Source organism: Homo sapiens, chromosome 7, assembly GCF_000001405.40.
Source record: "Homo sapiens chromosome 7, GRCh38.p14 Primary Assembly".
In the NCBI taxonomy this organism is placed as follows: domain Eukaryota; kingdom Metazoa; phylum Chordata; class Mammalia; order Primates; family Hominidae; genus Homo; species Homo sapiens.
Genome location: NC_000007.14, coordinates 134385031 through 134438876, shown reverse-complemented (window position 1 = coordinate 134438876; position 53846 = coordinate 134385031). Strand labels below are relative to the sequence as shown.

Below are 53846 nucleotides of genomic sequence, written 5' to 3'. Positions count from 1 at the left end.
GTACCTTTTCCTAGAGCTGCCAGAGTGTTCATGACATAGTGACTGACTCTCCAAATGAGTGATTGAAGAGATCACAAAGTGGAAGCCACAATGTCTTTCATTATCTAACCTCAGAGGTCACACAGCATCATCTCCACAATAGCCTATTGGTAACAATGGTCAGCCCTAGCCACTGGGGACATCTCAGAGGGTGACTACCAAAATTTGCAACCTGAAAACTACACATTGTTTAGAAGGCATTCCAGAAGTAACTGTAAACATGAAAATGGTACTTCAAAAGAATATATGTTCAGATTAACAACAACAAAAACTCTGAGGATCAGAAAGATGAAGTGACCAACCAAAGCTCGCACTGCAATTTAGTGGCTGAAAGGGGCTAGAATCTTGGTCTGTGGAAACTAATCTGTGGCATTGCATCATATTATTACAATGACATTCCATTACAATAAAAATTATAGTAGCTTACACATGTATAAAGCTTTATTGCCAGGCCAGGCATGGTGGCTCACGCCTGTAATCCCAACACTTCGGGAGGCCAAGGCAGGTGGATCACCTGAGGTCAGGAGTTCAAGACCAGCCTGGCCAACATGGTGAAACCCCTTCTCTACTAAAAATAAAAAAATTAGCTGGGTGTGGTGGTGCGCACCTGTAGTCCCAGCTATTCAGGAGGCTGAGGCAGGAGAACCACTTGAACCCGGGAGGCGGAGGTTGCAGTGAGCTGAGGTCACGCCACTGTACTCCAATCATAGTGACAGAGTGAGATGCCATCTCAAAAAAAAAAAAAAACAACACTTTATTGCCAAGTAATCAAGGTTAACATCAACAGTGATAGGTTATGTTGATAGTATATAGTCATGATATGATGTTATGAGAATGACACTTGACCTCTATGATCTTCCTTCCAAAAACCAAAACCCTAGTCCAATCATGAGAGAAACATCAAATTGCAGTTGAGGGATATTCTACAGTATTTCTCAAAACCATCAAGGTAATCAAAAACAAGGAAAGTTTCAGAAACGGTCACATCCAAGAATAGTGGAAGCAGGGTGCCTCAATGTAATGGGGATGGGATCTTGGGATGGAAAAAGGACATTGGGTAAAAACTCTGGCAGTCTGCATAAAGCAAGGACTTGAATTAATAACATCAGTATTGGTTCATTATACTAAACGTACCATAGCAATATAAGATGTTAATTATTGGAAAGTAGATGTGGGATATATGGGCAATCTCTCTTCACAATTTTTCTGTAAATCTAAAACTATTCTAAAATAAAATGCCTTAAAAGAAAACTTTATAAGAGTGGTCTTTCTAAACAATAGCCAATATGTCTACCTAGATTACTTACCTGCTTTTAAAAATGCCTGCACCTTTTTTTAGATGAAGCAGATAAAATTATTAGCAAGGGTACCGATTTAAATGGCAGAATTACTAATTTTTTCCTTGGAGAACACATGTTTCTAAGCACATATGTAACATTTATGTTAATCAGTGATATGCTAGGCCAAAGTGCTGGCCTCAACAAATTTCAATGAACTCATATATAGATATTATTCCTCTGGCCACAATTACATAAAATTATTTAAAAAAATAACAAAAAGTAATGAAACTGCCCTCCACATGAATTTGGAAATTTTGAAATAGATTTACAATCAATTCAAAGGTTAAAGAAGAAAAAATAACAGCAAACACTATATATGGCATTTATTAATTACCTACGGCAATTTAATAAGTATTAATTACCTATTAAAGACCCAAACACAGTTTTAAGAGTTTTACATATTTTTCCAACCTCACAACTCTATGAGGTTGATTCTATTGCTATCCCATTTGCAGATGAAGAAACTGGGACCCACAGAGGATAAAGAACCTTCCCAAGATCATATAACTAGAAAATGGTGGAGCTGGGATTTCCACTTGGGCAGTCTGGCTCTGGAGTTCATCCACCAGTTCTGCTGGGCTGCCTCCTACTGTAGAAAACACATGTGGAATCATAACAACTTTTGGGATGCAGCCAAAGCAGTACTCAGAGGGCAACTTACAGTGTTATGTCCATTAAAGAAGTTGAAAAACTAGTTAAAATTTTTCCTCAAAGAAAATACCAGACCAAGATGGTTTTATAGAAGTGTTGTATGTCACATTCTAGGTACAGACAATACCAATCCTATTCAAGTTCTCCCAGAAAACAGGAAAAGAGGGAATACCGTCAAACTCATTTTATGCAGCCAACACAACTCTGACACTAAAATTAGACGAGGACAGTTCAAGAAAACTACAGACCCATCTCATCAAAGAATATAGTTGCAAAAGTCCTAAACAAAATAAAGTTAGCCACATCCAATGATGTATAAAAGAGGGATTTGTGTGATTTTATCACAGGAATGCAATGTTGATTTAATATTAGAAAATTATGAATGTAATCCATCACATGAATGAATTAGAGGTATATGTATGTATTCAAGTAGAACAACATTTGGTAAAATTCAAAATGGTGTTATGATAAAATCTCTTGGCAAAGTAGGAATAGGAAAGAACGTCTTTACCTGGTAGAAGGCATCTGCACGAGTGGATCACAGTGTGTTCTTACAGTGTACAGGCTACAGCTCTATGCTTCTACATAAATGAATCTCAAAAGTACTAAGGAGAATACTAAGGCAGAAGAAAAAGCTAGTCACAGAAAAAAGGCATATAGTAAGAATCCATTTATATGAAATTTACAAGCAGGTAAAACTAAACAACATTTTTTTAAGGATACAATCACAGGTCATACAACTACTAAGAAGATAAAGAGAAGGATTTATTCCAAATTCATGGGTGGGAGTTGGAGTGAATCTTGATATTGAAGAGGGATATACAAGGAGTCCTAAAGTACTATTTATTTCTTAACCTGGGTTATGAGAACATGTATGTTTATTTTAATTCTTTAAATGATACACAGAGATGTTGTACACTCTTCTGCATATATGATTTATTTCTACTTTTTTTTTAAATTAAGACAAAGTCTCACTGTCACCCAGGTTGGAGTACAGTGGCATGATCTCAGCTCACTGCAACCTCCGCCTCTGGGTGCTCAAGCGATCCTCCCATCTCAGCCTCCCAAGTAGCTGGCACTATAGGCACGTGCCACCATGCCCAGCTAATTTTTTAATTTTTCGTAGCGATAGGGTCTCCCCCTGTTCCCCAGGCTGGTCTCAAACTCCTGAGCTCAAGCGATCTGCCTGCCTTGGCCTCCCAAAGTGCTGGAATTACAGGCGTGAGCCACCACACCTGGCCTACATGTGATCTATTTCCTAATAAAAAATAAATGTTTGCTGAATAAACTATCTCATCTGATCCTTACAACAGTCCTGTGAGACTCGTGTGTCATGACTCTTCATTTATAGATGATAAACTAAATCAAGAAAACTCATTTGGTATGCCAAATGTCTCACAGCTAGTCAACGGTTTCGCCTCCAAACTCTGTGACCTTTCTACTGAATCACATTGAAGCTATTTTTTATGACTACCTCTGCTGCTATCTTAACTCTAGATACAGAAAAATTTGATTGCCCAACTGCCTGTCATTGAGCAAAAGAAGTGAAGTCCTTTCAACAGAGTTATCTTTTCATCTTGTCTCCAATTCTTGGCTTCGAGTGATAAACGGTGTTTGCCAGAGTTGCAAGCCAGGAGTAATTTCAGTGGTATTAGAGAGTCAGAGATAAAACAACAGGTTTTGGATGAGAATTATGAGTATCCCAAACTGTTAGAGAGCTGGGACCCAGGGAAAAGGAGAGCCAGGCTTAGGGCCCATGGCAAAAGTCAGGTAAGTTTTGGTGGAAATACAGCACAGAGTCAAAGGAGACCAGAGAATGGGGTACTGACCACAGGGCACAGTACAGCATGGAGAAAGGACAGGAACAGGCAGTGGGAGGAAAGCAGCGGGAGGCCATTAATATACTCCCGCTACACAGATCCACTCAGGCCTGCAGCAGATGCTTCCAGGCCTAAACCTGGGCATTAAGAATTGCGTGGCCTTCTCTCCCAGTTACCGCAAATCAGCAGGTTGTGACTTTGCCAGGGCTCTCAGAGGCCATATGGTCCCAGCCTTCGTTGTACAGGAGGGATCAGGTGATTTTGTCAAGATCAGCCAGGACTAGAACTCTGCAGATCTTTATCCAATATTCTTTTTCTGTAGGTCACCTACCTCTTAGTCTGAACACATGATTTTGAAAACCCCAGGCCATCCACTCGTGGCCTAATCTGGACTAGAGACCAGATTGTTTTGTTATCCAGTGGGAGGCTGTATGGTTCAAACCGTGTTTCTGAAAAGGCCTGGATTTCCTCCCTGGGCTGAGGAGGCAAGGAAGGGGTGGTGTAGGTGTCCTCTCTCCCTGTCCTCACTGCCTCAACCAGAGCAAATTCCCTTTTATCTTCTTTGTTGAAATTGTATGTACGATTTCATTTGTGAAAAGGGTTCTGATTCTTTAAAAAACTTTAAGAAAACTTAAAATCCATTCCATGGAAAACCAAGTGGGATCTCTTGAACTCTCTCTGTCCATTTCCCAGATTTTAGTACCATTCAATAAGTATTCTTGGAGTCCTAGTTAAATGCCTAGTGTTGTGGCACATGCTAAGGGACATATAAAAAGAGATTATTTGGCTGGGCGCGGTGGCTCATGCCTGTAATCTCAGCATTTTGGGAGGACAAGGAGGGCAGATCACCTGAGGTCAGGAGTTTGAAACCAGCCTGGCCAACATGGTGAAGCCTAGTCTCTATTAAAAACACAAAATTAGCCAGGAGTGGTGGTGGGCACTTGTAATCCCAGCCACTCGGGAGGCTGAGGCAGGAGAATTGCTTGAACTCGGAAGGCGGAGATTGCCGTGAGCCAAGATTGCACCATTGCACTCCAGCCTGGGAGACAAGACTTTGTCTCAAAAATAAATAAATCAATGAAGTTGTTCTATTCCCCAAGGTGCAGATTTGCAAATTAGTCATGGGGTAGCTTCTTGGAAGAGGGTAGCATTTTCCCTTAGAAACAGCTTTATATATGATGTTTCATGTACGATGTTCCTACCATCCTATTTAGTTGCATCTTATTTCTTGGATGTCCCTGCAGAAGGGTTGCAAAAGGATAGTACGATAAGATCTTGGTCCTTACAACTTGTTATTTTTCTGCCACGAAAGTAGAGGAGATTTCTTTCTATGTGTGTATGGGTAGCTCTAGGTGAAAAACTTTGCATAATTTTCTGTACAGGGAGAAATACGGCAATAATTTCTTCTTCTTCTTCCTCTTTTTTTTTTTTTTTTTTTTTTGAGACAGGGTCTTGCTCTGTCACCCAGACTTGAGTGCAGTGATGCGATCATGGCTCACTGCAGCCTCAACTTCCCCAGCTCAAGCAATCCTCCCAGTAAGCTTCCCAAGTAGCTGGGACTACAAGTGTGCACAACCATACCTGGCTTTTTTTTTTCTTAATGTAGAGTCTCACAATGTGGCCCAGGCTGGGCAATAATTTCTTCATGGTGGGGTGAGGGAGGACAGAACAGGCCATTCTAGGTTAGATGTTTCTAAGTTGGGCACAGCATGTGTAAAGCCTGTTCGTTCCTGGGACTGTGTGGAGGGCAGATGATATTCCTACCAAAAAGAAAGCAGGTGAAAAGTTAGATAACATGAAGAGTTGAAGGAAGTACGTAGCTCCAACTACTGTGTGGTAGAATTCTTCCCTGACCCCAGCACCTGCCCTCTCGATGTATGTGATTCAAATGCTGCTTGGCTAGAATGGGATATACACCAGCTGGTCTCTGCCGGGTCCCTGGCCTGCCTTCCTCACCAGAACATCCCTGACAGTGCCTAGGCAGTCTGGGTGCGCTTGGTCCTACAGCAAGGACCGGTAGGCTTCCGAGCACCATGGCCAAGCAAAGGGGGCGAAGGAAGCCTCGGTCATCGAGTTCAGCCTGTGTGAGCAAAAGGAAGTCCCCATCCACACTCGCCACTCCCCGTCCTTAGCCTCCTGAGCTTATAGTGTGGTGTATGCTTCCCCCTTCTGGCCACAAATGGTCAACAATGATTTTTGGTAATCCCTGGTGGGAGGCCCTGCTTACTGCTGGGAAGTGGACCTTCCTAGTAACAGCGACGACAATGATACTGTTGCCAGAGCTATTGATGGAAGTGGTACAATCCAATAGGTGCAGTAAAAAGCCCTTTACATACACTGTCTCATTTAATCCTCAAAGCCAGGGGTCCCCAACTCCCGGGGCCACAGACCGGTACCAGTCCATGGCCTGTTAGGAACGGGGCCGCACAGCAGGAGGCGTGCGATGGGCGAGCGAGCAGAGCTTCATCTGTTTTTACAGCCACTCCCCTCTCGCATTACCGCCTGAGCTCCGCTTCCTGTCGGGTCAGCAGCGGCATTAGCGTCTCATAGGAGCATGAACCCTACTGTGAACTGCGCATGCGAGGGATCTAGGCTGCGCGCTCCTTATGAGAATCTAACGCCTGATGACCTATCACTGTCTCCCATCACTCCCAGATGGGACCGTCTAGTTGCAGGAAAACAAGCTCAGGGCTCCCACTGATTCTACATTATGGTGAGTTGTATAATTATCTCATTATGTATTAAAATGTAATAATAATATCCCGAAACCACCTCCCCACCGCCAGGTCTGTGGAAAAATTGTTTTCCACAAAACCAGTTCCCGGTGCCAAAAATGTTGGAGACTGCTGCTCAAAGCAATTTTGTAAGGGATGTATTATTATCCCCACTAAACAGAAGACAAACTAAGACACAGCAGTTAAATGACTTGTGCAAAATACGTGCTGATAAACGCAGCAGGGCGGGGGTTCACGCCTAGGTGTGTCAGGCTTCAAAGTCCGCGCTCTGGGCCACTGTGAACATTCCCGTTTCTGACGGGCTGTATTCTGGGTGGGGTATCCTCTGTCAACAGAGACATCTGTCAGACCATTCCTGCCCTTTTACTTCCATCAGTCCACATTCTGGCATCTTCCGTGTCATTTTTCCTCTTCACTTCTTGTGCTCCTCGGCAGATCTATGACCATCCCAGCCTCTTTCTTTTCTTCCTGATCTTTGGGCAATTCGCCTCCCTCCTGCTTGCTTCAAACATTCACTCTTGTGCAGCAGTTCTTTTCTTATTTATTTATTTTTTGAGATAGAGTCTCACTCTGTCGCCCAGCCTGGAGTGCAGTGGCGCTATATCGGCTCACTGCCACCTCCGCTTCCCAGGTTCAAGCGATTCTCTTGCCTCAGCCTTCTGAGTAGCTGGGATTATAGGCACCTGCCACCACACCCGGCTAATTTTTGTATTTTTAGTAGAGATGGGGTTTCGCCATGTTGGCCAGGCTGGTCTTGAACTCCTGACCTCAAGCCATCTGCCCGCCTTGGCCTCCCAAAGTGCTGGGATTACAGGTGTGAGCCACCGTGCATGGCCCATGCAGCAGTTCTTAAACTGGCACCCACAAGAGGTCTGGATTGAATCCGAGAGGTCTGTGAACATGGACATGGAAAATATTACATTCTATCGTGAATATAGAGAACAGAAGTGGGGCCTGTAACTTTGTCACAAATAGAAAGTCACAGCTCTTGCTATATCCCATTACTGTTACTAGGAATATCTCACGATGTCATCTATGTGCATCACTACTTTGAAATTACCAGAGTTATTAAACCTGTCACTAGACCTGTTATTTAGTCGTTAATAAAAAGCCTATATATTATCATATTACAAATTTGGTTTTTAAAAATATTGTGATAGCAGTCTTTCAAAACTAAAGAATTCCTTGGTAATCTTGTGTGTTTAATTTTATGTACTTAAAAACATTTTTCTTAGAAGGGCTCCAAAAGCTTCCGCAGCTTGCCAAGGGGATCCTGGCATGAAAAATGATGAAAAGAAAACACACTATCCTTGATTTTATGCCAGCTTTGCACCTCCTGACCCAGCCCATATAATGTAACAGTGACCCCCTGTAAGAGGGTTGCACTTCTCCAAATAGGAGGACCACAGGATTTCTCTTCCAAACAGGGACATTTGAGTATAGATAGAGTGATACTAGCATAACAAGAGTAAACTGGAACATATGGCCACCCCTCTCAAATATCAGGTATTCTGGAAACTGAAGAATTAGATAAGAAAATGCCAATGTAATTTACAAGAATCAACATAGAAACACCCTATCTGTAAATATGCTACTGATAAAACTAGATTGTCTCCTAAAATCCAACCAGAAAAAAATAACTAATATGAAATATATCAGCTTCAAATGAAATAATTATAGCATATAATAAAATAACGAATACTAGTGTATCACTTGCTATGGACAGACATTGTCTTACAACAGCCCTCTGAGGTTGGTTCTATTATTGTCCTCACTTTAAAAATGAGGAAAACGTGCCCCAATCACACAGCTAGAAAGAGGCTGAGCTGGTAGCAAATCCAAGCACACTGGCTGCTAACTGTGTGCTCTGACCCACTGTCTCTCGTGTGTCTTTGTTAGGAAATTTCATGATCCGACTGGAATCCAGGAAAATCACAGCTGAAATACAAAACATCAGCCCTTATCTCCAGCACTGTACATGGCAGAAACTGCTTTTATTCTAGATGTCTAGATCCAGGTATTTGAAATAAATTCTCCAGAAGGGGGGGAGAAATCTGGAAAGTTTCCATAGAACAGTTGCAATATCCCTTTATAACTCTTGAGTTGTAAGTGATGCTGTCTCCAGATATTAGCCTTTTTCTTTTAGCTACAACCTCTAGCTCCCACGTCAGAGGCAGCATGGGCCAGTGATTAAGAATCGGGTTTGCAGTTCCAATTCCAGGCACCTATTTAAGCTGGATGACCTTGACTAAGTCGCATAGCTTTTTGCACTGCAGTTTTCACATCTGTAAAATGGAGATAATGCTAATGGAATGCAAAATGCAAAATGGAAATAACGGTGGTGAGGAGTAAATGAGCTGGGCAAATACACAATAATCAGGAACGATTATTACTATCCTTTTACTCATCTCTATTCTGACAGTTTTGTCTCCAAACCCATCTCTCTTGTCTTATTCTGAGTTCTTCCATGCGTTCTGGCGTTTTCAACTTGACTTCTTCTTCAATATTTTTCATCATTTGGTAGCTATCTTTGGGTAATAATTATAACATTTGCTTATACAGCATTTGCCCCAGAACTCGTTTTGCTGAGGCAGCATAAACTGACAACTGGAAGTGAGAATGGGGACATGTGATCTCGTGATTATCACACATTCTCAATTTACCCACTCCATAATAGCATTTGCACCAGAGCTCTTCATTTGCATTTTGCTGAGCCAACGTGAATTTTTAGAAGTTCCGAGTGTCCAGAGAATGCTTCAGTTAGAATTGAGTTGACAAAAAATAGGATAGATCATTTATCACCTCTGTAGAAACAAGATGAATTTCTGTTTACAACTGAAATAAGAAATTACAAAAGATTGTTGGGCCTGACCACATGAAAAATTAAAATAGTGCAAAAGAAAAATAATTCAATACAAAAAGGGAAGCTACAGGCTGGGAGATGTTTACATCGATATAAAAAGGGGTTAATAAATATGCTTTATAAGACACATCTTTTAAGAACATCTTTGTTGCATCTCCGCTAAGAAGGAGGGTATCACAACCCAATACAAACTTACATTGAAATAAAAGTTTCATACAAAAAAACGTACTATACTCTGTCGTTGGGAATGTAAATTAGTACAACCCCTATGGAAAACAGTACAGAGATTTCGCAACTAAAAATAGAGTAACATTCAATCTAGCAATCCCACGACTGGGTATAAGGAAAAGAAATCATTATATCAAAAAAATACCTACACCATATGTTTGTTGCAGCACTATTCACAATAGCAACGATATGAAATCAACCTAAGTGCCTATCGATGGATGATTGGATAAAGAAAATGTGGCACGTATAGACAAGGGAATACTATTTAGACATAAAAAAAGAATGAAATAATGTCTTTGCAGTAACATAGATGGAACTAGAGGTCATTATCTTAAGTAAAATAACTCAGAAACAGTCAAATACCACATGCCCTCACTTACAAGTGCAAGCTAAGTAATGTATACACGTGGACACAGAATGGAGTGATAGACATTGGAAACTGGGAAGGATGGCAGGGTGGGAGGATGGGAGGGGGTAAGGGATGATAAGTTACTTAATGGGTACAATATACACTACTCAGGTGATAGCTACATGAAAAGCCTAGACTTCACCACTATACCATATATCCATTTTAAAAAGATGAACTTTTACCCCTGAAATATATACAAATTTTTTTAAAAAACACAAAAAATCTTACTATATGCAGAATGCTCTGATATTTCCATTTTATTCTACTCTGTTTTTTTCTTTAATACCAGTCATGAGCCACAATATATTTTATAGTCCACTAATGAAATTATGACATACTTTAAATAAACAGTGATGTCAAGAGCTCTTATAAATACATTATTGGATAAAGAATATATATAGATGCTTCAGATAGGAGTAAAAACAATTTCTGAAATATGAAAAAATCTCTACTTCAGTACTCACTCAAGATACACAAATGAATAACAATGATAAAAATACAATTTCCATTGACTAAACTAGCAAAAAATTAAAAGTGATGGTGATATCTGATGCTGATGCAAAGACAGTAAAGGGTTTTCTTTACTACAGTTTTTTACTTATGCCCTCTTTAATTCAAAACACATTTGAGGTGGTTTTATGTACCAACATAGCCAAACAACTAATGGCAGAATCAATGCAATTTTGTTTGAGAAGTAATTTGGTGGTACGTTTGGGAAGCCACAAAAATGTTCATACCCAAAAGTAATTCTACTTCTGGGAATTTGTCCCACTGAAGCAATTCAAAGAAAGAGAAAAATCTCTATGCATAACTTTTTATATCATTACTTAAATAGTGAAAAACGAGAAACAGTCTAAATAGCCAAGAATAGCACAATATTTAAATAAGCTATACTACATCAACTCAAAATATTTTGTAGCCAGTAAAATAATTATGATGACTATAAAGCAACATGAGAAAATCCTCATGCTAACAAATGCAAAAGTTATAAAACAAAACTCTCCATGTATTTCAGTGACTATAGCTGCATAAAGATTACCCAAAAACTTAGTGGGATGAAACAACCATTTTTTACAGATCAGAAATTCAGACGGCTTACAGCAGTATGGCTTATCTGGGCCCACAATGTCAGGGGCTGGATTCACATGAGGGTCATTCAACATCAGTTGATGTTGGTCATCTGGTGAGGCCTTAGCTGGCTCTGTTGGCCAGGACACCTCTGTTTGGCTTGGGCTTCCTCAGAACATGGTGGCTGGGTTCCAAGGACAAAAGACCCCGGCGAGAAAGCCAGGTAGAAGTCAGTTAATCATATATGACCTAGTCTTAGAAATTTTGCAGTGTCATTTCCATTTCCATTCATTGAGTCACAAAATCTTGTCAGTTTCAAAGGGAAAGAAAAGAGATGCCACCTTATGATGGGAGAGCAACAAGTTTCTGGAAAAGCATACAGGACTGGAAATACTGCTATGGCCAGTTTTAGAAAACATAATCTGCCACAATTTTTGATTGGGTTACAACCACATAAAAATAATGAAAGTATTAGGATTAGAACTGGGAAGAAACATGGAAAAATAAATGATTGATTTTAAAAAATTTTCCGTTATTTTGATTATGTTCTTTGGCCAATAAGTACATAATTATTAATACAATTATATTGACAAAAAATTAAGCTGACAGTACTTCAGGAATTATCCCTGGGGGTAACCCCAGCTTTTTGCTTTTACTCCTTTATTGATAGAATCCTGCTGTTCTCACTGTTTTGTTTTTTTTTGTTTTTTGGGTGTTTTTGTTTTTGTTTTTGTTTTTTTTTGAGACAGGATCTCATTCCATCACTCAGGCTGGAGTGCAGTCGTGTGATCTTGGGTCACTTCGGTCTCAACCTCCCAGGCTCAAGCAGTGATCTTCCCACCTCAGCCTCCCAAGTGGCTGGGACTACAGGTGTGTGCCACCACACCTGGCTATTTTTGCTTATTTTTTGTAGAGACAGGGTCTCACTATGTTGCCCAAGCTGGTCTCGAACTCCTGGGCTCAAGCAATCCTCCTGCTTCGACATCCCAAAGTGTTGGGATTACAGGCGTGAGCCATCACACTTGGCCTGTTCTAACCCTTAATTCACTGCATCAGCAACATCCCTCCCATTATCGTGAGATGGGCCTGCAGCCAAGGCCCCAGCGCACTGTGGGCATGAGCCTCATCCATATACACCACCCTCCCCAGGCCTTCATAGCACAGCCTCCCCTCCACAGGGGCAGCCTCATTTGCAGACAACCTCATCTTTCAGTTACTGAAGAATAAAGGGGAAAGGGCACATCTCTGGTCTCACCTATTAATAAACCCTCATCTCCACCTGAGAATTCCTGAGTTCTCACTTGCGGTTGGGTTACAACCACATAAAAATAATAAAGGTATCAGTATTAGAACTGGGAAGAAACATGGAAAAATAAATGACTGATTTTTTAAATTTTTCTGTTATTTTGATTATGTTCTTTGGCTAGTAAGTACATAATTATTAATAAAATTATATTGACAAATATAATTTCCTTCTTGGAGAGAGAGGTCCTTTTCTGCACAAGGCCAGTCCTACCACCTGTCCTCTTAATCATCCCTCTTCAACTTCTTCCCAAGCTGTCCCACTCAACCATCACACTCAAAAGCCTCCTCTTTTTCCTAGCATCTTTCATCTTTGCTCATTGGCTGGATCTTTTCTCTCTACCTACAGACATATCCAGGTCCTCCATAATCCTGATCATGCAACCCACTCAAAGTGTCATCTGATTTATTATTCTTCACCTACTCCAGTAACAAACTCATCAAAGGAAACACTCATTCTAGCTGTTTCCATTTCATCTCCCACTCACGCCTCAACACCAGTGGTTTACCTGACAGATTTCCTTCCAACCACTATGGTCATCTGGCTTTCTTAAATGTCATTTTGATATCCTACTTGTCAAATTGAATGGCTCTTTTTTCATCTTCATCCTCCCTTCCTCTTGCAACTTTAGATTGTGTTGTTCACCATCGTCTTCCTAAACTTCTCTTTCCAAGCTTCCCAGGACCATCTCCCCAGCTCTCCCCTCACCCCCGAGCCCCCTTTCTGCATTTCGCTCTTCCCATCACTGGCTCCTGCAGCCCAGTGTTCTCATAATACTCACATTCTTTAGCTAAGTTCAATGACTCTCATGCTTCTATTACCACTGAATGACTCCTTCATGAAACTGGAAATGTAACGCATACTACATCTTGTATGTGCAAGATTATAAGTGCAACTGTTAAATAAGGCCTATCGCTAGTAAAGTTAATCAGGCTGGATAACTATAAAAGCCCTGGAAGGTGCCTCAGTCTCTCTTGAATTACAGCACACTGGCTTGCAGCTGGCATGGCCTAGCTCTGCAAGAAGAGGCCCCTGGCCTTGCGGGTACTGGTCTAGTCTTCTGGGAGGGCCCCTTGCTCTCCAGGGTGATATTCTTGGCTGACTCCTTCCCTGTGCGCTTTATGGCCTCTGATCTTGAACCCCCAGCTGTCTAGCTTGGTCCTGGGGAGGTCCTTGGATGATGGAGCCACATCTTAACTGTCCCTGGCAGCACAATTCTTACCCCCAGACCCCACCCCATACCCCCTAACTTCACCTTCTTTTTCCCTCGGAGGGAGCAGTGTTTCTTCTAACGCCATAGCTACCTTCGTTTACATTTTCACCACCAGAGCCTTAAGACAGGGTGGGGAGCCTTCCTGTTGATGAGCTAACTGAGGAAGAGGGAACTGAAGGAATTCAGTGACTCCTCTCTCAGGATAATATCCTGGCTTGAAGACCATTGTCCTGCCACATGATCATATTTTGAATGTCAAAAGTTGAATATCAACCTGGCCTTTTTCTAGGCAATCCTTCTCTAACAGGTTCTAATCTCTTCCCAGACACATGGCTGCCTAGGGCAGACTTTGTGTAAAGGTCACAGACTCACAAAGACAAAAGTGACAAATCGCATGCAATTTCAAATTATTTCTCCAGTTACAATCTTGAATCTCTATCCACCCTAACCCAGTGGTTTTTCCAAGCTCTAGCGTTTAATAGCTAACTGCCCATGAGATATCTGCAACTCTAAAGCCAAACTCACTGTCTTCCTGCTCTTCTTCCAGTCTAAAACCTGCTTTTCTTCCAATGTCCCCAACATCCAAGTTTAAGACCAGGTGTTTTTCAAATCCCAGGGCTATTCACAGAGATTCTGAATGGGGCTTAGGAATCTGCGTCTTTAACAAGTAGGCCAGGTTGTTCTGAGTCTGACGGAAGTGGCATGGGAACCACATTTGGAAAATGCACTCCAAGCCCTGCAAGGCAGGAACCAGATCTGGAGGAGAGAGCGAACCCCACCTGTGAAGTCCCCTGTCCCTCCCATCATCTTGCTTCATGATGTCACCATTTGCCCATTTGCCTAGTTGAGAAGCCTGGGAGTCCTTCTCTCTCACTGCCCTGCCCTTGACCATCGACTGACCTGTCTTCCAAGTGCTCTTGCATCTGTCCTCCCCTGGATTCTGCCTCCCATCACCTGATCCAGACCTGTGTCAGTTTTCACTGGAAGGCTACGCTGTCCTATTGATGGCTGTCCCAGCCAGGGCAGCCCTGATCTAATCTGCCCACTGCACCAGCTCCTTTAATCACTTCCACTTCAAGGCTCACAGTGGCTGCCATGTTCTTCAGCCCAAATCCTTCACAGCTGAGGCCAAGCCTCCAGCTGAGCCTCACCACCTGCCCTCTTCCCTCACAGAGTCAAACTGTGGACTTGCCATTCCTCCACCATGCCAGGGCCTCTACATCCCCTGTGCCTTGGCTCAGGCTGTGTCCCCCACTTGGGCAACCCAAGCCTGGCACTCCACAAGTACTTCCTCAATGGGGCTCTGGTGAGTAGAGTTTGGGGGACATACACGATGGCACTACTTTCCTCTCCTCCCACCAGCCCCATGCCACACTCTGAGGTTCACCTGCTCAGCGGGGCCGGGTCCCTAGAAGCCACAGAAGAGCCTAGACTGGCCTCCAAGGTGCCCTATGCCAGGTGGCCAGCTCTGTGTCCTTCCAGCCCTGACACCCTGGGTGATCTTGAGCAAAGATACTTCACCTCGTGGGCCTCAGTGCCTTCATCTGAGAATGGAATGTGGATGGAGGGATGAGTTGGAACAGGCAATGCATATGATTTCCACCAGCTCCATTCCCCTGTAATTCTCAGAGTAATTTGCTATTGTTGTTGTTGTTGTTTTTTGTGAGATGGAGTCTCACTCTGTCACCCAGCTGGAGTGCAGTGGTACAATCTCGGCTCGCTGCAATCTCCACCTCCCGGGTTCAAGTGATTCTCCTTCCTCAGTCTCCTGAGTAGCTGGAATTACAGGCGCCCACCACCACACCCAGCTAATTTTTGTATTTTTAGTAGAGACACGGTTTCACCATGTTGGCCAGGCTGGTCTTGAACTCCTGACCTCGTGATCTGCCTGCCTCAGCCTCCCAAAGTGCTGGGATTACAGGCAAGAGCCACTGCACCCAGCCTTCTCGGAGTAATTTGGATAGCAGCACCAAAAAAGGCTGTGTTTAAGCCCTCAGGGAGGTGGCCATTCAGACCTCCATCTCCAATGCCCCACCCTTAGACTTGATCTCATGGAAGGTCTGGGGCTGGATTTCATCTGCATCCCAGGAGGGGCAAGAGGACCACGGAGGAAGGGTCTCTGGGGGTGGGGACGCTACTCAGATCTGAGATAAGAGAAAGGGTCCCACCAACTCTTCCCCCCAACCTCGGTCTCTGCTGTCATCACCATGGAAATGTACACTCTGGTGGAATAGATTTTTTTTTTCCTAAGACCTTTGTACTTAGATTCCAACCCTGCCCCAGGGTTTCTGAGGAAAAGTTCCTTTTGGAAAATTCCCACCCAGCCCCAGCTGACTAAAAGGGAGGAAGGATTTTTCCACAGGGTGCTCTGGGTTGGTGTGGGATTTAGAGCCCCCGGCAGCCACTTGTCTGAAGGAACAAGGAGCTGGGCTAGACAGAAAGGGAGTCCCAGGCAGGCTGGAGCTGAGGTCACCCGGGAGGGCAGGAGCTGAGGTCACCCAGGAGGGCAGGAGCTGAGGTCAGCCGGGTGGTGCTTCCCCTTGGACCCCACTGCCCCTCCTTGGCATGGATACGGGTGGAGTTTTCACTCTCTGACTTGCTCTTCTAGAACTCAACACTTTGGTTTCATCTGAATCCTAATTATCCAATATATTAAATCAAGTGATAAGATAAACATTTTTCCACCTCTTTCTATCCCTAAGCCTCTGGTGACTTCTTTTTTTCCCTTTTGATAAGTATTTAAATGTTTTTAAAAATTAAAATATAATTCGCCCAATTCACTAAATATGAAATTCATCATTTTAAAGTGCACAATTCAGTGATATTTAGTGTAGTCACTATTTCCTGTGACTTCCTGTCCTGGTGGCATTTCCCATGAGACAGAGAGAAAGGGGGCTGGGGCTGGAAGTTTCCCTGACATGTTCCCCGGGTATGCCAAGGCTTCGGTCCTAAAGGTCTATTCCAGCTCATTGGCACCACCACACCCCTCTCTGGAATTTCTGGGAAAATCCTGTCCATGAAACTGGAAACCAACCATTCATGGGGCAGCTGGGTTCTTAAGTAAAGTTTTCCATGTGACAGAGCCTCTCTCATCAGCGGCACTAGGCTCAAAGTTTCCCTCATAGGCCTGTGGGGGGTTAGAGATCCCTGACCCCACACTGAAGCCAAACCCTCAGGGTGATCAAACCAGGTGAGCTCCAGGTCAGGGCCCCAGAGGAGAGAGAAGAGTCCTGGGATGCTGCTAGAGCCATCACATCCTTTAGCTCAATTCCCTCCTCCTGAAGATGAGGGAATAGAGACCCAGAGACTCCAAAGATGCCCACTCCAGTGACGGCAGAACCAAGACCAGCACCCTGCCCTTCAAATCCTGGGCCATGCATTCTCTACCAGGTGACTCAGTCAACAGCAACCAGTGATTAGACACCCTCTACCCTTCATTGGGCCAGATGGGGGGCACCTGGACATGGACACACAGCCGAGAGGGTGTATTGAGGCAGCCCTGCCCAGTGGAGCCTAACATAACCGGGAGAAGGAAGAGAGCTCCAGAGAGAAACCCCTCAGTGAGGCTGGCTGCCTGGCTGGCAGCTGCCCAGATAGTCCTGTGTGTATCCCAGTCTCATATGAAGGATTCTCTTTCCCTTCACATTTCTATCTTTTTATTTACTTATTTATTTTTGAGATGAAGTCTTACTCTGTCACCCAGGCTGGAGTGCAGTGGCACAATCTAGGCTCACTGCAACCTCTGCCTCCCGGGTTCAAGCGATTCTGCTCCCTCACCCTCCTGTGTAGCTGGGATTACAGGTGCAAGCCACCATGCCCGACTATTTTTCGTATTTTTTTGTAGAGACAGGGTTTCACTATGTTGGCCAGGCTGGTCTTAAACTCCTGACCTCAGGTGATCCACCCGCCTCGACCTCTCAAAGTGCTGGAATTACAGGTGTGAGCCACCACGCCCGGCCCAACATTTCTATCTCTTTTAAACACGACTTTTCTTCCTCCTGTCCATTGCCTCCGCTCTCTTTTTTACAGAGTGGGTAAATGAGACTTCTTGCACCTCACTTACTGGCTTCTCACTTAGAACTCACCTAAGGCACCTGTTAAAAGTACAAACTCCCAGTCACCAGCCCCAGAGATTCTGATTAGGGCTGAGGTTGGCCCAGGAATCTGCACCTTTGACAAGTTCTCCAGCTGGTTCTGATGCAGGCAGTATAAGAATGGCATTTTCAAAACATTTCCTTGTGTCACCGACTAAATAATTCCATATTTATTGTTTTCCCTCTAGAGAGGATTCATAGCTGCTGCTCCATCCTCATTCTCTGGCTTGCCACCCTTCCTAGCACAGCTGTTTGATGTTTCCTTCTGGTTTAGCCGGCCCCATTAACCCTACGCTCTAATGATCCTACATCAGGTTGAGGCTCCATAACTCTAAGGATAATAATGTTAATGAAAAACCAGCAGCCAAGCTCTCACTCACAGACACACCACTTGGGGGAGTCATTGCTCCACTTTTCTTCTCTGGTCCAGTTGACTGGAGTTCTGTAGCTCCTACTTTTGTGTTGATGGTTTCGGGGGAATTTTGTTTTGATCTGCTTTTCATCCTCTGTTAGAATCTTCAGTTCAGATAGACAGTGACACAATGGGCAGCGGGTAGCCTGGGAAAGGGGGTGGGTTTCTTTCACCCTCACCACAGGCCTGAGGAACGTGAGACCCAGCGCGATCTCTCCATATCCCACATTCTTTTGGCTACAATTGCATCTCTGTACATTCACTGATCAAACACCAATAACAAAGCAGATTTGTGAGCGATTCTATCTTGGACAACTCAAGGGCACTTAGGCCTCTTCCTACAGTCAGGAAGGAAAATACTGAGCCCTGACTGCTAAGCCGTGGACAGAGTGGTTCACTTCTACAGCCAAGGGCAGGGCAGATTAAAAAATAAATGAGAAGAAGGAAAATGAAGTACTTTCTAATGAATGGACAAACATAGTCCCATTCACAGTTGAAATCAATGGGGCAAAACTAGATGACATTTGAGCAAGCCAGATTGAAGGTCCCAGAAGCCCTCATCTCCTTCAGTTTCCTGAGGACACCTCCCACCCCCTCACAGCTGCAGATCTCTGCGGTTGTTCCAGAAGCCACTGGAGGGTGTGGCTGAAGCCACGTGGGATGTACAATGTAGATGATGCCCTCCCTGTCTTCATCCTCTCTGTGTTTAATGAGGGTGCGGGCAGGATGGGGTTCCAGGTTGGTTAAGGTGAAAATAGAACTTAAAGGGCTAAATTTTGGAATTACATCAAGTCATTTGGGAACAATTAAAAGCAGGTAGGACATGGCAAGGCAGGAAGAAGCCATGTCTCAGTAAAACAATGGGAAGTGAGATGGAAAATTGTTGAATGAGAGGCCGACTCTGGCAGGGGTGGAGAAAGCCCTGATACTGGTCATCTATTTGGGTGGGCATCTATTTTCTTATTTCAGTGCCCATAGGGGTCTTTTGCCTTACTGTTCTTCCACAAGCCTCCCATACACTCAACTCAACCGGCCACTGGACCCTGCTATGGGCAGCATCTGAGACCACTGAGATCACTTCCTTTCCTGAGATCCACCCACTTTATTTGCATCTCTTTCCTCTGCTTTATGATAACCCTACTCTCAGGACACCAGATCTGCCTAAACAAGACAAAAGGGGAAAAATCCAACTAACCAACAACCCATAGGGGTGACGTGTAGCTAAGCGACTAGTTTATCTGATTTGCTTGATGCTCAACTGTGGATGTCAAAGTCATTTAACTGCAGTTCGAAAGGGGTTGTGCTGTGTGGCCTCTCCATGGCCACTCATGAGCCAGGTGTTTGCCTCCACTGTTAGCTGTTGCCCCAGTCTAGATGTGCTGGCTTCCTGTGGCCCCAGCCCCTGTGTGTGGGCATGAGGTTCACATCCCTTCATTTACACACCCACTTAGCAAATATTTACTCTATGCCTGCTCTGTGCTCAGCCACCCTCTAGGCACTGGAGGTCACAGTTGTGGGTGTGACAAGGAGGTCTTTGCTCTCATGGAGTTGATGTTCTAGTGAAGAGAGACAAGTGATAAACAAATAAACAAATAAATCAGATGGCGATGAAAGTTGGGGTGGAAGTAAAGAAATGCAAAGTGACCCAGTGTATCTGGGGGCTTAGTTTAGAGTGGGAGGGATCTTCAAGAACCATGCAAGTCTTCCCTAATTGCATCCTTTTCCAGATCAACTGCATGGGGTCCTACAGGAGAAGACCAAGAGACAGAGACAGAGACCAGGGAAAATGACCGATACCATTCCTTCTCAGGGATGCTACACACCCATGGGGCAGAGGATAAGAGGTTCCTGAAGGCATCACCCCTCTGGCCATGGCTGGTGTGCAGACAAAGCTGGAGATTTGGAGTAGCCTGTTGTCCCACTGACTCTTAGACTGCCCCAGCTAAGAAGAACCAACTCCTCCTATTACAGATGAAATAAACAAAGCTACTCAAGCTCTCTGGCATCGCCCTGACGGTCATCATGTGCTTCACATTTCCCTCCTGCCCCCCCTGATTTTCTGGAAAAGGGAGAAAGTGTGTGAAAAAAAATGGACAATAACTTCTGTTAACTTTGTAGATGTCTGGTTCCTCCATATGAGGCTGTGCTTGAATCAATTTTGGAGAGAGGGTTTCTAAAGTCTCTCTAGATTCTATTAATTTTGATAGAGACAATAAAAGGCAGCAGGACCAACTCTGTGTGGTGGGAGATCTAGCAACCATTATAGTCACAATAGCCACCACTTACTGAACACCCACCATGTGACAAAGAACAAATGTGCATGAATTATGTCACATTTTTCACAAGCACCCCTTGAGTTGGGAGTTCACTCATGAGGCAACTGAGGTTCAGGGAGATGAAGTAACTCACCCTGTAGGTAGGAGGGCTGAGATCTGGACGTAGATCTTTCCTCCAAAGCTTTGTCTTTTTTTTTCTACTATAGCACACCAAAGAGAGTTCTAGAAAAAATGAGAATAAGAAATTTACCTGTAATCCTTGCTCAAGAAACTGAAGCTCTGAGGCCACATTGTTCCAGCCTTTTGCAGCTCCTGCATGTGGATACCAGCACCAGCAGCTCCCCGACCAGGGGCCCCAGCTAAGCCCTCCCAGAGGATGATCTTGGCTTTGTACATGGGGTGTCAATATCCTGTGAGTCCAACAGAGGGAAGACATAAGAATATGGTCACCCAGGTAAGTGGTGGATAGCTGAGTGACTGTATTCTTGCTCACCACCACCCCCATCAGAGGGGGTGTCTTTGTTTCTAGTTGGGGGAAGCTTTGGTAGACTGTCAGTAATTCCTCCCTGTGTCCCCCATCCTGTGTCAGGTAACAGACATTTGTCTTAATGTATTCACTGTGTCATCAGAAGCCACTTCTTATCCATCCTTGTGAATACTTGATGAATGAGGAGTCAATGATTAAATGAAGGAAAGAAAAGAGACTGAAAAGGAGGTATGAGAATGGGAAAGACGAGTGGAAAGACGAGATAGATATTGCCCTAAAGACACAGTAAGCCATCAAATATCTGTTTTCTAGTCCCCTTCTGGGCCCTCTTGGATTTTGAAAAAGGGAGGAAGAAATTGGAAAAATTACCAATAACTTCTATTGACTTTGTAGATTCCTAGTTTCCCCACATGTGGCTATGCTTGAATCAACTTGTAAAAGTCTCTTTATAGTCTGTTGATGTTCATGCAGGCACTAAAAGGCCACGGTCGGCCTACTTAGATGATCCACTCCACCCTGGGCTCCGGAAGATGTTCCAGGGCATTTGCCTTTACTTGACCCTATGCTGAGAAGCTACCAATATTTTTCTTTCCCCAAATTGGTTTTATTTGTACCCTTTATATATTAAATATTAGAGTATTGGCCAAGTTGAAGGAGTCTTCTTCTATGGCTGGTTTCAATAAACATGGTGGAATAAATATATATATCATATATATATAGTATACGTATATATATTTTATATATATAGTATATGTATATACATTATATATATAGTATATGTATATATTATATATATAGTATATGTATATATTATATATATAGTATATGTATATATATTATATATATAGTATATGTATATATATTATATATAGTATATGTATATATCTTATATATAGTATATGTATATATCTTATATATATAGTATATGTATATATATACACACATGTGTGTATATATATGCATATATTTCTTAGTAATTTAAAGTTGCAAGGGACTTTGGGATCATGAATCATTTTACAGTTGTGGAACTGAGAGCCAGCAAAATTAAATGACTTGCCCAAGAATACTAGCAAGTTAGTAGCAGAACCAGGACCCATCTTGTCTTAAAAGGCTTAAGAGGTAGTCAGTCAATTAATTAATCAAATATTTATTGATAACCACAATCCATCCCCATCCCTCATGAAGAGCAGAGACTAAATTGCCAACTTGCTTTCGCCAGGAGGGCTATGATACAATGTAGAAAGTACTGGCATTATTGTGTTGCTCATATTAAGGCTTGTGGCAACTCTGAATTCATGAATTATAGTGACTTTAATAGACAACATAAAATAGTGAACTGAAGGATGACTTTTATCTGTAGGTCAAGCAAAGGGATATAGACCGTATGGAAATACAGCACCTCAGGGGTGCCTGGTGTAATAAGAAACAACTTTAAAAAAAAAGGAGGGGATGTGGCCCTAAAAGTTATCAACTGTCAATCAGACTTGACCATGAAAAATTGGCCAAAGAAAGATTTGGGCCCACAGGTTTTGTACAGAGGAAATCCAGGCTCCTAACGATGGCGAAAGATGGGAATAAAAGGATCAGAACACTGAGCTGGATCTTCAGTTCATTTCAGGTATGGAGAAGGGTAAATGGTCTTTAAAGAAGGCCGACCTCAATGAAGGTGTCTTCCAAGGCCTTGTCCACTCAAGGACATGTTGCATGCCTGAAACTGAGTATACAGGAAAAGGATAGAAATGGAATAAAATGGAAACCCATAAATCACACTACCCTGCTATGCAGTTTCAAACCACTGACTTAATGAAATGTTGATCCACTTTGCCATGGATGCCCCACTTTTTAACTCCTTCTTCAGAGTCCCAGGAGGTGAGGCTCTTCTGTTTAACTGATTTGCAGAATTTTTGCTTCTGCTATTACAATGGCTTCCATAGTTGAGTACCAAAGACACTTTACTATGGTGCCACAGAGATCATTTTGCAGATGAGGAAACAGACTGTTCTACTACCCAGGCTTTGGTTTTTTCTACTCAGTCTTGCACAATCTCTCACTCTCAGCCCAGAACATTGCTGCATTTTTGTGAGCCATCAGCATCCAAAGTGAACACAGGGTCTAAATAACTGAAGATGGCATGAGGGAACACACAATCAGGTCTTTAAAAAAAGAAGAAAGTGAATAGGCAAACTGAACAGGACATCTAGGACTGAAAAGCCTCTGTGAACAACTGGACTCAATATGAAATTGGCGTGAGCTCACAGAAGACCAGCTGAGTTCCAGATGTGGTTGGGTAGCTTGGGTTATGGGCCCGTATAAAAAAAATGGTCTCTTCTTGTAAAAGGAATTCAAAAAAAGACTAAAAGTCACCCCAAAGAGTCACTGTCTTTGTCTTTTGGCCATTAGTAAGTCAGAAGAGACCTCTAGAGGAGACTGGATTTTGTGGCTGATTATCGATTAATTGATCATCACTGGGTATCTTTGGGAGTGTTGCCTTCTCAGGGAGAAGCTGAAAATCATTCTGTGAAAGGTATGTCCACTGACAATCATTTAAGCTCTTTGGAGGCAAGAAATCAGGTATCTGGGAGAACTCAGAGATAACATAGGAGCGACAGGCTGAAACCATGAGCGAGATGGGCAGATGGCTTGAGAATGACGATGGGCAGAGGAGAGCAGTGGCAGGGAGAACCCACAGGCCTCTACTTGGAGTCAGCCTGTCAGCAGGATAAGCTACAAGATCACCCTCGAGGGAAACTGCAGGCCAGGTCAGGGGCACTGCAAGCTGCAGGTGTGCCCAGGCAGGAGGGCAGGTGGCCTGTGATGAGGGGCCATGACTGTGTGGTGGGCTCTCCCACACCAGGAGCAACTAGACACTAGACTGAAAGTTCTTTTAAGTGAGGGAGCCATCTTCTGTCCAGGGAAAAGTGGTTCGGGATACAGGAGGAGCCCTGCACCACAGAATCGGTCTAGTCTCAGGCTGTCTGTTCCACAGGAGCCTCCAGCCCAGTGATGTAGGCAGCTATTCACAACCACATCATGGCACAAAGTGAGGCCTCCCAATCCACAGCCATCCCTGATTACAGACACTTCACTGGATGTCTGAACATAGCTGTGTGTGCCTGGAAAGCCTAGAAATAGAAACGCTCCTTTTTTCCCCAAGACGATCATCTCTACATCCTGACCTGGATCAACAGTGATCCATTCTGGACAATCCTGGACACTCCTGCTCCTGGAGAGAAGGGATAGATAACTTTTCCACCTGCCTGCCTGTCCTGTCCACCTCGAGGTGGTCTTGTGGCATCTTGGGCCTCACATGTCCCATAGTCTCTTCTCATCCCTCCAATTTGCTCCTTCTCCAGACTTCTCTCTCTTGGTTGAGTGGTTCCACCATTTTCCCAAGTTGCTTGGACCCAACACTTGAGTTACAGCCAACTCCTCTCTTTCTCTCACAACCCAAATCTAATTCATCAGTAAGTCCTGGTGGCTCCACATTCGGAATGTTCCTGGGATGCCACCACTTTTTGTCATCTCTGTTACTGCTAGCCTGCCCCTTGCTACTGTCAGCTCCAGCCTGGAGGACTGAAATAACCTCCTCACTGTCTCCAGCTGTTCTTCCCGCCCATGGTCTATTCCCCAGACACCACCAGAGGGATGCTTTGAAGTCCAGATGGCATCATGTCATTTAGAATGAAACCTGAGGTCCCAAGTGTGGCCCGAGGGATGGTCAGGTTGCCCCCAGGGCTCCATTTCCTGCCACTCTTCCTCTCTCTCACTCTGCTGGAGCCACATGGTTACTATTCCTGAACACAGGAGGCTCCCTCCTGCTTCAGGTCTCGTGCAGATTTGTTCCCACAGCCTGGGGACAGATTTTATCCCAGAAGTTCCCAGGGCTTGATTCCTCCCTTTATTTAGTTCTCAGCTGAAATGTCCCCTCTTCTGAGCAGCCTTCTCTCACCACCCGATGGAAGCAGCCGTCCCTGCACGCTCTATCACTTCACTCGGCTCTATTTTTCTTCCTAACACGTTCACAACTTGACATTCTTTTATAATTTTTCACTTATTTATTGAGTGCTGTCTCTTCCACTAGAACCCCTGAAAGCAGGGATTTTTATAATCTTTTGGCCACCACTAGATTCATAAGGATGCACAGAGCCTGGTAGGCTGCAGGCTGTCCATAACTGCTTGTTGAATGAATCGATGGATGAATGATCAGCAGAAGCTCGTTTCTCTCCATGAAATACAACGGGTTCCAAAGAAATCGAAGCCTTTTTGAAAGGCCTAGCCATACTTCACCCATACAGCTGCAGTGGCAGATCCATGCTCATGACCTCATTTCTCTCCTCAGAACCACCTTAAAAGTAGACCTTTCAGAGCTACCCGAGAATCCTGGTCCCTGCAGCTGATCTTCCCACCTCCACCCAGCTCTCGTCCTCCTCTTCCTCCCCATCCACCATCCTGACCAGGTGAGCTGGCTTCCCCTGCTCAACAGCTCTACGAGTTTGCACTTCTGGATTTGGTCAGGTCAAGACCAGCTCCCCCAAATATACCTCTGTCCTAGACAGCCTTGTTCTAAACAGAAACTGATGATAACATGGAGGAAGAGGCTTGAACGGAAAGGTGGAGGAGGGAAGGAAGGAACAGGGAGAAGTCATCTCTAGGTTGGCAGTCCCTGTCAGCCTCTTAGGACTTCTCACCTCTGCAGCAGTGATGGTAGAGTCGTGTCTTACTCCCTGGGGGGAGGTGGGTGGTTCCTGACACCATCCCCTGCTTCCCCAAGTTCTCCTCTTTAGAAAAGGATGGAGGTCTATGATGCAGGCAAGGTCATCACAGATTCTATTCCCTCCTTCTAGTGATCTCAAACGTGACATTAAATAAATGTAGCAAAGAGGTTCTTTATGAAGCTTTTGATTCTGAAATAGAATCATTCATAAAATATGAAGTAACTCTAGATACCAGATCACCTATCTTCTCATTTAATCCATGAGGAAACAGAGAGATGCTAAGTAACTTGCCCAGGGTCACAGAACTGGTAAGGCACTAAACTAGGACTTGAAGCCTCCTGAGCTGCTCTGCTGGACCGCCAAGATGCTGCAGAGACCAGTTCTTTCCAGCAGGAAGTCCAGTTCCCAAAACACGCATGGGCTGCTCCAACCTTGCCAATAATTCCCCCAAATGGTGGAACCTGCAAACATACCCCATTGGCCTAAAATATTTGCTTAAGGTCCACCTCATTTACCCCAAATTATCATCCTCTTCCTCTCTCCTTCCTGCCTCTGCCCTACTCTTCCAATCTCAAATCCCTCAAGCTATCCAATAACTATTGAGAGTTTAGGCATCCAGGTCCTCAGCTGTACCAATCCAAGGCTGGGGAAAGATCTCCTTTCCTTTTTCTATCTTCATTGGAAGATATTTCATGAAAAAAATCAGCAGTGAGTTCTTCAATAGGGGAGCAAACATTGCTTCAAAACTCAGCTCTAAACTGCAGAGAAGGCCAGGCACAGTAGCTCATGCCTATAATCCAGCACTTTGGGAGGCTGAGGCAGGCAGATCACAGCATTTTGGGAGGCTGAGGTGGGTGGACCACTTGAGGTCAGGAGTTCGAGACCAGCCTGGACAACATGGCAAAACCCTGTCTCTACTAAAAATACAAAAATTAGCCAGGCGTGGTGGCAAACACCTGTAATTCCAGCTACTCAGGAGACTGAGGCATGAGAATCACTTGAACCCGAGAGGCAGAGGTAGCAGTGAGCCGAGATCACACCACTGCACTCCAGCCTGGGCAACAGAGGGAGATTCTGTCTCCAAAAAAATAAAAAATAAAATAAACTGCAGAGAAAATAGCATGGGCCAGGCCAGCCAGAGGGTCCTGTGCCACGTGCCATCAGTGCTATGGTGGGAGCTTATTTCCACTCCCAGGTCAGCACCTCCTCCCTCATCTGTGCCCCCTAGGTCGGCAACCCCTGGGACCCAATGAATGGCTAACCAGGCCTGCAGCTGAAAGCTCTGGCTCGTAATTTGTGAAATCCTCTCCTCCTGGCAGCATGTGAAGTGGCCATTTAACAGATGGCCAGTAATATATTGCATTCCTGGAAAATCTATATTTCAGTAGTCACATTATTTACATTTTTCATTTATTAATCCTATTAGGAATATTCCCTCCAGGACACAAATAAAGGTGGAACAAAAAAGCAAGACAAATAGGCAACTGTGAAAAAAACCCACCTTATTCAAAGGCCTGCTGTTTCCCCTGGGCACAGCTTATATATCACCTGTGTGCAAATAGGACATCTGACTTGGTGCAGATAGGAGAACATCTGCTGCTCAAATGTCTTTTGAGTATTCCCAGAGACCCCATGAGATACCAGCCAGAGGAGTCTCTTGCTGCAAGGAAAGCTGTAGCCAAGTATATAATTTTTAATCCAGTAATATCAAATTCAACAAAAACTGTCGAGAGCACAAAACATGGTTAGAAAATAGACCAATGGAAGAGCCAGCAGGCATGGGCTGTTTGGTTGGCTGACTGGTGGTAATGAGTGTACAACGGGCTAAACATTGACCTGGATGCATTGGCAACATGGTGAATGCAATCGCCTTCATTTCAGCCCAATGCCTGGCACGTACAAAGTTTGGGATTAATGCTAGGCCATGAGGTCGTCATTGCTGTTTCACCATCTGCTAGAGGAAATGCTCCTCATCCTTCAGGGACCAGCTGTCATGCTGCCTCTTCTGTTAACGCGTCCTTGCATTGGTGCCTTCTCTAAACTCCTGCAAAATCGACCTTACTTTTTTTCCTCCATGTTTTTTAGTCCTTTGCCAATCTGATGTCCCTCACTGGATTGTTAGCTCCATAAAAACTATAATTTCTATTTACCTTTGGTTCTACCCCCACAGCACGGCCCCTGCAGTGACCTGCATCTAGTAAGGGTTACTATAAGTAAGTGATACAATCCCAGAAGTTGACAGTTTCCATATGTTTTTGGTTTGGGTGGTGTATTAGTCCATTTTCACACTGCTATAAAGAACTATCTGAGACTGGGTAATTTTAAAAGAAAAGAGGTTTAATTGACTCACAGTTCCTCATGGCTGGGGGGCACTCAGAAAAGTTACGATCATAGCATAAGGGGAAGCAGGCATGTCTTTACCATGGTGGAGCAGGAGAAGTGGCGGGGCGGCGGCATGGGGGCAGGCGGGGGGAGGCGGGGCATGCCACACACTTTTAAACCATCAGATCTCATAAGAACTCACTCACTATCACAAGAACACCATGGGGGAGATCCACCCCCATGATCCAATCACCTCCCACCAGGCCCCACCTTCAACATGTGCAGATTACTATATATATATATATGGAGTCTCGCTCTGTCTTCCAGGCTGGAGTGCAGTGGTGTGATCTCCGCTCACTGCAACCTCTGCCTCCTGGGTTCAAGCGATTCTCCTGTCTCAGCCTCCCAAGTAGCTGGGATTACAGGTGCCTGCCACCATGCCAGGCTAATTTTTGTATTTTTTGGTAGAGACGGGTTTTCACAATGTTGATCAGGCTGGTCTCAAACTCCTGACCTTAGGTGATCTACCCGACTTGGCCTCCCAAGGAGATTACAACTTCACATGAGATTTGGATGGGGACATAGAGCCAAACCATATCAGGTGATTTCATTCCTGTGTCCTAACTCTTATACTGTAATTTCAGAGAGGGGAGAAGAATGTCATAAACCAGACAGGCATCAGGGAAGGGGGATTCTTTTCCTCACCTGCCTTCATGCTTTAGTTTTCTTGAATTCCAAGACAATGGAAAGAATCTTCACCAATTTTAAAGAATCAAGAAATGAAAAAAGGTGGAGGCATCAGTTTCCAAAGTTATAATTTGTTCATACCTAAGATGAATACTAATTCCTATTCTAACTACCTCACAGGACTCTCCTGAGGCTCAAATAAGATAATGTGTGGACAGAAACTCTTTGCTGGTAGGAAAGATGATATGGGTGTAAAGTATTATTAGCCCTTTAATCTTTCTCGTCTCATAATGGAGAAAATTTTCTAAAGACAAATTGGGAGCTCATTTCAGTCTCTCAGCAGCCTCTTGCTACATGATGTCCATGACAATTACATGCTGCAGAAGAGTGTGGCTGAATCCAAATAAACAGTAGCATGAAATACATTTGTCAGTGCTCTGGCCCTGCTAAAGACAGGTGGAATTCTCCTCCAGGCCCCAGGATTCATCCACTGGCTGAGATGCAGTGGATGAACGGTATAAAAACACGGTAAATGCCACTCTGGGTCAGACCTTTCTTTCATGGATCCAAGTTTTCTGCTCTTACTGTTCCACCAAGGGCCATTCTGTAGGAGGATGTGGCTGTTCCCCGTGATGGTGGAACACAAAGCCTAGAGTAGCCCCTTTGGGACTGAGGGACTCATTGCTCCTGCTCCTGGGAATGATGGCAGCTGGTGGTTCTCCTAATCAGGGCACTAACCTCAGCCTCAGAGTCCCTTACTCAAAGCCACACCCCGTCCCATATCCAATGACTATGGTGTGTCAGTGGTGGGAAAGGAGGCAACAAGACCTGGCTCCCTTGTCTAGGGTGGGACAAGTCTGCAGGGCTGATTTCCCATAGGGTCAGCTGAGTTATCTGATGCCATTTTATTGCTGCTCAACTTCTCCATTTGCCCAGTCCCACGTCCCTTGCCCTTCACAAACATTGTCCCTGCAAACACTGTTTAATAAAACTGAATACTGATCTCTGAGGAACTTCACCTATGACACTTCCCAAACAGTGCATCTGTGGATGGGTTACTGGTCTGTAGGGATATTGATCCGCTAAGCCTTTGGAGAAACTAGGTGGATCCTGCATCAATCCATGTCCCCAAACCAGTTACCTGAGTTGTAAGCGTCATTCGCCCTCTACCCCAGCATGCTACACAAGCATTATTTTCGATGTGCCATGATGAGAACAGGGACCTGTGTAATGTCAGTAATGTGTGGCACACTCAGAAATAAATCCGTTTTAACACAGTATAGTCATCTTTCCAATATCCATCCCTCTTCTTTCTTACTAATGGATCCCTGATTTTTTTTTGCTTCCAGGCAGTAATTTTCCCAGCAAAACAAACAAACAAACAAAACCATTTCGCAGCCTTCTCTGCAGCCAGGGAGAGCCATGTATATAGTTCTTGCTCAGTGGACAGAAGCAGAAATGTGCTGCTCTTCTAAGAAAGGCATCTCCATGTTTTCATGTTGTTCCCTTCTGTATCTTCCTGCCTGGAACAGGGATGGGAGGCTAATGACCAAGAAGATATCCACGTGCTGAGTGGATGCATCTTCTATTGCAGCATTTAAAAATACGCCAAACTTTGGAGGCTTTAAACAAACACTTGTTATCTCAGTTTCGTGGGTCAGGAATAATCATGGGGATTCTGTGCGGTCCCTTGGTTATACAGCACATAACTGTTACAACATGAGAGGAAACTACACCAGGGTATACATCCCAGGAGGCGAGGCTCTTTCGAGGCCTTCTCAGAGGCTGCCTCCCCCAGCCCAGCCTCTGACCCCGAGGAGTCACATCCATCCCACATACAAAATATCGTCATTCTCTCCCAAGGTCTCCAAAGGTCTCATCCCATTACAGCATGAATGCGCAATTAAGAACCTAATCATCTAAGGCAGGTCCGAGTGTGGGGAAGGCATCTCAGGCATGGCTCCTGAAGCACAGCCCTCAGGTACAGTTCTCTGGCAAACCATGCTTCTCCAAAGCCCTATATTTTGTTTCATGACTTACCCATGGATGTATCAAAAGGAAGGGAAAAGAACAATTTGACCATCTGCTATTTCAATTATCTCCCTACCTACCTCCTTATCCACTTGGCCCTAAAACTAGAGAGTGCCTGTATGAGGCTGTGCAAACACACACACACGCACACACACATTCACACATTGTGTGAAGTGGCACTCTTGCCAAATAAGCAAGACAAAGAGGATGACAACCAAGCAGGAATGCCAAAACTGATGTTTTCCTAATGAGAACAACAATGCAATGAGAAACAGAGCTCACGAGTGGCTGACCCAGCAGATGCCCCGTGGAGATACGAACTCTTCTTTAATTCTCCCTTAAGACCCCAAAAGAAGCAGCAAAGGAGCAGAGTGGGGTGGGGAGGGGGAAGGTTGGCCAATTAGGGACTGGGACAGCAAGGGCTGGAACCAGGAAAGGAACCGTGGAGAGTCCTACAGGGCAGCAGTGTGCCTGTCTTGCTTTAACATTCTAAGCAGGCATCTCTCTGATTTCTTGCAATACTGTTTGAAACACTCTCTATGTTCTGCAAAACGAGGGGTATAGAAACACTCCTCAGTGAGCATGTCTTCAGCTGCTGAATTGCCCAAGTGTGATCTGAGGCCCTCCATTCCTATTTAGTTGATGGCACGTCTTTGGCATTTTCATTAATTTCTGATAACTCTCTCAGGAATGGCCAGCTAAGCACTTTCTTCATTGTGCTATCTGTGTGAAAAGTCACATTTAAGGGTTCTCAGAGGATGATTTCAGATACAGATATAAAAGCTATCCCTGAATGCCACTCTGCTGGCTTTGCTGTCGTGCAGATGCTCTCAGAGATTCTATCATTCTTTCCCTATTTTTTGAAGTTCATTCTACAAAATTAACCTTAATAACCAATAGAAACCTTCATGTTTTTTTTTCCCTGCTGAAGGCACTCGACCAGAATTTTAAATCCAACCCTTTCCATCCTGTACTCAGCAGACAGGAGAAATTTAAGAGCCTATAGTCAATAGCTAATATCAATTCCCCTTGGCTAAGAGACACTGTCTGATCTTGGCTCCTTGGTTCCAATCATTTTGCCCTCCCTTATTCCATTTGGCCAAGTCCTTGCCATGAGCCCCAGTCCAGCTAGATCCTAGCCTTGGTTCCAAGGACTTCAGCACATCCAAGAACTGGAGAACATTCTATCCTGCCTGCTCCGAGGATGGATGTCACATTTTTTTAACTCAAATTTCTGAAGATAGATGGTGGCTCCACCTGGTGAGATATTCCCCTGATGCCTACTTGTTTCTGACTTGGCCCTTCTCCTTGCCACGGATCTTCTGGAATCCCAACTGCTCCCAGGTCAAGATAGGTGGGCTTTTGGCCACATTCCTCACTTGTCAGACCACCTATGAGAAACATGGGATTCATGGCTGGAAGGGACTTCAAACACTCTCTAGTCCAACCATTCAAGCATGCCTTGCCTGACAATAAATGCAAATCAATCAAACAACACCTCCGATTCAGAGCCCTCCTTTTCTCATGTTAAATAAGAACAGCTTAAAGTTAAACATTTAAAAGAATTCTTCCTAATTCTAAGGGCCAGGGCTGCATTACAGGTCTCAGGAATGCTATTTTTGAAGTGGTTTTAATAAGTCTGAAGCCTGACTATTATTGTCAGACACACAGAGCCCCGTTTCAGACAGCAAAGAGGTGGCAGAGGATGAGGGGGGACCTCACATACCTCTGATCTTCACAGCAATGGCCTCCCTGAGGCTGGGCATGGAGTCCAGCTGCCTCCTGCCTCCTGATTCAGTCCTTTGGTGAGGCCATCCCTCAGATACTATACATAAGGCTCGTGGTTAAGCAAAGAGGACTACCTTTATGGGTTTCAGTTTTTCAAATTCTGGAGTGATCTGATAGTCTGTGGATTTGAACCATTCTAGCTAAACCTTTAAGACAAAGTATGTCCTTCCTGGACTCATGGTGTATTAGTCCATTCTCATGCTGCTGATAAAGACATACCTGAGTCTGGGTAATTTATATAAAAAAAAGAGGTTTAATGGACTCATAGTGCCCCATGGCTGGGGAGGCCTCACAATCATGGCAGAAGGCTAAAGGCACGTCTTACATGGTGGCTGGCAAGAGAGAATTGACAGCCAAGCAAAAGGGGAAACCCCTTATAAAACCATCAGATCTCATGAGACTTATTCACTACCATGAGAACAGTATGGGGGAAACTGCCCCCATGATTCAATTATCTCCCTCTGGGTCCCTCCCACAACACATGGGAATTATGGGAGCTACAACTGAAGATGAGATTTGGGTGGGGACACAGCAAAACCATATCACATTGTCACCTAAGGAGCTCTGGACAAGCCATAGAAACAGCCTCCCACCTTCAACCAAAGCTGTGGATTTTCTTTGCAAAGCATCCCCTCTCCTAGAGCACTTCTTGTGGGTCCACCCTAGCCAGTTACACTGCTGACCGTGGGTCCTTGCACCAGCCTGGTCGGTATTTTTCTGAAAGTGCACCCTTTCATATAAGCTAGCCCATAGGACACCCTGCCAGGCTGGGTGCCCAAACACATTAGGGAAAGCTGAGGACATGAACTTACTGCTTTTTGTAGATGTAGAGAAGGCCTGACCAAGAAATTCTGGGAGGCCCATGAAGTGTGGCAGATTTGGGGCAAAATGGATTCAGCAGGGACACAACTAATTCAAGAGGTGCCCTGCTAGGGGTTCCAAAGCCTCGATGGGATGTTCTTTGCACCAAAACACCTGCAAGTTCATGGCATACACAGTAACAGTGACAGCCATGCCCAGGCAGAGGAAGAAAGGAAGCAGAATGTGGTTGAGCCACTTGTGGAATATTTATCGAAGCAGGTAGTTTGAAGATAGCTAGCCAAATAGCATCAAACTTCATGTGCTCTACCTAGCCGTTAAGCTAAATGTAACTAAATCCCTGGGAAGGGATAAGGCTCACCCAAGACTTCTCGGAGGGCTTGCAGAGGAGGAGGGTGAAATTGTACCACTCTCAGCTAATGCATCAACTGTCAACACAAAGAGCCCCAATATCTGGGGACCAGAAAATACCAGTGGGACCCCAAGTACAGGGAAGGCTCTGAAGGAAGTCCTGGGAACCACAAGTGAAGCACATCCCTTCCCACACTGGTGCAGGCAGGCACATGAAATCCATAGGAGACATTCAGACTCACAGAACTTACCAGTGAAAAGGCAATTTCAGAGGGAGAAAGCAGCCCTGATTAACGCACTGCAGCCTTTGAGAAGATTAATGCATGGACAGGGAGGAACCAATGAGTGTAATTTATTTAGACTTTCAAAAAGGCTCCATACCAAAGGCTATTTTTAAAAGTCACCGTGGCATCTGGGTTTTAAAGGACTAGTTTTTGAGGTTAATGCCTATGAAGACACCTACATTTTCTTGGTGCCAGAGCCACATGCTGTGGAGGACTGTTGACTTGTGCCCTGCATGGCCCTTTCTAAGCAGATTCTCACCTCCTCCTGCCCCTCAAGAAGTGACCTCTCTCTTCCTTCTTAACTTCCAACTTGTTCCACTTTCTATGCAATATGTAATTGTCTATGCGTGTCTTATCTCTGGAGTAGCCTGGAACCTACCTCAGGACAAGGGCAATGTCATATCCACTTTTGTACCCTACACAATACCTATGACTAGGATTCTATGACTCTAAATTGGAGAAGACTCAGTGATTTTTTTTTTTTTTTTGAGACAAGGTCTCATTCTTTCACACAGGCTGGAACGCAGTGGCACAATCATAGCCCACTGCAGCCTCGACCTCCTGGGCACAAGCAATCCTCCCTCCTCAGCCTCATGAGTAGCTGGCACTACAGGTATGTGTCACCATGCCTGGATAATTTATTACTTGTAGAGATGGGGAGAATTCTTTTATCTTTTTTTTTTTTTTTTTGAGACAGAATCTCACTCTGTCACCTAGGCTGGAGTGCAGTGGCATGATCTTGGCTCACTGCAGTCTCTGCTTCCTGAGTTAAAGTGATTCTTCTGCTTCAGCCTCCTAAGTTGCTGGGACTACAGGCACACACCACCATGCCCAGCTAATTTCTGTACTTTTAGTAGAGACAGGATCTCACCATGTTGGCCAGGCTGTTCTTGAACTCCTGACCTCAGGTGATCTACCTGCGCTGAGGCCATTGTCCCCACCCTTGTCACACACAGCTGCCCTTTCTCCGACCCCCTCTTGCTGAGCGGTCCCACCATGCACTCGCCTGGCAGTGGGCTTGGCTGCCTCCTGCTGGCTCATTGCTCATGGTCAATCCAGTTGGTCAAGTTCTGTGCATTCCTCACCCCAGATGTTCCCACATTTCTTCATCCCCACAGCAGCTGCCTTACCCTGAGCCTCACTGCTGCACCTGTATGACATCTTCAGATCCTGATCAAATTCTTCAAAGATCATGGCCAGTGTGTGTAGGGTTTCCCATGTCCCTGCATCTTTCTAAAAAATATTTTTTTGAGGCAGGGTCTTGTTCTGTTGCCCAGGCTGGAGGGCAGTGGTGCAATCACGGCTCACTGCAGCCTCAGCCTCTGGGCTCAAGTGACCCTCTCACCTTAACCTCCCTACCCCTCCCCACCCCCCAGTAGCTGGAACTACAGGTGCACACCACCATGCCCAGCTAATTTTATTTTTTATTTTTTATTTTGTTTAGTAGAGATGAGGTCTCACTCTGTTGCCCAGGCTGGTCTCTAACTCCTGAGCTCAAGTGGTCTTCCTGCCTCTGCCTCCCCAAGTACTGAAATTACATGCATGAGCCACCACACCTAGCCACACCCTGGCATCTGGATAGCTGTTGTTATCACTCCTATTGCCTTCCACACCTTCTTTCTCTCCCTTCTTCCAGCTTCATCCTGTAGTGAAATCCTACTTGTTAAAATAAATGCCCCCTTCCGCCACAGGGCCTTTGCATCTGCTGCATCCTTCCTTCTGAAACTCTTTCTCTCTTTTTCCTGGTACTCCTTCATATTTAAACTCAGTTAGTTCCCCAGGCTAGATCAAATCCCCCTCCTTTATACTTTTGTCACAATTTGTACTTCTCCATCAAAGCATTTAACACAGTTATAATTTTATATTTATTTGTATCATTATTTGGTTAATGACTTCTAACTCCTCTAGATTGGCCATGTCCAGTTTGGCTCATCTGAATAGGGCTGGCGTAATAGAAACTCCACAGGTATTTTCTATATGAAACAGTATAGAGAAGTGAACAGCAGCAAGTCCCCAACCTGGTCTAGGGGGGTTAGAGAGAGCTGCCCAGAGGAAGTGGTAAATCAGGGACCCTGAAACAAAAGTGGGGAGCAAAAGTGTTCCAGGCAGCAGGTACAGTGTTGGGAAGACTCTGGAGCTAGAAGGCCCAGAGTTTTCAAGCAGAGGTCTCGAAAATAGGACACATGTTTCCCAGTGTGTATACAAGATGGTCCATTAGGAAGCAGGAAGAAAAAAATAGATATGTTTATGCTAAATGTTCAGCTTAACTGAATAAGAAAGCAAGTAAGCTCTGCTACTATATAAGAAACAGGCTAAAACCAGAGGCTTCCTTAGTGCAGGTGTCCCAGAACCATGTGCCATGCAAGGTACATGATGTCTCCTGAAAGAAAAGTGGCCATGCCCCAGTGTGCAGCCAGGGTGTGTCTGTCACCGGAACTCACGGATGATATTACCTACTCTGAACCAGCCCTCACTAAATGCCACACAGCTTAAAGAGTCTCCTGCAAAGAATTCACAGATTGGTGGTAATACTACTAATGGAAGTATAAGTGAACACACATTTTTTTCTGAACTCACACTGTTCCTGCCTTAGACAAGCTCTTTGTCAGCCCATGATGAGATTAAAAATGATTTAATCAGAACTGACAAGAAGTTTGCCAAAAGAATACAAAATTATCACCAATTCTTTTGAAGTACGGCTTTGTATCCTCTGTTGTTAATGTTGAACCTTGTCTTAACCTAGCTTTCCTCATCTGAATATATTAGTTAATGGTGATAATACATGTAGACAGCTTTTTTATTATTTACGTATTTATTTTGAGATAGGGTCTTGCTCTGTCACCCAGGCTGGAGTCTGGTGGCACCATCATAGCTCACTGTAGCCTCAACCTCCCAGGTTCAAGCCATCCTCAAGTCATCCATCCTCCATCTTACTCAAGCCATCCTCCTGAGTAACTGGGACTTACAGGTGCATGCCGCTACACCTGACTAATTTTAAACAATATTTTTTGTAGAAACTGGGTCTCACCATGTTGCCAGGGCTGGTCTTGAACTCCTGGGGTCAAGCAGTCCTCCTGCCTGGGCTTCCCAAAGTGTTGGGATTATAGGCGTGAGCAACTGCACCTGGCAGACAGCTTTTAAGTAAATATATACACCTTGGAGTTTGTATGTTAGCATACATACATGGGAGCCTACATGTTTTCAGCTTGTTTATTTGCTGTTGTTTTCTCATTGAGGTGTGCAGTCAAACTATGGAAACCATTGTATCAGGAACTGAAAGGAGATCAACATGGCAGAACTGGAGAGTGGGAGAAGGCAATGTTGAGAAATTGGACTGGAGAGAGAAGCAGGGTGCATATCTCTATTATAGTATTTATCAGACTACTTATCATTATTCATTTTAAAAGTTCTTACTTGATATCTAGGGTTGACTTATACCCAATAATTTACATATCTGAATATTTTGTGGAGATAATTAATAACCTTCGTACAATTCTCTAAAGTTCTATGTCTTAGTAAACATTATTAATCTAATTAGTGGTCTGGCTCTCCCAACTATGCTGCATTCCTTGCTGTCAAAGAATCTAATTTTTATGATTATCATCATACAAAGTGTGAAATAGGTATGAATTATTGAATGAATTAATGAATGAATGATTTATCTATTGCTTTCTCTTTTGGGCATTGGAAGACAAAAGAACCTCAAAAACTCACATACAGCCAAAAGTTGATTTCTCTTTTTTGTAATAAGAGTTTCATGGGCTTCATTTAATGTACACTCACATAGTACCTTCTATATCCCAGACACTAGTCATCCTGTCCTCATAAAAAACCTAGGAGTAGGCACTATCATTGTCCTATTTCCAGATGGCAAAGCTGAGGTGTGGCTTGATGAGGCCATATAGCTGTAAGTGGCCAAGGCAAGAGTCAAATGCAGGCAGCCTAGCTGCAGAGTGTGCTTGTAACCAGCACATCATGGCAAGACCTGCATGTCAGCTCACACAGTTACAGGGTTGGTGTCATCAGAAGGTGCTCAGTGTAACCCGACAGCAAAATGCCCGCCATAACCTTCCTTACCCCTCAGCAAAGACTACCCTTCAAAAGCAAATAGGGAAAAGCCAACTGAGATTCAAAGGCCTTGGCTTCACATGGCTACAAACGATAGGGCTCAAGTGAAGAGCTCAACTTGACAAAATAGCAAACTGCTCACAGAGCCATGACACTATATTTAATATTTTATTATGGAAATTATCACATTCCAGAGTGTAGAGAAAATATAATGAACCTCCAACAATTATTAACACATGGCACATCATTTTCATCCACAAGCTTACTCCTCCATTTTGTCTTTGTTTTTTGTTGTTGTTTTGTTTTGGCTCCTTTGAGACAGAGTCTCACTCTGTCACCGAGGCCAGAGTGCAGTGGCACAGTCTCAGCTCACTGCAACCTCTGCCTCTCAGGTTCAAGTGATTCTTATGCTTCAGCCTCCCAAGTAGCTAGGATTACAGGCACGCACCACCATGCTGGGCTAATTTTTGTATTTTTAATAGAGATGGGGGTTTCACCACATTGGCCAGGCTGGTCTCAAACTCCTGACCTCAAGTGATCCTCCCACCTCGGCCTCCCAAAGTGCTCGGATTACAGGCATGAGCCACCGTGCCCAGCCCCATTGTTATTTTTAAGTAACCTCCTGATCCCACATGATTTCCTAATGGGACTTAAAAATATTGTATTACCCACTTAGAAACTATCTAGGCTTGACGTCAGAAGACTTGAATTTGAGTCTTGCCTCTACAATTTTCCAGCTTTCTGTCCTTAAGCAAGTATTTCTCTGAGCCTTAGTTGCAACATCTATAAATTATGGATGGTAATACTTGTTTCACCATATGGTTTTGAGGATTAGATAAGTCAACATGAGTGAGAGTGACATTTAAACTTTAAGGTCCTCATTGAACCTCAGCACAACCCTACTTCTATTTTGCCCGACCACAAGGACTGTCATGGTTCATTTTATGTGCCAGCTTGGCTAGACTATGGTGACCACTTGTTTGGTCAAAGACCAGTCTAGATGTTCCTGTAAAGTTATTTTCTAGATTATATTATTATTTACAATTAGTTTAAGTAAAGCAGATTGCCCTCCATAATATAAGTGGGCTTCATCCAATCAGTTGAAGGTCTTCAGAATGAATACAGATTTCCCAAAGAAGAAAGAATTCTGCCTCCAGGCTGTAACATAGAAATTCTGCCTGGGTTTCCAGCCTGAGGACTCAAGGCTGCAACATCTACTCTTCCCCGCATCTTTCATACCTGCCATTTGCCCTACAGATTTTGGACTTACTAGCCCCCACTATTGTTTGGCTTCAGGTTGAGATAGGTCAGCAGGAGTCAGCAGGTGATTGCAGGGTGGAGGGAGAGAGAGGTTGGGGTATTTCTTCCCATGGCTTTTTCCTGGTAGGTTGGCTCAGGCTTCTTGGCCCATCTACCAAGGTGGTCCTCTCACTCCCCAGGACTCGTAGTGCTTCCTCCCCTCCCCTCCAGGTGATGGGGTCATGATGCTCTCCCTATGTTATTTGCCAGCCCTCTGCACATCCCTTGTGTTTTCCTTACATCACACGGTGCCTACACCTTTGCAAATAGTCTCTTTATTGAACGCTTCTCAATTACCCAGCTCGAGAGTGCCATCTGTTTCCTATTGGGACCCCAAGTGATACAGATGCTAGATAAAACAATTTAACAGAGAATCCCTACTAGGTGGATGAAACAGAGTCACTAAGAATTCCATTTGGAATACTTTAGGTGCTCATCAGTATCAGTTTTCCTGAGTCCCCAAACTGTCATGTTCCCAGTTCTCCAGCTCTCTGGGAAACAGCTAATGCCTCCCCAAAGCCCTCCACCTCCCCTTCCAAGGCATCCCCAGCTGGGTGCTGAAATCACTCAGAGCCCTCAAGTTTACCCTTGACCATGACCCTGAGTTTATAACCGTCTTGGTGGCTGGGGGGTGGGGGGACCCCTTCCCCTTGCCCATAGCATCACTGATTTCCTTCTTTCTGTGCCAACCCCCAGCAGCCCTTCCCAGTCCACAGAGCCTCGTTGTTTCTGGGGACTGGCCAGCCCACCACCTTGGAAGCCAGCTCAGACCCAGTCTTCAGTTCCCAGATCGCGCCTCCCCTGCCCGTACACCCTCACATACACATGGAAAAATACTTTGGTTATTTAGGTTGCTATGATCACTTTTATTTTAAATGTAGTGATTCACAGTTATGGCCCTTTCTGCAGCACTACGCAGTTAATTTCCACCCAGAGCTAATTGTATATCCTTTCATTTTCCCCACTACTTCCCCACGGTGGTTCCCACCAACACTTGCTCCCATAAATGTGTATAACTCCACTCCAGATATTAGCAGTGTGTTTTGAAAAACACATCAAATTTTACCAGGAATCTGATATCATATTCAAAGCTAGTCCCAGCCTTTCCTTCTTCGGCAGCTTACTTTGGAAGCTGCAAAAAAAAATCCCTTCTTGTTTATAAAAAGTTAAAATAAAAAAAAAAAAACTTGACCTTGATTTACTAACACAACAGTGTGTGGAAAGTTTGCTTTAAATAATTAAAAATACTAATAAGCCACAAAGCAGCCCTTCTACTCTGCTATGGCGAGATATGTTCATTTTAACGAGACAGTGATACAGTATAGTGATTTTGATGTTCCCCTGATTTCATTAAAATGGGATTATGTGTGGGTGGGCGTGTGTAGCCATAAGTACAAACTCAAAGACCAAAAAGTAGAAAAGCTGTTTGAAAGTTAATTAAAATGACCTTCAGGATTTGGGGACAGCAAGAGAGTAAACACCATCTCCCAGCTGGCCACCCTCTCCCTGCCACGGGCATGCGGTTTGGAGTCAACCTATTGCTGCTTTTGGAGTTTATAACTCAGCTGGTTAATGATCTGGTCTGTGGACATGAATACTACCAGCCCCAGAGTCATCAGCCAGCTGGAGCCCCTTTGACATCTTCCCCCATCTCCCTGAGGCCATGGCACCTTAAAATAGGGGCCCCTCCCTGAGTAAATCCATTCACCTTATGTGACCAAAGGATTTTCTACTCAGTCATGGTGAGAAGCAGCCTGGGACAAGGCTGAGAGTCGCTGGGGACGAGGACTGCTAGGGACCGCAACTGCTGGGGACCACAGCAGGGACCTGGGCATCCAGGCCAGCCTGACCTCCTCCCACGATGAGTTCTGAAGCCCCACAGCACGCCTGACACCTCCAACAGGCCTGGCCTCCACCTGGACTGACCTCCACTTGGACTGACCTCCACCTGGACTGACTTCTACCTGGTCTAATACCCACCTGGCTTCACTCCTTCCCTGGCTTCACCTCCCACCTAAAAGAAAGGTCCACTCCATCCCCAAAGCTTTTAAGAGAAACGTAACTTCTCTTTTTCCTCATTAGCCATCAGCACCCCCACTTGGGAACCACTTAGAAAGAATAGGTGAAAAATAAAGAAGTTCACCTTGGCTGGGCTCAGTGGCTCATGCCTGTAATCCCAGCACTTTGGGAGGCTGAGGCAGGTGGATCACTTAAGGTCAGGAGTTCAAGACCATCCTGGCCAAAATGGTGAAACCCCGTCTCTACTAAAAATACAAAAAAATTCGCTGGGCATAGTGGCACACGCCTGTAGTTTCAGCCACTTGGGAGGCTGAGGCAGGAGAATCACTTGAACCCAAGAGGCACAGGTTGCAGTGAGTCAAGATCGTGCCATTACACTCCAGCCTGGGCAACAAGAATGAAACTCCATCTCAAAACAAAACAAAACAAAAAAAAGAAATTCTCCTCTCCTGGGCACCTCTCACAGTCTGGCTCCCTAAACCCTCCCGGCTAATCATCCTCCTCTCTGCACTTACCCCACCATTCCCTTCAAACCTACTTAGAGAGAGGGTATCACATGGCCAAAGGAAATAAAGACGTTTGCCATCGACCTCTTTGCCTCCCACATTTTCTCTCTGCAATTGAGCAGCATGGCTGTGTGGTGAGGGGGTCCGTGGGAAGATTCAGGTCTCTCTTGCTAGTCTGTCTTCAGCACGCCTTGGGAAGAGCCTAGGCTTCAGGGGCAAGCAGCCCTGGACACCTTCATTACCCGGCGACCCTGAGACATTATGTAACCTTGCTGGGTCTGTAGCTCCTCATTTATCAAGTAGGGACAACAATAGGTCCTAAGAATGGGATAATTCTGAGGATTAAAAGTAATTGGGGTCTCTGTCTCCAATTCTAATAGCTTGGAGTGGCAGGGAAGGGAGTGGCATGGGATGGCACAGAATGGAATGGAATGGAAGAGAACACTGGGACGGAAGTGGAGTTCCCATTGGAAACTACACAGATTTGGTTACTGGCAGCTGGCCGCGTGCTGAGGTTCTTCCAATCCTGGAGAGGCCCCTCTTTAAAGAGGGAAGGAATGATATTGCACAGGTCAGAGGAAGCGGGAGTTGAGGTCAGTTTTGCTTCCATTCCCAGGAGCTCCTGAATTAAAAATTCTGAGGTAGGTCTTCAATAACACAACAACACAACGTTATCAACCTCAATCACGACAAGGGCACAGATTTGACATTTTCTTTGGAAGCTCATAGTTATGTGCCAATTGTGACTATAGAAGTCACAAGACTGGGCGAGTGGGAAACCCTTGCCTGGAAACGAAGAAGTAGTCAAAGTGGCTTCACTGAAATACTCCCTGACTCCCAGCACCTCTCACAAGTGCAGTGTGCTCCCTAGAGTTTCAGTTCCCCCAGCTGCATGGGGAGCCAATCTCTTCTTTTAAATAGTTGAGAATGTTAAATGAGACATGATCTTGATTCTGGGCTCGGCTGTGAAGGTTTTCCCCACCAAGTCCAGAGGACTTGGATCAGGTCTCCTAGTTGCACTCTTAATCCCACTGCAGCCTATTCTTCTCACAATGGTGAGATGAATCTTTTAAACAATAAATCAGATGGTGTAACTCCTCTCCTATGATCTCCCAGGGGCTCCCTATCTCACTCGGGGTAAAATTTCAAGTCTTTCCGGTGACCTACAAGGTGTTCCATGACTTACCCTCCCGCTCCCCCACCCCTCACTGTCTCTTTAAACACATACCAACCACAGGGCCCTTGCACTTCCCTTTCTTGGCCTGGGAGTTTTTGTCACCACATGTTCATGGGACTTGCTCTGTCACTTTTAAAACTCTTCTCAAATATCAACTCATCAGTAAGAGCTCCCTAATCTCCTAAAGAGTAAAATAGTTCATGCACGTGCATGCCCACACACACACACACCACACCATTACTTTCCATAGTGTTATACTGCTTTATTTTTCTTCATACCACACATTACTACCTGACATAATACACATTTTTTAAAGCAATAGACTTTATTTTTTAGAACAACTTTAGGTTTACAGAAAAATTGGCAGAAAGTACAGAGTTCCCATATAGCCCATTGTCCAACACATGTACAGTTTCCCTATTATTAACATCTTGCATTTATGTGGTACATTGTTAGAACTGATGAACCAATATTTGATACATTTTTATTTTTTTTTAGACTGAGGCTGGCTCTGTCGCCCAGGCTGGAGTGCAGTAGCATGATGTCGGCTCACTGCAACCTCCGCCTCCTGGGTTCAAGCAATTCTCCTGCCTCAGCCTCCCAAGTAGCTGGGATTACAGGCACCCGCCACCATGCCCAGCTAATTTTTGTATTTTTAGTAGAGATGGGGTTTCACCATATTGGTCAGTCTGGTCTCAAACTCCTGACCTCAGGTGATCCACCCACCTCGGCTTCCCAAAGTGCTGGGATTACAGGTGTGAGCCACCACGCCCAGCCTGATACGTTATTATTAACTAAAATCATAGTTTACATTCCAGTTCACTCATTGTGTTGTATAGTTCTATGGGTTTTGACAAATGCATAATGTCATGTATCTGCCATTACAATATTATTCACTGCCCTAATAATCCTTGGGCTCTCTGCCCTTCCGTCCTTCCTTCCTCCTCCTCAATCCTTTGCAACCACTGACCTTTTTATTAATGCTATAGTTTTGCCTTTTCCAGAGTGTCACATAGTTGGAATCATACATGTAGCCTTTTCAAATTGGCATTTTTCATTTAGCAGTAGGCATTTAAGGTACCTCCGTGTCTTTTTGTGGCTTCATAGCTCAATTCTTTCATTGCTAAATAATATTCCATTGTATAGATGCACCACAGTTTCTTTATCCATTCATTTATTGAAGGATACTGTGGTTTCTTCTAATTTTTGGTAGTTATAAACATTCATTTATAAGTTTGTGTGTAGACATGAATTTTAAACTCGTTTAGTTAAATACCAAGGAGCATGTTTGGTAGATTACATGGTAAGAATATGGACAGTTTTGTAAGAAACTGTCAAACTGCCTTCCAAAGTGGCTGTACCATTTTGCATTCCCACCAGCAGTGCATGAGAGTTCCTATTGCCTCATATATTTGCCAGCATTTGGTGGTGTCAACGTTCTGGATTTTACCCTTTCTAATAGGTGTGTGGTGATATCTCACTGTTGTTTTAATTTACAGTTCCCTTGGAACTCAGCCTACCAGCGGCCCAGAGAAATTAACATTCCTTTGCCATTAACTGTGTGTTGTTGATCTCTGCATGTTCAGGGCCAGGCGAAGTATTTTAGGGACGGAGTAGGTGCACAGTGATTGCATGTGGAATGAGTTGCAGTGGTGTGGAATGTGATAGAATGCAGTGGCAGGGAAGGGAGTGGCATGGAATGGCACAGAATGGAATGAAATGGAAGAGAACACTGGGACAGAAGTGGAGTTCCCACTGGAAACTACACAGATTTGGTTACTGGCAGCTGGCCACATGCCGAGGTTCTTCCAATCCTGGAGAGGCCCCTCTTTAAAGAGGAAGGGAATGATATTTCAAATGTCAGAGGAAATGGTGGTTGGGGTTAGTTTTGCTTCCATTCCTAGGAATTTCTGAACAATTCTGTATTTCCTAAGCAGCATCCACCATGGGCTGCAGACTTGTCTGAGCTCATCCTGGGTCCTGATGCAGCACATCCCCTTGGCATCAGTTTGCATAAGTGAGGACCCAGTAGGCTGCACAGGTCTGATTCAAAGACAAGAGACTTAGTCCCAATGTACTGATGGCAATTAGGGTCTCTGTCTCCTCTTCTTTTTCTATGTCTGTGGCCTCTGTTTTGCCCATAGTCAGCTTCTACACAAATTCAAACCCACTTATTGTTTTCCATAAGAAATCAAATCAAACCAAGAATAGTTTTTAATGATATTAGTGAAGATGAATCACATTGGGCAACACATGAGCTCCCACTACCTTGTTAGCTTATTCTTCCCTTTTACTGTCCCTTTTCCTTCCCTAAGATAAAATAAAAACACAAATAAATAAAGTTCGTTCTCTTTTCTTCTTATACAGAATAGTTTTGACTATGTCTTAGAAACCTTGGCACCAGAGAACAGCCATGCTTCAAAGGAATTGACTACACAAGTGAGCTTATCAAGACATTTTCCTCCAAAAGGCAAGTCTCTTCCTAAGATAAAGTTTTATACCAGCTACTAAGGGGATAGCAATTTTTTTTCATCTCATTGTGCCTGGAAATTGCAGCTGAGAATAAGGCATCTGTCACAAAGACCATCTCCTGGTCCAGACCCCAGGTGCTTGTGGCTGAGTTCTGCAATAAAAGAGCAAGTCAAATCTCAGAGAGCTTTTTCATTGCTATCTCCGCAGGGCTCTGAGAACACAGGCACCCATACATTGGTCCCAGCAGCTTTGCAATGGTGGGTGATAGTGCCAGAGGCTTCAGAAGTGCACATAATGACTCCTGGCTCAGACATCTAGGCCTTCAAATCAGACATCAGGCTGGTGACCTAGGTGAAGGGTCCATGCCTAGATGATGCTTTTGGAGTTGGCTCAATCTGGCATCAGCCAATGAACAGGAAAAGGAAGACTACAGATGCCACTGCATAGCCAAGAGAACTAATGCATAGAATTCATATGAGACACCCTCACCTCTGGGGCACCTTGAATGCTCTGAAAGGAATTTGAGTATGAAAGAGATTAACTACCCTACATTCTGAGCAGATGATAGCTGGGTGACCTAACAGGGGACTCTGCATCAGATTTCTATGCCAACTGGGAAAAAAATTTTCATTGTATGGAAAATCTTTCCGTACAATGAAAGATGCTCTGTCAGTTTGTCTTCCATAGCACATGGCAGTGTGGCTTGTCTTGCTCAAGATTATTTAATAATAACCTCAAAGTGTGCAGGAAAGACAGCTTGGTTAACCTGGCCCTCACTTCTCTTCTCTAGTGCTCTCCTGTCTTCCTTTCCATGTCCTCTCTGGGAGACACAGATACATGGACAATGTTACACAGGTGTGTTTTGCTGATCCAAGAAAGGGCAGAGACTGCTCCATCTCTGGTACAGATACTCCCACCTTTCCATAACAACTTCTTTAACCCCCAGGCCTTTCCCAGATATTCCGGGCCTCCCAGGCAACTCAGTGAATACACATAAGCTAAGATCTCAGTGCCTTCGGATAACTCATGCTAGAATCCAATCTTGTAAAGTTAAAAGGCCTGTTCCTATAAATCTCAGAGCAAGCCAGTGGCTTTATAGCTTGCTACATAGTTTAATCATTTTTACGATGTGTGAGCTAGAGCCCATTCTCCCATCTACTCTGCACTCGTTGTATTGTCATCAATATCCTTCCAATCTCCTTAAGTTGTAAATAGATGAGCCACAAATTGGGGGAGTTGAGAGGTATACTGAAAGAGAGTTGAGAGTTCAGTGCTCTTGAAAGCTTTACTTGATGTCAATACTAATTTGTTTTATCTAGTGATCTGCATGGGAATAAGCATAAAGGGAAAAGGGAAGTTTGTGTTAATGGTGATAACTTATACTTGAGTTCATGGGGACCGGCAGCTTCCATAGAGACCCTTTTGTCTATGATGGGATTCTAGGTTGTTTTTTCTCTCCCAGGACTCTGGGTTGTGTAAGCATTACCTCCAGCCAGAGGCAGCCAGATGCAGAAGGTCCTCTGACCTCACGCCCTCTGCCTCCTCAGCCCCATAACTGCTGCTTCCTCCCTAGCACACAGAAATGAGTTTCTCATCAGCTTCTCAAAGGCTGTGTGTTTTGACCTCAGCATCTTTTCTTTCTCCCAAAGCGGAATGCCTTTTTCTGGACCATCCACTCCACCTGCCTTCTCTTCTCCACACCAAACTTCTGTGGATTTTCTCTTCTGTGGGTTCCTCAGTACTTTAAACCAGCACCAGTATCTGTAGTTTTCCCTCATGCTATGTGATATAGTTTGGATCTGTGGTCCCTACCCAATCTCATGTTGAATTGTAACTCCCAATGTTGGAGGTGGGGCCTTTGGGAGGTGATTGGATCATGGGGGTTGATTTCTCATGAATGGTTTAGCACCATTCCCCTTGGTGCTCTTCTCGTGATAGTGAGGACTTCTCACGAGATTTGGTTGTTTCAAAGTGTGGCACTTCCTCCCCACCTTGCTCCCGCTTACACCACGTGACATGCCGCTCCCCTTTTACCTTCTGCTATGATTGTAAGCTTCCTGAGGAGCCCCCCAGAAGCCGAGCAGATGCCAGCATCGTGCTCCCTGTACAACCTGCAGAACTGTGAGCCAGTTAAACCTCTTTTCTTTATAAATTACCCAGTCTCAGGTATTTCTTTATAGCAATAGGAGAATATAAATTACCCAGTCTCAGGTATTTCTTTATATCATGAGAGAACAGCCTAATCACTGTGCATCCTGTAATTTTAAATCGTTTTATTCTTATATTATTTCTCTTTTTCTCACACATGGTAAAAACATCACTACCCAAATACTTCAATTGTTAGTATTCCGTTTTTCCTACACAGTTACCCACTTCCTATTTCATTTTCTACTACCCTGTGATGAAAACCTTGGATTTATAGTGACCACACTCTCTTTGTACCAAATAATACTGGCCACCATTTGTTTAGGTATTTGTAACCTCTAATATTGAGATGAGAAAATTGGGAAACAGAGTGTGTAAGAAACTTGCCTAGCATTATCCTGCTGGTAAGTGGTGGGGGGTGAGACTTAATTCATGATCTTGTTGAAGAGTCAGCTTGAGAAGTCAGCTCATTCTCTTCATCCAAGACCTGGCTATGGGACTGAGTATTTGGAATCAGTCCTGACACCAATATTTGATTCCTGTACTACTCCTCTTAGAATGCTAGACTGCCTATCCTTCTACATAATAATTTGTTTTGGTGGAGGGACAGCCCTTATGCACTCTGCTCCATCTTTATCCTGCTATTCTCGGGTGTCCTGGGCCTAATCAGCCCCAGCCAACAATCTCCCCATCATCAAAACTCCCATTCCTTTCTTCAGAATTCAGATAGAGGAACTAGATTTGTTTTTAGACCCAAAGCATAGCACAAACCCATACTTAGAATCATTCTAGCAGTTACTTTATAAAGTTGTTTGCAAATGGTAGCAGTGTTTCTCCTTGACCAACAAAGTTAAAATTTGAACATGACCTTCCCAAACTTCCAAAACTGAGAATGAGAGAAACCTATGGATTGAAATAATAAAAAGGATTTGTAATGGTTAATGCATGCCAAGTTACTTTAATGATTAAAAGAGATATTTTTGAAATAAATATCAAAACTCAATAAATACACACAATGTTATTAATACTTGCATAATATTCAAATAAATTTTTATTTTCGTTGGTTTTCTGGGCTCATATTGGAGGCCACAAAAGGAATTTATTCTCAACCTGTACTTCTGTTATTTGATTTAAAGGTCTGTGCACCAAAGAGGCAAAAAGGTTTAGAGCTGGGGAGGGGCAAGTGTGAATTCCAGATTGATGGCAATTAGTATTTCAATAGGTATCAGGTCGACTAAGGTTCTTTTTATTTTGATGTCAGTTTGCTCTCAAAATAAATTTTCTTCTGAATCTAGACTATTTAGATGAATTTAATATGATGAGAATGTTTTCAACATGTTCTTAGCTATTCTCACCTATTCTCCAGAAAAACCTTATAATTATATTGCCAGGTTCCAAAAAAAAAAAAAAAAAAAAAAACCCCAGTCTCATCAGAATATTGATTGCATTTTGAAAAATGAATAAACTAAGTTGAGAAGAACTGACATTTTTACAGCATTCAGTTTTGTTATACACAGCCTAGGCCTCCACATTTTTAAAACTTAAATTTATAAGTAGTGAGTGTATTTTGCTGTTTTACCTCCCAAATTATGCTATTTTTCTGCTGGCTTTAATTTTAAGTGATTTCTGCTTTTACTCCTGCCATTTTGTTTCTTCCATTTTTTTTCTTTTTTAGATTTGTTTTATTCTTACTATTTTCCTCTTCCAAAATAAGAAAGCTGTTGAAGTCTGTGAGTTTGCCTATTAGCAGAACTTTGGCTGCCTTCCATTAGACTTCATATATAGTGATTTGTTTTACTTTCTCCTTGTTTTGTAATTATAGTTGTGATATTCTGTTTGATTTAATGGCAGTCTGAGAACTTTCATAAATTTATTTTATTTTCTTTCTTTCTTTCTTTCTTTATTTTTTGAGACAGAGTCTCTCACTCTGTCGCCCAGGCTGGAGTGCAGTGGCACAATGTCGGCTCACTGCAACCTCCACATCCCAGATTCAAGTGATTCTTGTGCCTCAGCCTCTCGAGAAGCTGAGACTACAGGTACCCACCACCATGCCCGGCTAATTTTTGTATTTTTAGTAAAGACGGGGTTTTGTCATGTTGGCCAAGCTGGTCTCGAACTCCTGATCTCAGGAGATCCACCTGCCTCAGCCTCCCAAAGTGCTGGGATTACAGGCATGAGCCACTGTGCCCAGCCTAAATTTTACCTTAATCAATTGGAATTTTTATTACTTGAGAGAGTTTTATTATTTTTGAACTTTTATTATTTGAAGGATAGAGAACGTGACCAAAAAATAATACTGACAATAATAATACCAGTAGCTAAAATGTATTGACTGCTTACTATGTGCCAACCACTATGATAAGCTCCGTAAGTGCTCATTTACTTCTGACAGCCCCCATAGACAGCAGCTATTAGTAAATATTCACCTTTTACAGATTAAGAAACTAAGTTTCAGTTGGTAAACAGATGTGCCTTTAAACTTCTGCATTTTTTTTTCAGTTCTCAGAATAATTTCCCCTCATTTGAATGTATGGAGGTTATCATTGGGCCAGTATTTATGATCAGCTTTGGTGATGCTCCGTAGATGCTTGCTCAGAACTCTGTTTACAGTGACCAACTTCGAAGTAGATCTATTCATTAACATTCTATTTGCCCTTATTTCTGTTGCCAACTTCATCACGGACTGAGAGTCTCAATGATTGTGTTTCTATCAGTTTCTCTGGATTGTGTCTGAAATGAATAAGCCTTTCATATTGAGTAGAGATGTGTCACATCATTGAGCCTATTTTTCACAGCTTCGTTATCCTTTACTGCCTCCAAACTAATTTTTTTTTTAAGACAGCATCTCACTCTGTCAGCCAAGCTGGAATGCAATTGTGTGATCATGGCTCACTGCAGCCTCAACTTCCTGGGCTTAAGAGGTCCTTCCACCACAGTCTTTAGAAAATCTCTTTGCCTTTTAGTTTCCATGCAAGCCCTTCTTATTTCCACTATCTCCATTCTCATCTCATCTGTTGCCTTTACATCTCAGTTTCCTCTCTCATTATTTTACCCTGTTTCGTGGTAGAGGCCTTGTCTTCTTTCATTCTACCAACAATGTCAAATCACCCTCCAAAATTTTCCTCTGATTTCAGAAAGCTGCTCTCCCACCAAGCCGTGGACATTATGTCCCTCTTACTCCCCCTGTTCTCTCTCTTTCTTTCTGTTTATTATTTGTGCCTGCTGAAAGACAGGGCATGAGAGTATCCTTGGCCTTAGGCTTTTAACCAATTGGGTGCTGGTCAGATTCCCTTTTCAGCTCTGTGTTGTGCTTGTGAGTTAATGTGCATAACTCCTACCCTAATTCCTAGTTTTTTCAGGAATTTTGTATTTAATGTTGCTGAACAGAGATGGGAGCTTTGATTTCACCACTGCTTGACTTTCTGATTCTCTGACTAATGTGAACAGTAAAAGACAATCCACACATACATGATGAACAGAGCTCCTCCTGTCTCGACCTTGGTTTCCAACAATTTGTCTCAAATATGAATTCAGAAGTCCATGAGTTCTACAAGAATTTTTAAATTCTATTCTTTTATTTTTATGGAAAATCTAAAAAAATTTATTGCTACAGGCATACCTTGGAGATTTTGTAGGTTCTGTTCCAGACTACGATAAGAAAGCAAATATCACAATAAAGCAAGTCACACAAATTGTTTGGCTTCCCTGTGCATGCATATAAATGTTATGTTTGCACTATACTGTAGTCCGTTAAGTGCACAATAACATTGTATCTAAAAACTGTACATACGTTAATTAAAATACTTTATTGCTAAAAAATGTCAAGAATCATCTGAGCCTTCTGTGAGTCATAATCTTTTTGCTCTGGAAGGTCTTACCTAGATGTCGATGGCTGCTGACTGAAAAGCGTGGTGGTTGCTGTAAATTGGGATGTTTGTGGCAATTTCTTAAAATAAGCCAACGATGAAGTTTGCTGCATTGATTTGCTCTTTCTGTCATGAAAGATTGCTCTCTAGCATGTTGTGCTGTTTGACAGCATTTTACCAATCGTAGAACTTCTTTCAGAATTGAAATCAGTCTTCTCAAACCCTGCCATTGTTTGATCAAATAAGTTTATGAATATTCTAAATCCTTTGTGGTCATTTCAACAGTGCTCACAATGTTTCCATTAGGTTGGTCCAAAAGTAATTGTTGTTTTTGCCATAAAAGTAATGGCAAAAACCGCAATTACTTTTGGACCAACCTAATAGTTCACCAGGAGTAGATTCCATCTCAAGAAATTGCTTTCATTGCTCATTCATAAAAAGCAACTCTTCATCCATTCAAATTTTATTATGAGATTGCAGCATTTCAATCACTTTTTTAGGCTCCACTTCTAATTCTAGTTCATTTGCTATTTCCACTACATCTGCAGTGACTTCCTTCATTGAAGTCTTGAATCTCTCGAAGTTGGAATCAAATTCTTGCAAATTCTTGTTTATGTTGACCTTTTTGACCTCCTCCTGTGAATTACAAGTGCTCTTAATGGTAGCTAGAATGGTGAATCCTTTCCAGAAGGTTTTTAATTTACTTTGCCCAGATCCATTAAAGAAATACTATCTATGCCAACTACAGCCTTATGAAATGTGTTTCTTAAAGAATAAAATTTGAAAGTGAAAATGACTTCTCAATCCATGGGCTGCAGAATGCCTGTTGTGTTAGCGGGCATGAAAACAACATTAATGCCTTTCTGCATTTTAATCAGAGCTCTCGGGTGACTAGCTGCATTGTCAATGAGCAGTAATATTGAAAAGAATCTTTTTTTTTTTCCTGAGCAGTAGGTCTCAACAGTGGGCTTAAAATATTCAGTAAACCATGCTATAAACATACATGATATCATCCAGACCTTGTTGCTTCACTATAGAGCACAGGCAGAGTAGATTTAGCATAATTCTTAAGGGTCCTAGGATTTTCAGAATGGTCAGTGAGCACTGGCTTCAACTTCAACTAAAGTCAGCACCTGAATTAGTGCCCGACGAAAGAGTCAGCCTATTTTTTTGTAAGTCTGAAGGTAGGGATTGACTCCTTGTCTCTAGTCATGAAAGTCCTAGATGACATCTTCTTCCAATAGAAGGCTGTTTCACCTGCATTGAAACTCTGTTGTTTAGTGTAGTCACCTCCATTAATGATCTTAGCTAGATCTCCTGGATCACTTGCTGTAGCTTCTAGGTCAGCACTTGCTGTTTCACCTTGCACTTTTATGTTATGGAGACGGCTTCTTTTCTCAAACCTCATGAACCAACCTCTGCTATCTTGAAAGTTTTCTTCTGCAGCTTCCTCACCTCTATCAGCCATCATAGAATTGAAAAGAGTTAGGGCCTTGCTCTGGATTCGGTTTTGGCTTAAAGAAATGTTGTGGCTGGTTTGATCATCTATGCAAACCACTCAAACTTTCTCCCTCTCAACAATAAGGCTGTTTCACTTTCTTGCCATTTGTGTGTTTACTGGAGTAGCACTTACAAATTCCTCCAAAAATTTTCCTTTGCATTCATAATTTGGCTAGTTATTTGGTACAAGAGGCCTAGCTCTTTTTTTTTTCTTTCTTTTTTGAGACAGAGTCTCACTCTGTCACCCAGGCTGGAGTGCAGTGGCATGATCTTGGCTCACTGCAACCTTTGACTCCCTGGTACAAGCGATTCTCCTACCTCAGCCTCCCGAATAACTGGGATTACTGGCATGTGCCACCATGCCCAGCTAATTTTTGTATTTTTAGTACAGACAGGGTTTCACCATGTTGGCCAGGATGGTCTCAATCTCTTGATCTTGTGATCCACCCGCCTCGGCCTCCCAAACTGCTGGGATTACAGGTGTGAGCCACTACACCCAGCCAAGAGGCCTAGCTTTTAGCCAATCTTGGCTTTCGACATGCCTTCCTCACTAAGCTTAATCATTCCTCACTTTCGACTTAAAGTAAGAGATGTGCGATCTTGCTTTCACTTGAACACTTAGAAACTATTGTGGAGTTATTAAATGGCCTCATTTGAATATTGTTGTGTCTCAGGGAATAGGAAGGCCTGAGGAGAGAGAGAGAGAGTCAGGGAACAGCCGGTCAGTGGAGCAGTCAGAACACACACATTTATCAGTTAAGTTTGCTGTCTTACATGGGCACAGTCCATGGCACCTAAAACAATTACCATAGTGACACCAAAGATCACTCATCACAAATCACCCTCACAGATCTAATAA

At 43.7% G+C, this 53846-nt stretch overlaps 1 long non-coding RNA gene across 6 annotated transcripts; it reads left to right on the top strand.

Annotated features, from left to right (window-relative positions):
- The first annotated feature begins 6456 nt into the window (after nt 1-6456).
- LINC03060 (long intergenic non-protein coding RNA 3060) lies at nt 6457-23311 on the top strand. Of its 6 annotated transcripts, none has more exons than NR_183389.1 (5): nt 6457-6563; nt 19903-20191; nt 20658-20905; nt 21041-21166; nt 22465-23311. It is a non-coding gene; the product is annotated as a long intergenic non-protein coding RNA 3060 (long non-coding RNA). The 6 variants fall into 6 exon arrangements; NR_183391.1 differs by lacking the exon at nt 22465-23311 and adding an exon at nt 8485-8602 and having other exon boundaries at nt 19903-20250; nt 21041-21591; NR_183390.1 differs by lacking the exon at nt 22465-23311 and having other exon boundaries at nt 19903-20250; nt 21041-21591.
- Nucleotides 23312-53846: the final 30535 nt, after the last annotated feature.